Here is a 69,454-nt window from a genome sequence, read left to right as displayed (position 1 = left end):
GGAAGCTAGACAAGTGAACAAACTACTCCTGTGCCCTCCCAGGGTCAGTAACTCCAGATGCTGTGTCCACTGCCCAAGTGGGAGGGGGTCCCCAGGGTGACCTGCTTGGTGAAATATGACACTCCTTTCTGCTGGCTGTGGATGACAGGGCTTGTGCTTGGTTACTGTCTATAGGGAACAGGGCAATGGAAAATGATGGCCATGACCTGGTGTCATGAACTTGCCTAGATAACCCTACCACCATGTCCCCATCATAAAATTCTCTCATTGTCACCTCTCTCTGTCTTACCAGAGAAGCACTATTTCTGCCCAATAGTGAATGGCATGGAGTTAAACCTACAGAGAAAAATACAGGCACCGTCCTGGCCCTTTGGGAACTTCCAATGTGTGGACATAAGCCCACTCCATGATGTATTCATGGGTCTCCAGAGGACAGATCCTGACCAGAGGGTGTGGTTGTGTGGGGTCGGCCCTGAAAAATGGGAGCACAGGAATCCCTCAGCACATTACACTCTAGTGTTTCGTCACCAGCTGAAATGCTGACTTAGGGAAACTGGTAGGGAAGGTGGGGTCCACACATACTCTCCACCTCTACCTCCACCCCCAAGAATCTTCGTTGAGAGGCTCCCTGACATTTCTGTCTTTGGATATTTCTCTGTGTGGGAGAGACGCAGCTCTGAAGCACGCAACACCAGAAAAGTCAGGGTGTTTAAATAAATGCCAGAAACAGCAAAAGTACTTCTGCCCAAGGGAGGAGAGAGCGTGGAGATTTTATATCCCAGAGACTCCAAAACTCAGACAGAAAAAACTTTTGTTAAAATTTTTCTGAGTGGCTAAGCCCAAGAAGAAGAGGTAAAGTTTTCTGCCTGCTCCCAGGCCCGCTGGTAAATGCTGATGCGAAGGAGAGAGAAAGAATAAAAGGAGAAGCCACACACCCAGGTCCTCTGCCTGCCTTGCGGCTGCCGTTTCTGCCCTTGTCCCTCAGTGAGAAAATAAATGAAAGTGGGGTCTGGGTCTGCACGTTTTGCTTTCCAACTTCTCCCAGAGCTTACTTCAGCTCTTAAGACTTGACCTATTAATATCCATTTGAAGCACAAACTGACTTCTGACCTAATCTGTAATTCAATTGTAGATGAGGAAACCACGGCTCAGAAAGACTGAGGGCTGCCCCTAGGTTCTACAGGGCTGCAAATAAAATGTAGGTTCTCTGATCCCTCATCTAATGTTCTTCCCGTTCCTGTTGGTTTTCAAACCCCTCAGTCCAGAGATGAGGAAACGTAGGCCCCGACAAGACGGGTAGCATGGTTTGTTGCTGGCAGAGACTCCACGTTACAACTAGACTTGCTGTCCCCAGTCTACCACACAGTTTCCCTTATAAAAGCACTGTTCACTAGAGAAAAACACACTGCTTTGAATACCTGGTGGGCTGTGAAGCGTGTCTACGGTTCATAAAAATATAATTGGCGTCATAACTTTGACACATCCCCATTGAATAACTATACTAGCGCTATTAAACATTCACTGCTTAATTAGCAATGATTTCACTTGCTTTCTGGAGAATTTAAAAGGCTTTTAAAGAGAGGTTTGGAAGACCCATGATTTTTTATGTTAAACAAAGAAGTTGTCCAGAGAGTTTTAAACAGTTATCTTTTTTGTTGTTGTTGTTAAAAATAGCTTACCAAGCGAGTCACCCAGAATCAAGTCCTTTGGCCATTCTTTCCAAGAGGAGGCAACCCAGTGCCCACAGGTGTGAAAGTACCTTGAGAGCTTTGTTACTAAACTGAGGAGCAGGAGTCTCTTGAAATAAGGGACTATTTTTCTGATTTTCACAATTTCATTTGTTTTCATTCTTTTCTCTCTTTTTTTTACTGGTGTGTGTACCTCTACCTGCCTCTTCCTACCATTCTCCCCAGCCAACACAGGAAGCCTTGAAAGCAATAAGAGAGGTCACCTGGGGGGTAGCTTTAAATGATGGGGCAGGGTGAAGTGGGGGCTGAGGGTGGGAGGAAAGTGTGGGCTGAAAGCATCTGATGAGATTCTCCGTGGGCACTTGGCATGGGGATGCTGCTGAGTAAATAGCAGGTGTCCAGGTAGAGGTACCGATGGTGAATTACAGCTGTGAACGGCAGCAGGGCGATAGGGAATTAGCAGGAAGCCTCCCCAAGAGTGAGGGGTGGGGTAGGAAGGATGCAGCACTAAATCTGGGGAAAACTGGAGGAGTCTCTGCACTGTGAGGAAGGCATGAATGACATAATTATGGTGACCCTGCTTTTCTGAAATCACAACCAGGATGGGATGGACTATTTGATGGCTGTCTCGTCCTTCCATGTTGGGGTGGCTATATGGTAATGGGCAAGAGTAAGAATATTGGTGTCTGGGACGAGGGTTGGGGCTGGGAATGACAAGAATTTTTCATGGAAAGCCCCTTTTTGGCTCTCTCGTGAATGCAGACATGTAGGTGAGAACACACATGCACACATGTCAGAGTGAGTTCAGTAGCTAGACATTTTAGCAAACAAGGCACATGCCTCAGTGTGTTGTCAGCAGCAGTGAGGGGGCCTCATTCAGTTGTGGATTCATCCCATGGAGAGCCAAGCCAGGATGTGTAACTTCCCATTGCCTGGGTCAGAGCTGCCGGGGCCCCATTAGAAAATTAGAACTATATGTGACATTTTCAATGGCAATGGGAAGAAAAGCGGTATTGTTGAGCACCTACTATGTGCCAGGCATGATGCTGGAGGCTTCCTTTGTTGATTTCTGGATTGTCTTGTTCAACCAACATGTGATGAGCCCCCGCTGTGTCCTGGGCTGTGTCCCTGCCCTCATTCCTCCTGTTTCTGGGGTCCTACTTGTTTCCAAGAGGTGGGCACATCCTGCTTTCCTGAGAGTCTGGGAGTCTCTGCATTCCAAAATGAACTTTTCTACACAGGGGGCGTCAAGCACTTCACGCGGTGGGTAGGGCTGGCTGTCCACCAGCCTGGCTTCTCAGTTAAAACCAATTTGCCCAGAGCACCTTAGAATCGATAGCCATGGCACTGGTGCTAAGAAAATGTGGTTGATTGAAAAACAAACCACAAACAAAACTTAAAAGGACATGTTAGTGAAGAAAGAAAGGGAGGCCAAGGGCTGTGATGGAGAATTGGGTCAGGGATTAAGGACTATAGATGAGTGAGCAGTTTTAACATATCACTTACAAAGAAACGCCCCAGAGGAGATATTGAGCAAGTGATTCCTGCTGGGAGCCTGGAAGTCTCCTGTCCCACCTTCCTGTAGAGCGGCTGGGGCGGTTCTGACAGAATGCGCCAGGTTTAGCAGACAGTACGGGGATGTGGGACAGCTATCTTGAGAGGTTTGTGCTGCAGGACGGGCTGCGGACAGCTTGCTTACAGCCTGTGCTGGCCATCTTCTCTGCTTTCTGAACTTCTTTCTTGGTGTTTTTGGATGCTATTGGTGTTGGTCCCATGAGCAGCCTGAACTCAGCAGCAGGAGCTGGAAGAGGAGGGTTTGTTGTCGGTTTTGTTTTGTTTTTGAAATCTAAACACTTGGTTTCCATTCCGGGGCCATGTGAACAGATAGCTTGAGGTTCTCAGCAGCTCTGTTCCGCCAATGCTTTGAGGCTTTGGAGAGACTTACCTCGCTGGCCTGCGGCGGGAAGCCCCATAGGGGTAGGGTGTGAGACAGAAACCTGAGACAATCTGCAGGTGGGATCTTTAGGGAACAGGTACATGGCAGACTGTGAAGAAAACGCAAGCATTGCTACATCATATTTCCATGTCAGGGAAGAACTGCAATTCCAAACCCGAAACCCTAAAAATAATTTTCGGATTGTAGGCTTATTCCCTGAGTGACTGCTCTGTGCTGAGGTGACAGAGGTTTGGAGTAAAGATAAATATAAGCCTGGTTCTGCCCTGCGGAAATCCAGGGACGTGGCTCACTGTAACACAAGGAGAACTGTAATGAGGCCATAAGGAAGTACACACGCTCAGGGAGCAGATGAGAGGGGGAGACTAGTTCGTACCAGGAGAATCTGGTGTTAGCATACACGTTTATTTCCCACAGGCTAAATACTTCACCCCCTCTCTTCTTAACACTGGGAGCTTGCTTTTCTGCTCCACCAGCCAAGGGATATGCTTTTGAAAACCTATGAGAAAAAGCATTCAGGGCCTCGGCTCGCTGGCAGCTTCTTGAAAGAAGGATTTTGTCCTGCAGGATCCCTGTTCTGATATCAGAGGCAGCAAAGCTAAAACCCATTACGCTGACAGATCAATACCCTGTGGGACCCAGGATAAGTTCCCATTTTATAGATGAAGAAATTGAGGACCACTGTGGAAATCAGCCACAAAAATCACAGCTGGAACCAAGTGTCTTAACTCCTATTTCACTACCTTAAAGAATGCAGAACATGTTATCCAGACAAGCACATTAAGATGATATAAAAGACAAAGTTTAAAAAGTATGGAAATAAAATATGTTACATAATATCTATGTTGTATTATTCCACTTTCTCCATTTCAAGAGAAGAGGAGAACTCTCCCTCTTCAACTTGACTTTCAAAAACTGGCAAATGGGTCTAGAAAGGAAAGGTGCTCAGCAGAGAGACCGGGAAGGGAAATTCGGCCTGAGAGCAGAATTATAGAGTACTAAGACATGCAGATTGTGTGCCCAGTAGAAGCCTGGCACATAGTAGATGCTCAATTAATGTTCGTTCCTGTCCGCCACCGAGGGACTAAGACCCCCCTGAAACTGGCATGGCCTCAGCACAGTCATGATGGAGTAATGGACAATTAGGGCGTAGTTCAGATATCTACAGATAACAACACATTTGATTTCAGATTGAGATTCTCACCAATGCTTTTAGCTTTATGATTTAATTTATTCACATAATTATGATTAAGCCCGAGTAGGGAAAATAAATTAAGGAGATACAAGGACTTATTTCCTTCAGCATTCTCTTACTGAAAATCAAATCTCTTAAGTAACTAGCTCCCTGTTCTTTACCCTCATCTCCACCTTGGCCACGTCTTTAAGACAGAGGATTGGAAACTTGGGGGAGGTGGTACAAGAAGGTAAATGATACTGAGTTTCTGCTGCTAACTAGGAACTGTGGTTAGCAAATGTATTAATTATCTTGTTCTGTTTTTACAACAGCCATATTCTTCTTATTATTCACATTTCGTAGTTGAGGAATCTAAAGCTCAAAGAGGATTATGACTTATCCAAGGTCATTTAACTAAAATACAATGCAACTGAAGCTTCAGCTCAAAGCTTATGTTTTTTACATGACTGGATGCTAACTCTGACTAGGATCTGAGACACCCTGGTTCTGTAACTTAGCTGACAGTGTGGAGGGCATGGTCATAGCCCATGAAAGGAAAAGAAGATATCTTTGCTTCACCCCAAAACATCAATGATATCTAATATTTTTATTGTGCCTGTTGATTTTCAAAACACTTCAGGTGAATTCCCCATATTATGGATTAGATTATAGGACTCAAGAGTTTAATTCAATGCCACCGAGACAATAAAAGCAAAACTTGGACTCAAACCTAGAACTTCTGTCTTTAAACTCAATTCTAGTCTCAATAGTGCCTCTCCCATGTACTTGGCAACGTGGACAAAGAAAAGACCGTGCTTGAGTTTAGGTGGTGGTGCCCTGTGCATTTGAAGAATTGATGGGTCTTTGGTATTCATCTATCCTGGGTACCGTTGAGGAGCCCAGCTTTCTAATTGCTTAGCAGAATCACTGGGCAGTACATGATTACTGGCTGGCTAAATCAATGTACACTTGGGTCTTGGAGTTGTGGAAAGCCTTGGACCGCAACATTTTGTTGGGTGCCCAGAGTGAGACAGACCCAGGAATAGAGGAACTTTCCACAAGACCCTTATCCTCTAAGTTTTTATGTAGGAAAATGATAGGGTTGCTGGCTATAAAAACTTATGGTTGCAGTAAGAAAATTGTCCTCTCTTCAGTGTTTGGCTATTGTGCATTCCTGCTATGGCATGGGAAGGAAAGAGTCAAGATATTTTGAAGAGTGACAACTCTTTTGCAGTATCCTGAGCCAGTATCTTTCTGTAAGAGAATGTCTATTTCTCCAACATCACATGGTTAAAACTCCTCCTGGGGCAGATGGAATAGCAAGGAGAACTCTAAGGCTGTTACTAAGGGGCTCCCACAGACTCCAAACCATCATCTCTTTCATCAGCTGAACTGGGGTGACGAGCCTGCACAGGCCTGAGTGGTAGCTGGCCTCCCTTGGGCTGGTCCAGGGCAGGAGCAGCATTCTGCAGAGGTCCCTTTTCAGATTGAGAAACCCACATTCTGATTGCCTCTTCTGATGATTTTACAAAAATCATTGCATGAGAGATGCCTAGATAAACAGAAGTGTGCAATCAAAGCAAGCTCTGGTATGGGGCTGATTGTAGATTTTTAATAGCTATTACTCTGATAATCACACACCAGGAATAGCTTCCAGGCAGACCAAACCCATGCATAAGTGGGCCCACACCCATGCACACCAACACCTAATCCATCTATAAAAAAGGACCCTGACAGTCTCCCAACAGCCGAGTCGAATCTCCAGCCTTAACGCTTCTCAGGAACCTTCAGCTTTCCTTGCTGGGCACAGGCATCATGAGTTGTCAGATCACGTGCAAACCTCGAAGACGAGGAGTTGGAGGAGGATTCCAGAGCTTTAGCAGCGGTTCGGCCGTGGTCTCTGGCGCGAGCCGGAGATCAGGCACCAGCTTCTCCTGCTTGAGCCGCCATGGTGGAGGCGGAGGGGGCTTCGGTGGAGGCGGCTTTGGCAGTCGGAGTCTTGTTGGCCTTGGAGGGACAAAGAGCATCTCCATTAGTGTGGCTGGAGGAGGTGGAAGCGGATTTGGTGGCAGAGGAGGTGGCTTCGGAGGTGGCAGCGGCTTCGGAGGTGGCAGTGGCTTCGGAGGTGGCGGCGGCTTCGGAGGTGGCAGTGGCTTCGGAGGTGGCAGTGGCTTTGGAGGCGGTGGTTTTGGAGGCGGCGGCTTTGGTGGAGGCCGTTTTGGAGGTGGCGGTGGCTTTGGAGGTCCTGGTGGCTTTGGGCCTGGAGGACTCCCCGGTGGTGGCATCCATGAAGTCTCCGTCAACCAGAGCCTCCTGCAGCCTCTCAACGTGAAAGTTGACCCTGAGATCCAGAATGTGAAGTCTCAGGAGCGGGAGCAGATCAAAACTCTCAACAACAAATTTGCCACCTTCATCGACAAGGTGAGTCCTGAGAAGCTGGCTCCATCTGATGCTCCGGATGCCGGGGCTGATTGCAAAGCAAATGATGGAGATTTGTTTCTTCTAGGAGCCATCAGTGTAGTCATACAAGCCTGAATTATTAGCACTATCCCAATGGGAAAGGTGCTGGCTTCATGGGTTATAGCTTCTATAATGGCCTGCAGTTAGGAATTACTTTCCCTCTTGACTTTATTGTTTTTGCCTAAATAAATCATATTAATGGAAAATTCTGAAAATCCTGGAAAACATGATATAGACAAATAATGGACTGACTAGTTCGGGTCCTGTAACAGCTGGTTCTGGAAAGGATTGGTAAGATATCTTCTGAGATCATCCTTCCTTCCCTAGAAATTATTACTCTATTAAATTAAGGGAAGCTGAATCTGAAATATCTGCTGGAGGATGAATGAAGTTCCTGCCCTGAAGAGAAGCAGTCTTGGTTTTGTGATCCCTAAACTATTGGTGTCACTTTGGACTGCTATAGGGTTTTCGTCTATTTCAAGGTGGTTGAACCTGTCTCAGGAATTTACAAGTCTCTTAAAAACCAGACTGAGAAGCCCTGCCTTCCAGTGTTCTTGTTCATCACCCTTAGGTGCAGTGCCAGTGGATGCCTGCTTTTGGTTTTCCCCAGAATTTATAGGACCTTTGCCGGAACTCAACTTGGATGGGGGAGGGAACTGCCTTGGAGTCTTGGGAACAGCTGCAAACAAAATAGTGGGCGGTGAAGTAGGAAAAAGAGTTCTGTGCGTGGAAAGTGCTGGATATAACATTAGGAGTCTGTAGGACTTGCCCAGTGTGGAGGCAGGGAGCTCAGAAGCGCTGTTGGGTGTTATCCACCATCTAGCTGAGGAGGATAAAGCCACGTAGACGTCTCTATGTTCCAAAGTAGGGAAATCCAGAACTCATGTGCTCTTCTGGTCACGGCAGGTGCGGTTCCTGGAGCAGCAGAACCAGGTGTTACAGACCAAATGGGAGCTGCTGCAGCAAATGGATGTCAACACCCAAACTACCAACCTGAATCCCATCTTTCAGGCGTATATTGGCCAACTGAAGAAATATGTGGATTCACTCTCTGCAGAAAGAACAGCACAAGATTCAGAGCTGAACAGCATGCAAGACCTTGTTGAGGAATATAAGAAAAAGTAGGTGGCAGAGTAAATGCTAAGTGGAAGACAAATAGTATTCTGAGCCATCTGATCGTTTCCCCAGCGAGACACTCATCTCTCAATTGCATTTGTGGTGATAAAGGGGAGAGGATCTTTGTTGATTGTTTGTGAGGAAGACATTTAGAGCTTTAGAGATCAGGATATTTCATATTTGAGTGTTAATTTATAGAAAACTGTTCTCGTTTGGGATGTCATAGTTTCAATTTAGACAGTTAAAGAATGTTTACTATTCTAAGAGAATGGGGGTATTTCTGGTGACCCCACTAGAAAAAGGAAAATTAAAAAAAGGAAACAAAGTAGAACTAATTTAACAGTTATGTCCTTTGGGTCCCAACAGGTATGAGGATGAAATCAACAAGCGCACAGCTGCTGAGAATGATTTTGTGACACTTAAAAAGGTGAGTAAGAGAATGTCATGGCTGGCAGGGATGAGGGAGCTTCAGATGCTTGTTGTGTCCAAACAAACAGGCTGGAGAATAACTCTGAGTGAAAAGAGCAGTGGTCAGGGAAAGCGGTGAGGGTTGTCTGTGGCTGGTTCTCTTAGACCCAAGTGTTTCTGTAGTTCAAGCTTCTGGAGACAATTTTCAAAGATGTTGTGCAATTTGATAGAACCTTCCTTTCCCATTAATAACCTACTTACAACCTGTATTGGATCATAAAAAATGCAGACACAGAGAATGCTTAATTCTTCAAAAGGTCTAGGCAAGGAATGAGACTTCCCTTAGAATGTCTACTGACAGAGGCTGTTGGTTGTGCTGATGAAGGTTTGAGCTTGAGGGCAAAAGTGTGGGTTCCCAGACTGGTTCCTGCAGAGGTTTTGGTATAAAATCCAGAGAAATTCAGGAGAGGTGGGATAGACAGACAAGACGAGAGGGTTGAGGACTGTTAAAAGCCACAGAGGGCATTACGTCCCACAGTGGGAACACACAGTGTCTCCAGCAGGATGGGGAGAATGGTTGACAAAGCTTGGACTCCATGCCCACTGAGGTCCCATGGGGGCTCATCTGGAGGTGCCTGGGATATTGGAGAGCAGCTAACAGGGACTGTGGAGTGGAGTCACAGGGAGAGGGTGGGGCCCACACACAGAAAGCTGCAAGGGGGCTGGGGGGCATGAGTTTCACCCAAGGCCCCTGACCTTTCTTGTAGGACGTGGACAACACCTACATGACCAAGGTGGAGTTGCAGTCCAAGGTGGACGTGCTGAGCCAGGAGCTTGAGTTCATGAAGATCCTCTTTGATGCGGTAAGGAGGCTGCTGCTGGATAGAACCTTGCTTCCTACCCTTCCCCCCAAACGAAAGTCCTTCCCAATTGGTGCAAAGCTGTGTTGAGTGGGGTTTATGGATGGGCTGACTTCAACTTGCCATCATTCCAGGCCACTGGAGGGCTTCTATGGCATAGGTCTTGGAGGAGAGAAACTTTCTTCTCTGACGTCACAGGAAGTGAGGCTCATGAAACACTCGGACAATTTCCCCTCACTCCACTCCCCGAATGTCCAGCTCCCCTTAGGAAGAGACCTGTCTCGTTCCCATCCCTATGTCCAGTATACTTTGGAGGCCAAATGTAACATACCTCTCCGCTCCCTGACCAAGTGCACACACATGACTTCTGAAATAGGAAGTAAAATTTGAGGCATTTTCCGTCAACTGGCTTCTTTGTCGGGCCACTTAGCAAAATTGCATAAATGGTGAAGGCTGTTAACTTGGAGGCTCAGAAATACAGACCTCCCTCCTATAATTCCCAGGATAATGCTGGCACGGGCCTAGGAGTGGTGGTTACACCACTTTAAATCCCCCACAGTGCAGGCTGAGTCTGAGAGGCTGTGTTTCCTGAACACCAGGAAGCAGGTGCCTCCTTCATGGGCAGGGAAGCCATGGCTGGACTTCTCGTGTGTTGTAGGAGCTGTCCCAGACGCATCAGACTATCACCGACACCAACGTGGTCCTGTCTATGGACAACAACCGCAACCTGGACCTCGACAGCATCATTGCCGAGGTGCAGAGCCAGTACGAGGAGATCGCCCACAAGAGCAAGGCCGAGGCCGAGGCCCTGTACCAGAGCAAGGCAAGTACTAGGAGTTCAGGGAGAACCACGGCTTCTTCTAGCCAGCCACCCAGTGTACAGTAAGAGTGTTGCTGTTTATATTTAATGGAAGTTAGGCATCATTCCTCAGAAACAGTGTCCGTAGTACCCCAAATGTCCTCCGTCGAGAATGACACCGAGTCCTTCTGGGGATGTGAGATGGTCCCGAACCTCCCATGAATGCAGCCGTGACATGAAGCTGGGTTGACCCTCCCTGGGCCAGTATCAAATTTTCCTTGACTCAAGCTTCCTCCCAACTGCAACTGTCCTCTTCCCATATAGTACGAGGAACTCCAGATCACTGCTGGGAAACACGGAGACAGTTTGAAAGAGCTCAAGATGGAGATCAACGAACTGAACCGCATGATCCAGAGACTGAAAGGGGAGATTGAGCACGTGAAAAAGCAGGTGGGTGTGGCCTTGAGGACTGGTGAGCTCCACTGGTGGAGCGGGGGCTGGGATGGGGTGGGAGGTTGTGTGTGTGTGTGTGTGTGTGTGTGTGTGTGTGAGCGAGCGAGCGAGCGAGCGAGAGAGAGAGAAGAAATTAAGAAGTTCTAACCTAGCATATGTTAATCCCAAATGTTTTGGGCTTAACATAATTTAAGGTTTATAACAATTTTTAAAGTGGCCTAAGAGACATCCTAAAGCAAGGAATAGTGCAGGGAAAGAACTGTTTTCACTTTTGATTGCTTACACCAGTGGAAGGGAACAATAACAAATAAAGCAAGAGGTCGTTGAATTTGCCGTGGATTGCAGCTGTAGCTTCCCACTTGTGTTTAGCACAGCCCTGAGCATAGCTGGCTGTGTGATGGAGAGGTAACGAGTATTGCAGGGAGGTGGCCTGGGGTTGGACATTAGCTTTGGAAGAGATGAGGTGGGGCAGAGAATCTGTTCCACAAGCAACAGAATTCTGTGAAGCACGCCACATCAGATGTTTCCATTGCTAACTATAAAATGGGATAATACTCTGGCCCTGTATTGTGAGGATCAAAGGTCTGTGGGGAAAGCATAAGGGGTCCAGTGAAAGGAGACTTGGGAAGACATTGCCCCAGAGACAGCAGCAAGTCTTAGCAGTTGTTTATGACTTGCATTAACTCCAGGGGGTCCCAACACTTTCAGAGCCAGTGATTCTGGCTTCCCAAACCCTAAGCACTGCTGTTCCCTCTCCCCTCTGCCAGGTAGACTCCACTCTCTGTCCAAACAGAAACCTTGTCTCCTTCTCTCCTAGTGTAAGAATGTGCAAGACAACATTGCGGATGCTGAACAGAGGGGAGAGAATGCTATCAAAGACGCCAAGAACAAGCTCACGGACCTGGAGGACGCCCTGCAGCAGGCCCGGGAGGAGCTGGCCCGGCTGCTGCGTGACTACCAGGAGCTCATGAACACCAAGCTGGCCCTGGATGTTGAAATTGCCACCTACCGCAAGCTGCTGGAGGGCGAGGAGTACAGGTGAGGGGCACTGGGAGGGCAGAAGGGACCCTGGTCCACTTTCCCTTCTCTTTTAGAATCAGGGCTTGAGGCAAAGGCAGGGAAAACAGGGGTGGGGCAGAGCCTTCTGAGGGCTTAGAACTGATGTCATTGTGTTCCCCAAGCAGAGATTTAGGGCACAAAACATTATTGTACAGTGGTAGATTTATCAACATGGAATGACTCACAAGGTAGAGTAAATTGGATTACATTAGTTTAAATGAAATTTAGCAATAAGTGAATCTTAGCCTTTTTTGAAAGAGAAAAGGGGTTCTGTGAAAACAGCTTTGTCCTAGCCACTGTGAAACCTTGATCTCTGGGCCTGTTGGGTGTGCAGTCTCTTCTCTCTCCACCTTGTGACCTAGAAAGGGGAAATGGTATGTTGGAACGTGCGGACTGGCTGAGGCATGCTCACCAAGAGCAGCCGCCAGACCTAATTCTTTGCAGGTTTCTGGAGGGACAGACAGAACCATTTGCTAACCCCCTAAAAGGGAACATTTCTCTCCTCCGTGGTCTAGAAAACTGTCAGTGCTGTTAGCACCGCTGGAGATTTAATATGGCTGAAGCAACTGGAGGCGGAAAGCTACCCTGGGCCACCAGAAAGCCAGTATGAGAGAGAGGGAGCCTCTTGGCTCAGGCTGTCACACAGTACCTGTGTGCGAGGCCAGGCCTCCTACCTCCAGCTTGCACGAGGCAGTGGGAACGATTTCAGATGAAGCAGAGGAGGGTGGGGCAGGGAGGCTGTAGAGAGTTGCAGTTCTTTCTGACGTGAATGTTCACGCATGGCAGCCTGATTTCAAAATTCCTGGCATGGCTGGTCTTCTGAATATCAGACTCCCTAAGATGGACTTAAATACAAACATGGGGTGCAAAGTCGGTTGCTTTTTTATCATTTTCATCAGCGCAAAAATCTGAGATGGATTGAGATGCCGGGCTGTATGGAAATGTGGGGCCAGCTCCAGCTCTGTGATTGGGCAGCATAGAAGAGAGGGGGCTTTGTCAGGCTCTGGTGGCCAATGTTCGAAGCTAACCTGCCCATTTGTACGTGGCAGTTGTAAAACATGTGCGCTGAACCAAATGCTCTGCCATGCATTATTTTCTCTCTCTCCCTGACAGGATGTCTGGAGACCTCAGCAACAATGTGACTGTGTGTAAGTGGGGCACGTGGTCCTGTCCTATGTGTGGTGTGTTGGGTGGAGGCGGGCGGAGAAAGGCAGAACTTCTCTGGTAACACCGTCTCTCTCTGCAGCTGTGACAAGCAGCACCATTTCTTCAAGCGTGGCATCCAGGTCTGGCATAGGAGGCCATGGAGGTTCTGGCGGTAGAGGATCTGGTTCCGGAGGAGGAGGATTCAGCTCTGGAAGCGGCAGTTACGGCTCTGGAGGCAGAGGGTCAAGCTCCAGAAGTGGTGGTGGAGGCGGCTATGGCTCTGGAGGAGGCTCTAGAGGAGGCTCTGGAGGAGGATATGGCTCTGGAGGAGGCTCTAGAGGAGGTTCTGGAGGCGGCTATGGCTCTGGAGGAGGCTCTAGAGGAGGCTCTGGAGGAGGATATGGCTCTGGAGGGGGCTCTAGAGGAGGCTCTGGAGGGGGCTATAGCTCTGGCGGTGGCTCTAAAGGGGGTGGTTCTAGGTCCGACAGGGCAGGTGAAATTTACCTTTCCAACACACACTCTTTTAGATAAAGATGGAGTCCCGCCCCTGACTCTCCCACTCCAGAATGTAGAAGCTTGTCTCTGTACATCTAATTGACAGCAGATCAAAACTTGTCATCCACCTCTGACAGCATTTTTGGGGAAAGGGATGCCCACATAGTTTTTGAAGTATCTCCTCTCCAAGCAAATTAGTTGGAGCCAGTGACACTGTCTGTTCCCTGGGGAAGAATCTGCATTGTCTAGGTCTGTGCTTCTGTTCCCAGCCCCTCCTTGCATTGCCCCGTTGGTGGTCCCTTTCCCCCTCTGACAGGTATTCTGTTGAGGACCCCATTTCAAAGCCTGCGCCTTTCCCCTGGCAGTGGCCCAGGGAAAGGTGTTTCTGTGTATATAGTCTTGCTGGTTCTGCCTCTAAAGTGCTGTGGTCTTGGTGTCTGCACAATAAACTTCATTTGCAATTCATAGCATGTGATGTGTGTTTAATGTCAAGCCTTGGCAGAAATGGGTAGCCAGGAGCTATTACTCATTGCTTTTTAACTTAAGACACCAGAAAATGAAGAGATTTGGAAAGGATGAAAGAGAAGCTTCCTGGAGGAGGCGTGCGTTGCCGTGAGGCAGTGTGGGCTGGGAGAAGCCAAGAGACGTTTTTCTCCTGGAAGTCTTTAAGAACCGTGATGAAGAGGGGCTTGCCCTGGAGTCAGGGGATGAGTGTGAGATTCTCAGAAAGTATTTGCCAGACCTGGGGACTGTGATATTGCCAGGACATCAACAGGGGTATTTGTGGTAAATTTGCTTTCTCAAAAAAGCCACTCTTCTTAACAAGCATTTCCCCATAGACTGTCCCCCACTCTCACCCTTTCTGACAAATGCTCTGATCTGAGGCTCCTTCTCTTCTGGGCAAACCAACTGAGCCCCCTGAGCTGCCCGGCAGGCTGTCTGTAGCTCTCAGCTTCCAGAGCAGAATACACTCAGCAGCTAATGGTCCCTGTTCTCTCCTCTCATGCAGCAGCCCTCTGGGAGCCCCTACCCCTGGATTGTCCCAATCAGGGCAGCCTTCTCCTGTGAGTGTGAAGTCAATTTAAGCCTCTTTCCCAAAATGGCCTGATCACCTGTCCAGGGCTTCCTGGAAGCTCAGGAACGGCTCAGTAGGCAGGATGGGCTTTTGGGGTTGATATTGGACTGGCCAGAATTGCACAAATGGGGGTTGGTAGCTTAGGTTGGGTCAGGTCAAGCTTCATGTATGTGATATTCAGACACAACAGATGTGGCTTAAAACAACTCAGAAAAAAGAATACTGAGGGATTCGACTCTAGCTTCAAAACCTTGGTGAGGTCTTCGGTGAGCCTGAGAGGCTCTTGTTTCTAGAGGTTGTAGAGATGGCTTTGAGAAATGCAGGGGAGGAGGCGTTAATAGAGAATAGGTGGTTTCACCTGTCCCCAGACCAGCAGGCCCCAGGTTTGAGGGTGCTGGACAGGAAGAATTCTGAAGGCTGCTGGCGGCAAGGTGACAATACATGAGGCTGACAATTCTAGGGTGATGTGGCACTCAGAGAAGGGCCCGTAACCCTGTCCAGGACGTGGCAGGTGGAGAGGTCAGTGGAGGTGAGGGTGTAGGCTGGGAAGAAGTACAAGAGGCCTGGCTGTTTTAGGGTGTATGTACCATGCAAACATGAACATGACCTTAAACAGGATCTAATGTCCCAGACATTTTGGGCTAGAGGGGGCTTTAGCAGTCAGTGAATGTGAACCTCCATTTTAGGTCAGGAAACTGAGGCCCAGTGCGGGCATAGAACCCAGGTCTTCACCCCCAATTCATGCACTGTTCAAAGTCTTCAGGAATAATGACTTGTTTTATAACTTTCTGAGGGGAAAGGAGGAGGCAGGTAAAGTAGCAGCTTTTATTTCCAACTACCTTAGTTCTTGAGACTATCAGTGGTCTCCTATGGCTATAGCTCCTCACTCCTAACCCACCTGGGGCACAGCCTTTCTTTTCAGATCTACTCAGACACATGTTACTTTCATGTTGGATGCCAAGCAAAATTAATCTTGTAAATTAACTCGAGGATACAGGCCCGAGGCCTGAAACAAATCTGGCGGTGAGCAGGTAATGGAGTGAGGGGCCAGGTCAGGGGAGAGATTCTCCTCTCCCTCTTAGGAGTCCCAGGAGAGACTAGCCCTGAATCTGGATCACACCCGTCCCACTAAATCTGGTGATAGACTTGTCAGGTCCTGGGCTTTAAAAGGAGATGGGCACAGCAGAAGGGTTTTTACGAGCTTTATTTCCATAGGGAACTGGGCTAAATATTTATATCTGATGATGCTGCAGAACATTTGGGACACCCTCCCTTCCGTGGTTCACTCCCTTTATTTGCCTGTGCGTCCTGGTATGAATTCAAATGAGTCTCTTTCCACCCTTTAGCAAACTCTTTCTTCTTTGTCAACCGAAATGAGAATCCTTAGACAGCTCACCTCCTCCTGGAAGTCCCCTTGAATGGAACGCTCATGCTTCTTTTCTTTGCTGTGAAGTGGGGAAGGCCCATTTTATTTTCGTTCAGTGGCTGTCTGACAATAACTGTGGGCAAAGTACTGCATTTGACTATTTTGTGAATACCGACACTCACAAGATGCTGCATCCTGCAGGGAGCTTGTAGTCCAGTTAGGAGGATGGAAGAGAAATTTACAAATAGCTGTTAACACAAGGCATCCTGTAATGATGAGCTACTCTGGGAGTAGAAGTGGTGCATCAAAATCAGCTGGGAACCTCATTCAAAATACACATTCCTGGTTCCAACAGACCTCCTCCCCTGAGTTTCCACTACAGAAGATTGGATTGGAGCCTGGAAATATGCATTTTTAAACAAACATCTAGGTGACTCTGAGGCTGGTGATGATGCAAGGGCCACACTTTGAGAAGCACTAAGGAAAGATAAGGGAGCAGATTCTGTGTGGTTCAGTTCTTGACACCTTAAAATTTGGTAGGCACTCAATAAAAACTTGGTGATTGGATAAAAGAATGTGTAAACTTGGGCAAGTTATTTAGCAACTCTGAACCTTGATTTACCATTTTTAAAGAAGTAACCATAATACTTCCTTTAGAGGGTTTCTGGGAATGTTCTATACAATAATAAATGTTTATTATATGGGACCTGTGCCATCATAAGCATGCAGTACTGTAAGCGTCTTCTCCTTCTTTTTCTTCTTCTCTTTCTCCTCCTCCCCCTCCTCCCCCTCCTCCCCCTCCTCCTCCTCCCCCTCCTCCTCCTCCCCCTCCTCCTCCTCCTTTTTTACCATTACTAGAGTTAAAGACAGTTCTGTGGGACTGGGGAAGGCTTCATGGATGAGATGATTTTATATTCAGGCAATGAGGGATATGTGGGGTTAATTAAGAAATAATAATAATTTATATAAAGTTTTCCAGAAGATAGAAGAGGAAGGGACCCTTTTCATCTTGTTTTATGAGGCCAGCATTATCCTGATACCAAAATCAGACAAAGACATTATAAGAAAAGAAACCAAAGGCCAAATATAATACCCTGGTTAAGTAGCAAGGAGAGGTGTTATTCTCACCCTATTTTACAGACGACAAAACTGAGGCTGAAAAGCCCACAGACACAAAACTAGGGAGTAGTGGAGCTGGAATAAAAAGTCAAGGCTATGATCTTACATCTCTCACTATTTCTACTACACCCCACTCTGTTTCCCCCCTTTGCCTGGCTCTCCCCCAGTGATGGTATTAGGGTGTTCATACAATGGGTGGGGCCTGCTACTGAGGCCTGGCTGAGTAGGGAGGGTACAGGATGACCAGTGGGGGAGACATCCCAGCTTCTTGGCCTGGGTCCAGAGAGGGAGACCAACTGAGAGAGTGGCTGAGCCCTGCCAGTGCAGATGTATATGTGCAGGTGTACAAAGTGACTTCTGCCAGTCTGTACATTCAGGGGAAAGAGGAGAATTAAGGATCTGAGATGGGACTGCTAGTCAGCGTGGTAACCTGTATTTTCCTGTCCTAGGTGAAAAGTAGCGAGAGGAGCTGGAGTCCAGAAGGTTCCCTTAGGCAGCTGCCCTCATAGTTATGGAGTGACCACAAGAAGGGATCAGGGTCCTTGGACTGCCTGAGTGTTTTCTAAAGGAAGGGCTGCCTTATTACCCTGCAGGGGAGTTGGCAGCCTTACAGGACTTGATGGCTTCTATTATAAATGCAATAACTGCTCATTATTTTAAACTTGGAAATTGGAAAAATGGAAAGATGGAAAATTTAAAAATCAACCATACACGAAACAACTGCCATTAACACTTTGACACACACACACACACACACACACACACACACACACACGAGGTTGGACAATTTAGTTTGCGACCTTGTCCCAGGAAAATATTCATTGCTGAATATCATTATGGTCACCTCTGAAGTACTCCCCTTGGGAAGCTACGCACCGACGCCAGCACCTAGTCCACCTTTCAAAGCAATTTTGGAACTCTTTTTCTGGAATGGCCATCAGAGTTGTCATCGTATTACCCTTGATGTTCTGAATGTCATAAAAATGTCTTCATTTCAATATTTCCTTTATCTTCGAGTAAGGAAAGAAGTCATTGGGGGCCAGATCAGGTGAGTAGGGAGGATGTTCCAATACAGTTATTTGTTTACTGGCTAAAAACTCCCTCACAGAGAGTGCTGTGTGAGCTGGTGCATTGCCGTAATGCAAGAGCCATGAATTGTTGGTGAAAAGTTCAGGTGTCTAACTTTTTCACACAGCCTTTTCAGCACTTCCAAATAATAATTTGGTTGACTGTTTGTCCAGTTGGTATAAATTCATAATGAATAATCTCTCTGAGATAAAAAAAGCGGTTATACCAGGGGTACCAAAAAATATATATACACATTTTAAGAGATGTTAACACTTTGGTCAGCATTGCTCAAGCAGTAGTTCACTGTAACCAGAAGTGTCTGGATGCTGATGGTAACCACTTTGAGCACCTCTTATAATTACAGAAGTCAAACGTGACTTGTATTCATCTTTTGTTGTTGGTATATATCAATACAGTTTTTTCCTTTCTTAAAATGTGTGCATGTGTGTATGTGTGTGTGTGTGTGTGTGTATTTTGAACATATTTTTCTAAAATATTTAGCTTTAGTCAGTTTTTAAAAAGAATATAGCTATGCTCATACTATATCTCCAGTCTAAATGCAAGCCTTCTTTTCTATGCCTTGGATTTAGTGGTCATACAGATTATTCAGTTTTGATTTCTCCTTTTATCACTTAACATTGAGGGTAAGGGGGGTGGGGGGGGAGGTGAGGGTAAGGGGGATCGAATATATGGTGATGAAAGAACTGACTCTGGGTGATGAACATACAATGGGATTTATAGATGATTTAATACAGAATTGTACACCTGAAATCTATGTAATTTTACTAACAATTGTCACCCCAATAAATTTAATTTAAAAAAAAAAAATTTTAATGTTTGCGTAAACAAACCCTGTAACCATAATTTTTATTATCTATTTAACATTCCATCGATGGACATAGTTTATTTAACTAGTCTCTATTTTTTTTGGACTTTTTTTTGGGGAAAAATATTTTTTTGGTAGGGAGGCAGAAACAATCCCCACCAACTATCAAGAACTTAATTGAGTGGGTCTCTCTGAATCACTATTCTTTCTAGATATTAGTTTCTAATTCATCAGCGTCACTGTTTTAAAGCTTCTAGGAGACGTATCTTGAGTTTCAATAACACTCTAGTCGAAACAAGAAATGTTGAAATATGAACCGTCTCAGAAAACACCCTATATAGGAGCTTTTGGGTATAATTGCACATACCTCATATTGCCGAGGTCAGCAGATAGTTGACAGATAAATAATGACAAGCAAACCCTGCTAACTAAGCAACAATTCCTTGACATGCTGTTCCCAAGTAGATGGTATTATTTATTTTCTAATCATTTTTAGCTTCAGGGGAGCCAAACCCAGTAACCTATCCTTGGCCCGCTGACAACTCTGGGAAATACATAAAGAGAGCCCTCCGTGCTCTAGCAGGGACACATTGAGACACCTCTTTCCCCCTCACAGTGTCACTCACTCCCCTTAGTCACTGTGAGCAGGCCAGTCTATGCCTTGAGGTGCCAGAGTGGAAGCTTCAGCAATGGGTCAGTCACCCTGTCAGGAGGGTGCCGGAGATGGACAGGAAGCTTGCTGTCGGTCCTCAAGAGCAGTGGCGGCTGCCAAGGCTATGCCGGGCGAGGAGGTTACAGTAGCTGGAGTCTCATTAGCCTTGGGGGAGCAGGAGTATCTCCACCATTGTAGCTGGAGGCCTGGCCCATGGCGGCAGTCTGGGGAACAATGGGGGTAGACATTTTGGGGTATGCAACCTAGGCGTGGTGGGCTTTGGCCTTGGCAGTGGTTTTGGGGGGCTGGGGTGGATAGGTCCAGCAGTCTGCCCTGAGGGCATCCAGGAAGTTGTAATCAACCCAAGTTTGTCTGAGCCTCTGGATGTGAAGTTTGGCCCTGAGGTCCAGGAGGTGAAACAACAGGAGAGGGAGCAGATTAAGAAACTCAACAATACTTTTGCCTCCTTCATTGACAAGGTGAGTGCTGATGCCTGGAGGCCAGACAACCAGACCTGAATAACTCCAGGGACCTGCAGACAAGGCCTTTCTGCCATGATCGAAATGTGGCTAGTGGTTACCATATTGGATAGTGCAGGTCAACTTGTTCAGTCCCTGTGCATTAAAGTTGGTCCTGGTGGAAGGTGCCCATTTTGTTTTCCATGTTCTCCAAACCTCCCTAGGAGACTGGATCTGAACCTCAGCAACTTGTCACTGCCATGTCAAATATAGGGCCTCGCAGCCAGCCCTGAAGGAAAGGTGATCCCTCCTGCATGAATAGTAAATCAAAACGAGCTAAGAAGTCCGGTCTTAAAGAAGTCAAAACGGTCCGTGGGTGTCTTGTAAGTGGACACATTAAGACATTCGCAAATGGTTTTTCCCCCATAAGTTGCCATGTGATTCTGAGTCTAGAAGCTTCTCTCCGAGCAAACTGGCATTTCTGCTGTCCAAGCCAGTGGATGGAGACCACCAGAATCAGATGGTGCCCTGCTAATGGGTTCTGGAAAAGGAGAGTGGGGCCAGTGCAAATGATTTGACCAGATGACTTTTAAATTCTGTTGGTCAGGCTGGGAATGGTGAACTATGTCCATAGCCTTGAGAAATCCTGACTTTCAGCTCTCATCTAGTCTTTACACCAAAAGGAGGCCAGATCTTATACTGGGCAAGTCAACAATCTGTTCTTGAACCAGCCTTGGATTGGGGTTTACTCTGAATAGCCCTGGGGAAAATGGTGGTCAGGACGGCTGCATCTTGAGTTTGCACCAATGGGACACTCAGGATTGTCTTGGAGAAATGCTCTAATTCTACATAGGGTGCTCTTCCTTAGGGAAGAGCAGCTATGGATTCACACTATTGTGTGGACTTGGAGCTGGACTAATATAAGGAGAAGCCAGTAAGAAGTACAGAATTAATGAATGTGCCCAGAGCTCTGGGTCTGGGGCAGTTTTACCACTATAGATGGTGCATTGAGGAACTATGATCTTTCATGATGACTATAGTTGATAACACTGTACTGTATAATTGAAATTTGTACAATTTATAGATTTATTTATAATTTATAAATTTAAAAATAAATTTGCACAGTGAAACAAGGGCAACTATGTGAGGTGACGGATGTGTTAATTAACTTGATAGTGGGGATTATTTCACAATATTGTGCACTTTAAATATGTTATAATTTTATTTGTCCATTATACCTCAATAAAACTGAAGAAAGAAGAGGTGGGAAATTGTACGAGGTTCTTGCTTGATGAAAGCTCTGGCTTGGGGAAATAAAACTGCAGGTTCGTTTTTATTTGTTCTTTCTTTGTGGGCCTCGGTGGGCTGCTGGGCTGTTTGATGGGGTTTAGGTAGGTGGGTGGGGTGGGGATGAGTAGCGGGGAGATTTCCTGTACAGACAAATGTCTCTTGATCTTTACCAGCAAGGTCCTCAACAAATTTAAATTTAAATTATTAGTTAATCCTTCTCTTTTGCTCCTCATTACCACTGCTGCTTGCAATGCCGTGAAAACAGTGAGAAGTGTGAGGAAAGGGAATATTTTGTTCACATCAAATCGTCGTGGCTATTTGTAAACGAACATTCCTGAGAGTGAGTTACTTTGCTCGCTCACTGATGAGTCTCTTCCTGATGTCTGCTCTTCCCTAATGATCTAGGCCAATGCTTTTCAAACTTTGACGGGAATCAGAATCAGCTTGGGAATGAATTTGGTCAACAAAGGCCTCGACCCTGTGCTACATTAAGAAACCTGGACCTCTGTGCTCTTTGTGATCTTTCAAATGATTGATTCTAATACCCTCTCGAGTTTGAGCACCACTGCTCTAAGAAATTGGCCACTTACACGTACCTGAAATTTCTCCAAATCATAGGGCTAACCAAACTTACTTATAGTACGTTGGCAATTAATGCCAAACTGGAATCTCTTGTCCCTCTTGCCAGGTGAGCAAGAACTCCTCAAGCCCACTACAGCTGTCCCCTGGGGCTGAGTCCTTGGAATTCCTGTTTGCAGGTGCGGTTCCTAGAGCAGCAGAACCAGGTGCTAAAAACCAAGTGGGAGCTGCTGCAGCAGCTGGATGTCAGCACCTACACCAGCAGCATGGAGGCCATCTTGGAGGGCTGCATCAGTCACCTCAGGAGGCAGGTGGACAAGGTCATGGTAGAGATGACCAGGCAGTAAGCAGAGGTGACATATACCCAGGGTTCTGTAGAGGAATGCAGGAAGAAGTGAGCAGGTGAAGCTGGGACAGTGGTGTTTGGCCAAAATATCTGTGGCTGCCAGTCTAGGTCTGAAAGAAGTGCTATGGCATAGAACTGGCCTCCCTTTCTAGGAATGCGTGTTTGTTTTCTTCTTGTGAATCTGTTTGTAGATGTCTGTTCAGGGGTGGGGGAGTGTAGAGAAATAAGAGTCTTTTTAGCTACTGACTCTTACCAGATACGAAGCAGAAATCAACAACAGGACAGATGCCGAGAACCACCACAGCCCTGGAAAAGGCTAGAGGCAGCTGGCTTTTGCCCCCAGGGCTCAGTTCTGGCCTTCTTCACCCTCCTCTGTGCTTTGGACTCAGTTTCCTCTGCTGCTAATCACTCCCACCCCAGTTAACCTCTGAGAGCCCTGTGCTGACTGCAAGACTGCAAAAGAAGTGATAAGAATGAAGGCAACTGATTTCTGGCTCAGAAGTCCTGTTTTTAACTTAGGGATATCACCACTAGGTTACAAGTGCACTTGGCATTGCACCCATTCTGTTAGTTTTTAGATGGTTTTAGAGTAGCCCAAGTGATGCCGTTTTCCCTCTGGCATCCTGACAGTGCAGGTAAAGCTCTTCCAGCCCACGGGGGTCGCTGCCTCCTTTCTTTCAGGATGTTCACAGTACCTGAGGTCAAGGTGGACCTCAGGGTCAAAGTACATGCCCTGCAGCGGGAGAGTGAATTCCTCCAGGTCTTCTATGTGGCTGTAAGTTTGGGGTCTAAGCTCCCTGGGAGCCTCTGGGATGCTTGGAAAACAGAGAAAGAGAGAGAAGGTTCCTTGGACTGCCCCCGAGCTTCTGCGTGGTTGGCGGCAAGGTGGCCCTGGGGACCCTAAAAGGTGGTTGCTGAGCATTTCCTGAGGACGGATCCCTGCCCTGCTGCGCAGGGGCTGGCTCAGGTGCAGCAGACAGTCAGGGACACCAGCGTGGTCCTGTCCACGGACAACAACTGGGACCTGGACCTGGACAGCACCCTCTCCAAGGTCAAGGCCCCATACGAGGACATCGCCCAGAGGAGCGAGGCCGAGGCTCTGTACCAGACCAAGATTATTCTCAGAGGGCATATAAGGGTCCTACCCCTGCTGACAGGGATTGACCTGCTCCATTGGCTTTGGAGTTGGCAGGGTCACCTGACCCCATATGTCCTGTCCTGGAGATGAACAGGCAGGATACCCGTGAAAGTCTCTGGCTCAGCCACCACTAGAAGTGACTAGGGCTCTGGCTTCCTGGGGATTTGCCAGTCCTATGCTGGGAGAGCTAACCCAACTCTGCAGACCCAGGCACATGTAGAGACACCAAGGCGGCGTTCTAACCAGCATAGTCAGCTCTTAATTTCATGTATTGTGGCAGCCGGTGTTTCAACCAGGCCAGCTTCCTTCTACCTGCACATGTTCCCCTCTGCCTTCCCACCCTACATCTATGGAAGGACATCTTCAGGAAGCCTGACCTTCCTAATACTCACCTGAGTGGAATACAATTTAAGGTGGTTCTTTGACAGAAATACTAATTCCAGGTCCACACATGAAGTGGTTGGTGCTTTCCTCCCAGTATGGATTTTCTGTAGTTTTCCCTCCCTCTGAGGTCTGACTGGGAAGGTCAGACCAGAGGTATAGTCCTGTCTAGAATTTGGCTAGGTGATAGTCATGTAACTATGTTGTGTAGGAATGTTTGGTTTCCTCAGCTAGGCCATCCCAGCAGACAGGAGTGTGTATCCTCTATAGGTTGGTTTCGGCCACAAAGACCAGACTGGGCAGGAGGCTCAGAGGTCTGGGGTGAGGAGCCCTGGGGTTGGCTCTTCCTGTGTTACCCTTTCACTCTCACCTTTTCCTGGTTCCAGTCCCAGGAGCTCCGGGTCACTGCTGGGACAAAGGGTGGTGACCTCAAAGTGACTGAGGTGGAGGTCAGTGAGCTGAACGAAGGCATTCAGAGACTTCGAGCAGAAATCGCCCACCTTAAGGACCAGGTGGGGCACCCACTGGACCGTGGTAGCCTTTGGGGGTTGCAGTTAGGATAGATTCCCGCCCCCTGCACCCCCGTACTTTTCTGTATTCTCACATCTTCTGCAGTGAATTATGAAGGAGGGCAAGAGAGAAGCCCAGCCAAGTACAGGTCTCCTGTGCCTCCCCTACCACTTGCTGTTGGCCCTTGGCAGAGTACTGCCCTGTAAGATGTCATCCTGGAGGCAAAGCATAAGGGGGAGGCAGCCCTGAAAGACGCCAGGCCAAGCCGGCTGACGTGGAGGTGCTCCTGTCTAAGGAGCACCTGCCCAGGCTGCTGCGTGACCACCAGGAGCTGCTGGGAGCCCAGCTGTCCCTGGACGTGGAGATGACCACCTACTGCAGGCTGTTGGAGAGCGAGGAGAGCAGGTGGGTGCCCCAGAGGTGAGAACGGGCAAGTGTCCATGAGTAGAGAACCTGTGCCAGCATTTCTAGGTGTATGATGGGACAATTAATTAACTCACTCATTTCTGAAACAACACCTGAGCTTTGTCAGTGGTGGTGGGGTGTGTGTCTAATCAGGGCCTTTGTCCCGAGTGTAGTGATTAATGTAGGTCCCAGCCTATGTGCTGGAGTTCTTAACTCCTCCAAACTTTCCTTCTGGACCTCTGGACCAAAGAGAAACATGGGGAGATTTCCTTGCCATTGAGAAAGGTAGAGAAAAAGGCATAGCTTTCCTTAGCATGACCCAGTCCAGCACAGCCGGACTGAGCCCTGGTCGGGGGAAGGGTGGAGAGGGACTCGAAGGAGGAGGAGGCTTGGGGAGTGAAGAACAATTGTGGGAGTCCGCGAACAGTGGTGGCAAGCCCACTGAGGGTGGGAGCATGGGCGAGGGATATTGAGGACAGCTGCCCTTGTTACTCCAGGCGGGAACGAATACAATTGTGGGACCCAGGTGTTCTCCAGAGTGAGACTGAATTACAAGTTATGGATCAGCTCAGGGGGCAAAGTCTCCATGAGGGGTGGTAGCCCCAGCAGAGGATCCTGTGTAGCATCTGGGTCTGCGTCCAGGGCTGTGGGGTCTGCAGGGGCCAATGGGAGCCCCCGAGGATCCAGACCTCAAGTTGGGAATTCTGGAGACACTGGTTCTGGCATGGAACATGAAAAGTCAAGTTCAACAAGAAACCAGGGCTCCAGCTCAGGGCCCAGAAACCTGTAGGTTTCCCTCCCAAAGGTAGAATTGAATCATCTGGCCCTGATTCAAGATGTCCATCAACCTGAGTATTTCACCGTGTATATAACTGTTCTGGCCCTACCCTCATCTTTTATTTTCTTTGGTATTTTGGAAATAGGCTCCTGGGTCAAAACAAATTGTTCCTCCCCATCCCGGCCCCATACAGCCAAAGGTTGGGGCCCCTGGAAACCCTTCACATGCAGTCTCAACGGGCCTGCAGGGCTGTCAGTCACCTTCTCCCTGTCTTGCCTGTAGCCCTGTAGAGCCCTTAGTCCATGCTGCCCCTTCTGTGGTGCAGAAGCAAAAGCTCTCCTCTATCTCAGTCCTGAAACACAGGCACGTGCACACTTGCTTTTCTATGATCACTACCAATGCTCGGTTATCTACCTTCATGCATGTTAGTCATTATACTGATTATCTGCTGCCATGGCTTATCAAGAACTTGCTCCGATTTGATTTTCTAAAGCCCATGTGACCCATTCTGGGGCATCAGGAGACTGTATCTATAGATTCACAGACCCTGGTGCTCACCAAAGGGAGGAAGGGAGAGGAAGACCTTTGGGCACCTGGAGGGTGTGGGTGTGCCCGCCTGGCCTCCCCTTTTCCCCTGAGAAAGCCAGTGTGGGTCATCCACCTGGAGACAATGAGAGGGGGCTGAGTTCATGTGTCGCCCCTTCTCCAGGGATCAGGAGAAAAATGGAAGAGAAGCAAATATATATTAGGACCATACTCCAGACAGAGTCCAGTTTGAATTAAATGTCCAGTGTGACCTGCTGGGCTACGAGGGGCATGAAGAAAGCCCCTACGCTCCATGGTTAAATCTTGTGTCCCATGTTTCCTTTTGAAGAGTGGCCCACTTCTGCTCTTACCCCCTCTTTCCTGCTCCCTCCCCCACTATACTTCTCAATAAACTTCATGAGAAACTCATTCGTTTGGGAACTTTTAAAATGTGCACTGACCAGATGGGCCCGGCATATTGTTACCACCCTGTCGGCACCCTGGAACACACACACACACACACACACACACTGTTCTGCCTGCTCCGTTATCTGTGCTGACGGAAGGGCATGCTATTTTTGTTTAACTTTGGAAGGGGGGTAAAAATGACCCTTATTTCCCCTCGTTATTGGGAAAGCTCTGTTTTTGAAAAATAATTAAGTTTTTGAGCCTTGCTTGGCAGCCAAGCTGGTGTCATTATTGCCTAATTAAGGGGTAATAGTGTTGTTATCTTTAGTTTATTTATTTACTTTTTAAAGTTATTAACAAAAATTTTTATTGAGGAATATTGGGGAACAGTGTGTTTCTCCAGCGCCCGTCAGCTCCAAGTCATTGTCCTTCAATCTAGTTGTGGAGGGCGCAGCTCAGCTCCAAGTCCAGTCTCTGTTTTCAATCTTAGTAGTTACAGGGGGCGCAGCCCACCATCCCATGCGGGAATTGAACCAGCAACCTTTTTATTGAGAGCTCTTGCTCTAACTAACTGAGCCATCCGGCCACCCTGCTATTATTATTATTATAAGGATCATTATCAGGTAAATGACCAGAGGGTATGGAATGGGAAGCGGCAGTCTGGGGACTCAGGTCACAATGGCAACTCTGTTGCTTTGTCTCCTGCTTTTCCCAGAAAGCAGTTCTCAGCTCAGCACCCCATGGAGTCCAGCGGTGTGGATTGGGAAGGGTGGGGAGGGGGGTCTCATAAGTTCCCTGTTATGAGCACTTAGAGGAGGGAAGATGGCCAGGGAGAGGATGGACATAGCTCCTTGTATGAGCAAGCCCTAGGCTCCTAGAGAGGCAGCATTCATGCAACAATCATTAATTGAGCACCTACTATGTGCAAGACTCTGTTCTCCACACTGGTACTAAAAGGTGACCAAGACCTTCGTCTACTAGGAAGGCAGGCAAGAGAATGTGCAATCAAAGTTCAGTGTTATCCTAAGGAAGTGCCTGTCAGGAGCCAGGGACCAGACAAGGGGGATGGGGAGACTTCCTTGATGAGCCCTGGAATCTGACTGACACCTGAAACCTGAAAGATGAGCAAGAATTAGCCAAGGGGAAGGGAGGGTTTTAGGTAGAGGTGCTGTATCCCCTGTGAGAACCAAGCTCATAGTAGATAGTCAATAAATACAGGCTGAATAAATGAGAAGGAGGTTGACAAGAGCAGGGCTCATTGGGCTCTTTCAAGAAAGTGAGGTCTGGGGGAGCTTGGAGAGAGAAGTGGTAGGAGAGGTGGGTGGGGCCAGCTCATGACATGAGAGGCTTTCTGGGGAGATCGACTAACTTATTCTGTTTTCCTGGGACATTTCTGGTTTTAATATTGAAAATCCCATATCCTGAGAACCCACTGAATCCCAGGCAAACCGGGATGGCTGGTCATCCTGCTGCTACATTACCTCAAGAGATTTGGACGCTGTTGCGTAGTTTTAAACAGTCGAGTGATACAGGAACAAGGGTGATTATCTAGTGACAGAGTGGCCTCGAGTTTGCTGTTTGTCCTCTAATATCCTTTCTCCTCTTCTGCTATAGAAATTGTAGTTGAGACCTGACCATGCAACTAAAGACTACATTTCCAAGCTTCCTTTACAAATAATTGTGGCTGTGAAACTAAGTTCTGGACAATGGAATGTGAGCTGAAATTGTATCATACTCCCGATTGTAACGTTCAAAGGCAGAGCGTCTGCTAGGGGGTTCCAGCTCTGAAGAAAAAGATGTGAGGAAGGGTAAGTAACTCGACAAGCTCAGGCTCTGCCCCAGACCTTTTGAATAAGAACCTCAGGGTCAGGGATGATTTTAAAAAGATTTCAGGCAGTAGTGGTTAAGTGCAAAGGCTCTACAGTGGACTGCCTGGCTTCTATTCAGGGGTCCCAGCTGTGTGACTTTGTCCCAGTGACTTAACCACTCTGTGCCTCAGTTTCCGTACTTGTAAAAAGTGTATGGTAATTGTGTCTCTTTGATAGGGTTATTTTGAGGATTAATGTGCTCAGTACTGTACCTGGCACATGGTAGGTGCTCAATAAATGTTGCGAGATGATAACATCTTGTAAGGCTGTAGGACAATATCACCACCGGGATATTGACATGGATACAGTCAAGATACAGAAAATTTCCATCACCACAAAGATCCCTCATATCCTTTTATAGATATACCCACTTCCTTCCTGTGACACCTCCTCCTTTACCTCTGGCAACCACTAACCTGTTTTCCATTTTCATATTTCAGGAATGTTATATCAATGGAATCATACAGTATGGAGCCTTTTGTGACTGGCTTTTATTCCCTCAGCATGATTCTCTGGAAATTCATCCAGGCTGTTGCAGGCATTGATAGTTCGTTCCTTTTCACTGATGAGGATACTCCAGGGTATGGATGTATCACAGTTTGTCACCCATTGAAGGGCACTGGGGTGTTTGCACTTTTTGGCTATTACAAATAAAGCTGCTATAAATATCCGTGTACAGGTTTTTGTGTGAACACAAAATTTCATTTCTGTTGGATAAATGCCCAGGTGGGTAATGGCTGGGATGTATGGCAGTTGCATATTTAGTGTTTTAGCAATTGCCAAGCTGTTTTCCAGAGTGGCTGTACCATTTTACATTCCCATTAGCACTGTACGAGTGATTCGGTTTCTCTGAATCCTCACCAGTGTTTGGTGTTGTCACTAAGTTTTATTTTAGCCATCCTGATGAATGTGTAGTGATTCTCATTGTGGCTTAAACTTGCATTTCCTTAATGGCTAATGATGTTGAAATCTTTTCATGTGCTCAGTTGCCATCTGTATATACGCTTTAATGAAACGTCTCTTCATATGTTTTGCCCATTTTCTAAAGAGATTGCTTGCTCTTTTATTGTTGAGTTTTGAGTGTTCATTATATATTTGAGATGTAAGTCCTTTGTTGGACATGTGGTTTGCAAATAATTTCTCCCAGTCTGTGGATTGTCTTTTTATCCTGTTAGCAGGGTCTTTTGTAGAGCAACGTTTTTTTTATTTTTTTTATTTTGATGAAGGTCTATTTTTCCTTTTAGTTTTCTCAGTTTTTGCTTCACATATTTTATATTATATAAATGTAACAATATTTGGAGTAGTTTGGCTGGTGTAGAGTGGTTACTATCTAAACGTTTTCTGCCTTGCTGGGCTGCCCCATTCCTCTAGTTTGGCTAGAGAGATCAGACTTTCGTTAGGGCTTTAAAAAAAAAAATCTGTGCCCTTCCAGATTGCTGCTTTCTGGAATATATGAAACAAATAGAAAACCAGGGGGCTCACCACTATATCGCTCTTTGGCTCCTGAAGTCCCTGGCTGGTATGCCTTCTTTTCTCCACCTTTCAGTCTTTTTGCATTTGTTTTATATATAATAGCCAGGTTTTTAGTTGTAATAAATGGAAGAATGATGTTCGTACCATTTCCCTAGCTAGTGTAGCATCATCTTTCAGGATGAGAAATACTAAATATTCTTTCACAACACGATTTTATTGCTCCTGGGGATGACGGGGGCCTGGATGAAGGCTTATGACAGCACTGCCCTTCTGTGGGAAGTGGGGGTGACTTAGTAACTGTATGAAGATTAATAAGGGTTCAGCGGGCATTGAGTTTCCCCTGGAGAGAGCAGTGGCAGGATGTAAAATGTAAGGGGCCCACTATTTGAAAATCCATGTAAGAGAGTTTTAAGGACAGGTGTTAAGGACCCTGTCCATGGGGGAATGACTTCAGGGCTCCCCTACAAGTCCTTCTGTCCTCTTCATGACTCCCTGAGAATCCCTTGCCCCTGTGGTTCTGGGCAGTGAGTAAAGAGGACTAGAGGGAGGATGGGACTTGTCCTCGGAAAACTTTTGGGCTGTTGGGGAAGACTGACACACATCTAGAATATAGGTAGAAACACCGAATTAGGTCAGAGAAGTTACCATTGGGGAGGCTGGCCAAATAGGAATGGCTGGATTGAGATGTGACCAGAGAGGTTTTCCCAGGGTGCCCTGCGGCAAGGTCACAAGCAGAAAAGGCCAGGATGGGAGAGGGGAAGAGAGGCCATGTGGGGTGAGTGGCTAGATGGATGTTTACACTCACACGCCACACTGCCCTGCGAGTTGGTAATCACAGCACGGACACTTGCTCTCAGCCCTTAGGGAGTGATTTCAAGGCCAGTGCCAGCAGTTTGTAATTTTGCAGAGACACAGATCTGAATCGCGTCCGCCTTGACTCTGGTGTGCTGAAAGGAGTCAAAGGAGGAGTGATCCTGGCTGGGACACTCCGCATTCCCTTCACAGCACAGCTTTGTTGGTCCTCACTCGTACTTCACCAAGAAATTGCAAAGGGATACATCCTTTGCGTCTGGTGAAAAAAAGACTGAAAAGATTGTCAAATGCTATTGCTGGTAGTGAAATTGAGATCATCAAAGAAAATGATTATTCTTAACTGGAAAATAGCTGTTTTGTATAAAAAAAGAAGGGAAGGTTAAGTTTGGCAATTGTTTGGTACAACAGTATTAGAGGCATAAAACCGTTGTATTATAATACAGAATAGGGCCATAATCTCTGTACAGAAATAGAAAAGAGGGATTGGCAAGCTGTTCACTCAAGCATACTGGCTAGTGAAATAATTGCATTTTTATGGAGGAAATTATATACTGTGACTATACTTGGGATTTGGGAATTGTGGATACTTTGGTAATGTCAAAGGTTCAATGAAATTCAAGTGTTTGCCCTCCTAGAATTGTGAACTATGCTTCTGTCTTATTAATTTATGACCTCGGAGCCTAGCATAGAACCCAGGACAGAGTCAGCCCTCAACAGAAGTTAGTTCAATGACTGGGTAGATGAATGAATGAGCAGGTGAATGACTGGCTGTTTGGCTGGACAGAAAATAAAGCCCGCGTAGCTCTGAATGTGAAGTCAGAAGACCAGCCAGTAGAGTCCTCACGGTTCGGGCCTAGGTTTGGTTGGGTGTTTGCATCTTCTATGATTCATATAAAGAAAGGGCTCATGAAATGTTTACTATATTTAGCTACCTGAGCTTCGGTTTTCCCTATCAGTAAATTGTAGATCATCATAGCCCCTCCCCTGGCCAAGTGGACTAAAGGAGCTTCTATGCGCCGGGAGCTCTTTTAATGCTGTACTGTACTATGTCAGCCATTGTGAAAGGCAGCAATACCATTATTTCCAGGTCAAGGGTGGGAGTGGTGGGAAGGGGCAAGAACAACATCAGTGTGTGCAGGGCAGCCTAGCCAGCACAGAGGAATAGGAGACCTGCCCGGGAGGCTGCAGCAGAGGCTGGCAACCAGAGGGTTGGGCTGGGTTCCCATGGCCCTGGCCACACAAGAACTGTCTCCAGTAACCCTGGGAAGCTAGGCCACAGACTCTCCCCTCCTCACCACATACAAGCAGCTCAGCCTGGGTCCCTAAAACAGGTACAGTTGTGAGATCTCTCACAGATGATGCTATCAGTTAAAGGTCTCTCCTCTGCACCCCTGCAAACCTACTCCTTGGGAAAGAGCAATTGAGGCTGTGACAAACCTCCCAGACAAGATCATTCTAGGGATAATTTGGCCAGCCTAATTATCCCATGTTTATTAGATAAGACTCAAATTGCATGAGAAGGCTTGCAAGCCCATCATTTTTTTTTTTGTTGTTTTGGAGTTTTCAAGTTATTTATCTGATATCTCTGATTTTGCTGGGAGAAAATGATTTCTTGCTCCCAGGCAAACTAAACACACAAATTATGGCAGTGGCTCCCTCCTGAGCCCTATAAAGGGGGAGCCTAAGATCACAGGCTGGTGAGTTGCATCTCAGCTAAGGCTTAACCTCTTATTTCAGCTTTCTGGCCTTCTCAGCATGAGCCGCCAATTCACCTACAAGTCAGGGGTTGCTGCCAAAGGGGGCTTCAGTGGCTGCTCCGCCGTGCTCTCAGGGGGCAGTTCATCCTCCTACCGGGCAGGAGGCAAAGGACTCAGTGGGGGCTTCGGCAGTCGGAGCCTCTACAGCCTGGGGGGCGCCCGGACCATCTCCTTCAATGTGGCCAGTGCCAGTGGGCGGGCAGGGGGCTATGGGTTTGGCCGGGGCCGGGCCAGCGGTTTTGCTGGCAGCATGTTTGGCAGTGTGGCTCTGGGTCCCGTGTGTCCGTCTGTGTGTCCTCCAGGGGGTATCCACGAGGTCACCATCAACAAGAGCCTCCTGGCCCCCCTCAATGTGGAGCTGGACCCTGAGATCCAGAAAGTGCGCACCCAGGAGCGGGAGCAGATCAAGACCCTCAACAACAAGTTCGCCTCCTTCATCGACAAGGTGAGACTTTCTGGAGAAATCGGAGCATAGAGCCCCTTCCTTCTTCCACCTTCATGACCCTGAGGGCTCCCTGCCCGGGGAAGAGGAAAGCAGGACATTTCCCTAGGATACGGACACAGCCGAGGACAGAGCAGGGATGAACTGGACAAACCTTGGACATCAGTGCTGAAGGGTCTGGGTGGATAGAGAAGGGGAGGAACTAGAGAGCTTAGTCTGCGAGGGTTTCCAGGGGGCAGGGAAAGTGGCAGTGCATGAAACTTAGAAGCCAGACAAAAGAGAGGGCCGTGGCAGCCTAGGATGTCTGGAATGCTATGAGACCCCTCTTCTCCTGTCATGGGACCCAGACCAACTCAAACTCTGGTCAGAAGACAGACTCATAGCCTAGAATACAGCCCAAATATAAGGTGAGGCGCCTGGGGATCAGCGGGGCACTGGTGCAGTGGTTCTCGAAAGCGGTCCCTGAACTGGCAGCCTCAGTACCATGTGGGCCCTCGTTAGAAATGCATGTTCTCAGGCCCCACCTCATGCCTGCTGAACTCTGGGGGTGGGGCCTGAGAAGGTGCATTTATAACAAGCCCCCAGGGTGATGCTCAGGCACACTTGAGTTTGAGAACCACTGAGGCATAAAGGGGTAAGAATGTCTTGGGAAGCAGACTTCCTGAGCTTCAGGGGGCAGGGAAAGCTCATCAGGCATGACAGTGAGGTCGAGTGGTAAAGGCTGAGTAGGAGTCTGCCAGGCGGAGGTGGGGAAAGTCAACCTAGGGAGAAGGAGAATTTACCCGCAGCATGAAGGACTTGTCTGGAGAGTGGGGACACCTTGGGTTTGTGTGGGTGTTGGGCTGCGCACCTTGGGAAGAGTACAAGAAGGAATTTGGATTTGACCTTGTCAGTGATGTGGAACCACGAGAGGGGTTTAAACAAGGGAATTGTACGATATTTATAGGCTGACACTTGGGAATGCTGGTTCTTCCCCTGGGGTAATGCTCTGAGAACCTAGAGTTGGACGTGAAGACAACATAGGAGGGCCTGAGACCCCAGAGCAGCTGAGTGCCAGCCTCTGGCTGGGCTGGGAGAGGCCATGACCAAGGCGACAGAGAGCAGGCAGAGCATAGGCCAGGCCACCGGGCTCTGAGCAGAGACGCCCATGAGCATGAAAGCCAGCACAAGCCAGTTTGCATGTCTAAGGACTTGCCTTAGAGAGCCGGTCCGGGCTGACCACTGACACTGATCCAGGCAGATTTCGACAGGTGCAGAGGAGACAGATGTGGACTCGAGAGAAATGAAAATGTTGAGCCCTCTCCTGCTCCTAGGGGCTGCTCCCAGAAAGAGAACCTCAGTCAGACAAAGGACCGGGACAGGGAGGGGCATAAGTGACATTTCCTAAGGGCTGGGGTTTACCCTTTAAGCTAATGCAGCATAAGAGAACATAGGAAAGGAAAGGAAACCATCCAGGAAAGGAAACCCCACAGCCTCTTTCCATGACTGAGTGCCTGCTGATCTGGGTTCCAGGTGCGGTTCCTGGAGCAGCAGAACCAGGTGCTGGAGACCAAGTGGGAGCTGCTGCAGCAGCTGGACCTGAACAACTGCAAGAACAACCTGGAGCCTGTGTACGAGGGCTACATCAGCACCCTGCGGAAGCAGCTGGAGACGCTGTCCGGGGACAGGGTGAGGCTGGACTCGGAGCTGAGGAACATGCGGGACGTGGTAGAGGACTACAAGAAGAGGTGAGTGGGACCTTGTGCCCAGGCTGAGTCACCTCCTGTGGCTGGCCTTTCCCAGCAGGCACTGGGACATTTGCTTCTGGCCTCAGGACCACTGAGCTCAGGTGAGGGTGACCCATCCTGAACTCCTCTGCCTGGGCAAGATGAGGGCCTTCTCCGGGCAGCCAGGCGGGCTAGACCAAGGACAACCGGCCTCTGGGCAGTGGCAGCGTTGTCTGGGCAGGTGGCCACCTTCCTCCTGCTCCCCACCTGAGAGAGCACAAATGTGCCCACTCCATAGTCTCTCAGTTCCTAAGCTAGCTCACTGTGTCCCTGAGTTCCAAGGAAACCCCCCAGCAGGGCAGGGAGTTAGCATTTCTGTTGGGCTTCCTCTCTCATTTCCTTCAGGTCCTGGACATTTGGGCCATGCTTCTTCTTCCTTTCCCAGGGGACAGTTCTGGCTTCCTTGGGACTCATGCTTAGGGATAGGGTAGTTATTGGCAGGGGTGTCAGGCAGCTGGGTTACACGAGAGTCATGGCTGAAAGGGGCAGCAACATGTTCCTGTGATTTGGACACTGAGTGGGAGGAAGAAGAACCTATTCACTTCAGGCAGCAGAGGAAATCCCGACCCCAAACCATCCTGTCACCTGGCCCAGGAGGCGGCTGCTTCAAACCCTGCTCACAATGCTGAACAAACAGGCCTAGTGAGTTAGACAATTTGCAAAGATGTAGAATAATACTTATAAGATAAGTAACATAGGCATCTCTTTTCATAATGAGCGCGCGCACACACACACACACACACACACACACACACACACACACTACGCAGCTCACTGTGATGCCTTTCCTGCAGGTATGAGGAGGAGATAAACAAGCGAACAACTGCTGAGAATGAATTTGTGGTGCTTAAGAAGGTGAGGAGGGGTTGCATATCCCTGGGTCACCCAGGGAGTGGAATGTAGAGGGTGGGAGGAAGTAACATCAAAGAGGAGACTGAGGTTTCCATGGAAGGGCCTGGAGCTAAACTGCAAAGAAGATGGAGGGCTTTGCTGCTTGGGACATCTTGGGACACCTTGATGATTATCTAGAACATACCACGTTGTCAGTCCCCATGTTTTGTGTAAATGGGCAGGAGCCCAGACGTGGACAGTCAATCCCCAGGTCATGCCCACTTTGGCTTGGGAAACAGGACATGCTCTGAGAGGAGTACAGGTTTCCCTTCCAATTCTGCCTGTCGCTGGCAAATCGCTGGGGCTGCCCTCGGCTCTGACTGCTGAATGAGCGACGTGGTGGGGAGGACAGGGCTCTCTCCCATACCTTCTATTTGAGAAACAGAGGCAGTAAAAAGATCCTGTCTTTGGATGGGACAGAAGGAGTTCCAGAGGCATGAGGAATTTGTGCAGGGTCTCAGTGAGTCCTGGGTAGAGGTCAGGTTTCTGGGCCCCTGGTCTTGAGTCCGTTCCCTGAGGCAGCTAGCCACAGAGTTGGCACTGGGGTGCCAGTTCCCAGGAGAACACTGCCTGGGGTTGCAGAAGGGGAATGTCATGGGGTCCCTGGATTTCCTTAGGATGTGGATGCGGCTTACATGAGCAAGGTGGAGCTGCAAGCCAAGGTGGACGCCATGGACAGAGAAATCAAGTTCTTCAAGTGTCTGTACGAGGGGGTAAGCCTCCCCCAGCCCCAGCCCCAGCCCCAGCTCTGTCTCTAGAAGGAAAGACAGGAGAATGAGCAGTTACTTACTTATCAGTAACTTTAAGAGCCCAGAGATCTCTAGCATTTGGATGCTTGGGAGGTTTGTAAATCAAAGGTGAGAGTGACATCTATCCTGATGCCTTCAAATGACATATGCCATCAGTCCCAGCCTAGCCTCCAGATGCCCTGCTTCCACTTCTTTCAGGAAGCCATGGGTACTTAGGGGGTTCCCAGTGACCTTTAGTGGCGCACATTCTCATTTCTGCCTATTTTCTCTCTGCCGCTTGGAATATTTCCTCAGGTCATTGGCAGGAATCCCCAGGGATGGACATAGTGAGTCCTCAAACCCTTTCCACTGCCTCGGTGACCATCTGGTTCAAGCCCCAGCCTGTTGGCCAAGCACCTGTGGGCTCCTGTGTCCTTAGTGTCTCTCATGTGGTGGCCGAGGTGTTTCCCTTCCACTTTCTCCACTCCTGATGCATCTCGGGTGACAGACGTAAGGGCTGTTCTCTGCCTGGGCTGCATCCAACCCTCTTGGCAGTTTTAGATGTGTTGTTGACACCCTCTGGTGTGGTGCGCTCTATTCTTATAAACTTTGGGGAATATAGCTTGTGTATGTGTGGGAGGATTTTGGGGCTCCCCTGCTGGAACAGGGCCATCACCTTGGCACCTTCCTCTGTTCACAAAAGGCATTTCATGCTTCCTTGTTCCCCTGCAGGAGATCGCTCAGATCCAGTCCCACATCAGTGACACGTCTGTGGTCCTGTCCATGGACAACAACCGGGACCTGGACCTGGACAGTATCATCGCAGAGGTCAAGGCCCAGTACGAGGACATCGCCCTGAAGAGCAAGGCCGAGGCCGAGGCCCTGTACCAGACCAAGGTGAGCTGTGTATCTCCCTAGAGTCACATGGTCCAGGGCCTCTGGTTCAGTCCCATGACCCACCATGGCCCCCACGTTGCCAGGGAGCTCGGCACTGTCCCGGGCTCTAGGGGAACCCTGAAGGGAAGAGAAGATGCAGCTCTGTCTTTAGGGTCCACTTAGACTATGGCAGCCATGGGAGGACACACACAGCTGAGTGCAAATGGATGTGGCACAAACAGAATTCTGGGAGACAGGTGAGGGAACTAGGCTCAGGGGGCAGATCAGGAACGACTTCTGGAGGCAGAGTTTTGAACTGAGCCTGGAAGGGTGGGAAGCATGGGGAGTCAGCATCTCAACTCCCTTGTTAATTACAATAAATTAGGGGGTCTCTTTAGTATGATCTGAGATCAGGTAACTCCTACCTTTTCATTCAAGTCCAAATCCAAGAATAAAGGGGGAGTTTGAGTCCCTTAGATCTTAACTCCTCCTAATGGGTTGTGGGTGGGGAAATGATTCTTTAGATAATGTGGTTTCTCAGATCTAGATGGCAACTTCCTAATTGTTCCTTGCTGTTTACCAGGCTCCTTCTCAAGGGAAATCCACACTCTTGAGACCTTATCTTGTCCATCCCTCTGCCTCCTTGCTACCCTAGAGACAGAAAGATTTGGCCTCCAGGGATGGGAGGAAGAAAGGCTTTCAAAGCCTAGGAGACAACACAGGCCAGGGCTTCTTGATAAATGTTCCAACTCCAGTTCCCAGTCCCAAATCCCTCCGCATTACTGCTGCCAGCCAGGGACAGGGATGGATGTGTGGCCTAACTACTCTAGATTGTCAGTGGCCAGTGCGTAACCTCAGGCTCCTTCCAGAAGAATTAAGCAGGTCCGTACAGACACTGTAGATCATTTGCTATTTGGTGTTATCTACACCTGCACTTTCCCAGTGAGGGGTAAGCACTCATTAGACAGAATTTTATTAGTGTAGCAACACTATTATGAGGGCCTACTCTTATCACTTCCCTTTTGAAGGTGAAGAAGCCCAGGCTCAGGGAGTTTCATTAACTTGCCAAGATCAGTTAGCCGGTAAGTGATAGAGCTGGATCTGAATCTATGGGACTGACTGCTAATTCCGTGGTGTTTAGACAGAAAGTCAGGATAGGACTCTGGTTCAGAAGCATTTATGAGAAGGGCGTGGGGTGGGTGGAGAGCTGAACGACAGGAATTTGCTTCCCCATTTGCCGCAGAAGAAGATTGCCTGGTGTTAGAAAAGGGGGAGCTCGTGCCTCTGTCCCAGTCAGTGTGCGGGGAGGGTTATCATGCTCACACAGCCTTGCAGAGAAGCAAGAGAAGGCCATCTGTCCTGCCCCCGTTCATTGTCCCAAGGTTAATATCAAAGGAAAAACACCGGAGCATAGAAAGAAGCCCCCCATGCCTTTGAGGGATCTGGCATCTCTAAAAGGAATCCTGAACCTAGGGCCAGGCTGGGGCCAGATATGAGACAACTGGCAAAGCCAACCATCCAGATAGCAGGGCACAGCCATCAGAGTTCTGAATGTCACATGTTTTTGTGTTTCCCTTAAGTCAAATTCTGGGGTAGAAATGGAATATTCTCTGTTGACTATTTGATGGATGACATCAAAGGCAGAAATAATCCCAAACTAATACATGACCCAAAATCTATGACTAGCGGTATAGCTAACTTTATCCCCACCACAAACACAAAATGTTCCTCCATGTCTAATAAGACTGCCAATAGCCTGGGGCCAAGCTGAGCTGTGAAAGGAAGGAAGTCACAGAAATACAGGGGCAACTCATCAGTTCCATTTTTGGTTCATTCCTTCAGCAGATCTTTTTTTTCTGTATCTATTTAAATTTATTGGGATATTAGTTAGTAAAATTATATAAGTTTCCAGTGTACATTCTATAATACATCATTTGTATATCGCATTGTGTGCTCACCACCCAAAGTCTAGTCTCCTTCTATCACCTATATCTGTCCCCCTTTACCCTCTACAACATCTTCCCATCCCTATTCCCCTCTGATAAACACCATACTATTGTCTGTGTCTATGAGTTTGTTTGTTCCTTTGTTACTTTCTGTTTTATGTCCCACATATAAGTGAAATCCTACGGTTCTTGTCCTTCTCCGTCTCATCAGACAGACCCCTTTTGAGCACTGGGCAGGCACTGTGCTAAGTACTGGGAATTCAAAAATAAAAGAAAGGGTCCCTGCCATCCAGTCGTTCTGAATCTGATTGGAAAGACATAGAAACGTGTGATCACAGTACAGTGTGGTGAGACCTACGGACTGTTGTGCCGGGAATTATGGGAACAGAAGTGCACCCCACTAGGGTATCAGGGAAAGCTCCCTGGAGGAAGTGACTCTGCATTGGCTGAGTTGGAGCCAGCTATGGAACAAGGGAGGATGAATGGGGTAGGGTTTTCCAGGTGGAGGGAGAGGCTCATGCAAAGATTCAGAGAACTGAGAGCATGTGGGACATTTAGGGAATGTGGAACTGTTTGGCACAGGTGGAGAGCCAGGTAGGTGATGGGCAGGGGCAGTGAGAAATGAGTCTGGAGAGGCTGGTGGATGCCAGATCTCAAAGCACCTTGAGTTTGATTTTGACCTTGACTTTGAAGGGCTATAAGAAGAGGAGAACCATAACTGGAGTTGTGTGTTATAAAGTTGCAGTGTAGAGAGCATGGGACTTTCAACAATTCTTATGGTCAAATCTAACCATCAGTGAGATCAACTGTGCTAAAGGCAAATAAAGAAATCCAATGAACAGATGGTTGAGTGGGAAGCGATTAGCAGACCTGGTAAAGTTGGGAACCCATTACCCACCTCTACCATACTCCCCAGCCAAAGGCACAGTCTACCAAGGTGAGGTCAGCCAGGCCCTAAGTCAAGGCCTCTGCTTTGGACCCTCTCTCCCAGTTCCAGGAGCTCCAGCTGGCTGCCGGTCGGCATGGGGATGACCTCAAACACACCAAGAACGAGATCTCAGAGCTGACCCGGCTCATCCAAAGGCTGCGCTCAGAGATCGAGAGTGTGAAGAAGCAGGTGAAGGGGCTTTGGGGGGTCCTGGTTCACTTCCATGCTTTGCTCTAGGAAGTGGGGCAGGACAGAAGAGGGTTGAACTGCAGTGAGTGCATGGCGGGTGAAGTGAGGCTCAGGGTGCCTTAGAACTCAGGGGGATGCTACCTCCTGGCCCTCAGTGCACCAACCTGGAGACAGCCATTGCCGATGCCGAGCAGCGGGGGGACAACGCCCTGAAGGACGCCCGGGCCAAGCTGGACGAGCTGGAGGCCGCCCTGCACCAGGCCAAGGAGGAGCTGGCCCGGATGCTGCGCGAGTACCAGGAGCTGATGAGCACGAAGCTGGCCCTTGACATCGAGATCGCCACCTACCGCAAGCTGCTGGAGGGCGAGGAGTGCAGGTGGGTGATAGGAGGGGTCTTAGAATGCTAGCGCTGGAAGAACATCTGCAATCCTCTGATTCAGTTTCCCAGAGTGTGGAGGGTAGGCTGCTGGAGATGCTTTTCAGGTCACTCACGAACATAGCCTTAAATAGCATCTGGTCAGGTAATGAGACAGAGTTTCCTTTACAGTTCTCCTTCCAGTCCTCAGACTAAGGCAGAGAGTAAGTCTCAGAGTGGTGCTATTATGCCTTTAACACTGCCCTGACACTTGCAAATAATCCTATTAATAAAGAGATACAGATCCCAGGTTGGAGTCTCTGGGCAGACAATAATATCGAGTCAAAAAATTAAAAAAAAATTATTTTCCTTATATTTCTTTTTACTGCCTCTGTTTTGTTCCATTTTGGTCACATGGTACTGGTTTTCTATTTGCCCTGGCATGTAAAACTTCCTTTTAAGAGAAATGCATTTTTTTGTCAGAAAAGGGAGAGTCGATGAAAAATACTAACTCTGTAACAGTACGAGTTGTTCATGGTCATAGCAACACTTGGGAGGGTGGTACCTGAAGCACTGCCATTTGAAAAAACTCCGTTCTAACCTAGCACAGATTTATACATGAGACCGGAGAGAAGTTACCGCGCTTACAATCATACAGTTAGTCACACTAGTGGCAAGTTCTGATGCTCGTATTTCCGCATGTGGGCTCATTCAGATGGTAGCCTCTCAGGAATGAAGAAGTGGGCTAAGGAGGAACTCAGCAGGAGAGACTCGGAGGTGGTGTAGCTGGGGGGGCAAGGTTGCAAGTTTACACATCTCTGAAGTGGGGAGAGTAGACTGAGCAGAAACGGATGTGCTTAGAGACACACAAGTGCAGTTTATGCCACCTGGACATGAGCTGGTCTGGCTGAAAATTTCAGCCTGTGCTGGGGGTAACTTGAATTCCATGTGATGGAGCTTCACCTGTGCTTTTCTCTCCGTACAGGATGTCTGGAGAGTACACCAACTCTGTCAGCATTTGTGAGTATTTCACACTGTAATACTTTTAGTCTGTTAACAAACACAAAGTAAGTGGATGCCTGCCGCTGGACCCCGACGTGGCAGCTTGGGCTCTGCCTGGTAGAGCTCCATCGTCGTAATTGCCTCCCTTGCTGAGACCTGCTGCCCCTTCCCTCTTGGAGTCAGCTCCCCATCACATTCAGGCCCTTCCCTGATCTCTCTCCCATGCTGGGATGAAATTCTCAGCCCCACCCTCTTCTGTCACCCCCACCTGGCTTTCCTGCAAGATGGATGCCTGGAAGCCATGAGCAGGAAGAACTGTACCTACTGAGAGTAGAGACCAGCACAGACACGCCTGCACAGCCAGTTTTAATGCTGGCCCCACAGGGCTCAGCTTGGTCTCCGTCTAAGATAGGCGAGCAAAACTCCCCTAAATCAACAAATCAAGAAATCGTTTGGAAAAAACTAAGAATGTGTTCTAAAGTTAAATGCAAGACTTGTTGGCTTATATGATGTGTGGGCACCCCCTGTTCTTCAGGGGGAGTCCCGCTACTTCTATTTGTTGAAAGAATGAGAAAGTGCCTGATTGGGGGGTTCTGTGGGATCTGGGCTATTTCTCCTGGTGCTTGAGCTGCTCAGAAATTGAGCATGTGTCATTCAACTGAAGTTCACAGTTGATGTGAAGTATTTGCTAAAGGAAGAGACATTTAAGTTAGTTGGGCCTGGGAGGTTGGAGGGGACTTAGGGTCACCCCTGTCCTGGGACACACGCTTATCATTCCTCTCTCCATCCTCCACAGCTGTCATCAGCAGCTCCACGGCTGGGAATGCGGGCACAGGGGCCGGCTTTGGGTTCAGTGGTGCTGGCACCTATGGCTACCGGCCCAGCTCTGTTGGCTACGGCATGCTGTCTGGGGGCTGTGTCACTGGCAGTGGGAACTGCAGCCCTCGCGGGGAGGCCAAAACCAAGCTGGGGAGCGGAAGTGAATTTAAGGACGCTCCAGGGAAGACCTCAGCTCTGAGCTCACCCACCAAGAAAACCATAAGATAATAAAGTGAAAGACAGCTGTCTGCCTTGCCCTGGTTTCCTTTGGACTCCCTTCTCCAGGAAATTCCTCTTGTCACATTTGTCACTGTCTCCTTCTTGGTTTTCTTTGCCACTGACAGCCCCTCTCTTCCACCTCTCTGACTTACTCTGTCTTAATGTAGAATCAGGATTCTAGCCCATCCTTCTGCCTTATAGGAGAAGGTTTTCTCTCAAGGGTAACGCCAGTCCTCCTGCTGCCCTTTCAGGCCCTGGTGTAGGGAGTTATTGGCCATGTGTTCATGGATACATGAGATTACAGGCCCACTGATAGGTCTGTAAGAAGTTCTCCTGTGAGAGCAACATCAGCTCGGGAGAAACACCTGGTTATAGGTTGTGCCTTGCATGGTCCCTGCAGGTTATATAGCTGGAGTTCCCCTACAGGCTGGTCCTATCGATGATGGAATTTATGCTCTCAATGTTCTGTTTATGTTCTTGTCTTCGTTCAGGCCTCACTTCCCTGCTTCTTGTGTGCCACCAATAAACCGATAAAACTCATGCAGGATCAGGCTGGTTCTCTCTTCTACATGTGGAGGGCACTGAGCTGGAACCTGGGATATCGGAGGTCCAGTGTGTCCCAGAGAGCCCCCAAGTAGCCTTAGATCTGAGTGAAAAAGATCCTTGCACACCCGTAGGATCCCACCATCACCTCCAGTGGGTTTTGTTCAGGATTGAGCTCTGTCCCCCCATCCCCAGCAGATTCACCTTCTAAATCATGCTTTTCTCAGGCCAACGCTCCAGTGAATGGTCAATCTTTAAGAATATTCAGATTATCAGCATGGAGAGGGAGCCAACACTTGTCTCATGGCAAGATTTAAAATTGGTCAAGAGGCAGCAGAAGGCCATTCCAGAAAGCCTGGGACTTGAGCGAGGCTGTTCCCAGTTCTCTGGGGAAAGGCCAAAGGTAGATTCTCTTTAAAGTAAAGACTCATGTTCTCTTGGTCCTTGGAGAAGTTTTGCTGGTTTGAGTCTGGATGTGAAGGTATATGTGTATGAGTTGTGTTTAAATATGGGGCCACCTCTGTTACACACACAGCTTCCAAAACATTCTGCGCTCAGAGATTTCTCTTAGGTCCCCAGGTCATGACGATGCTGTCAGGATGCAACAAGCTACCAAGAGCAAGTGAGAGGCTGGCACACATTCAGGCCGGGGCTCATAGGGACACCTGAAAAGGGTCACTGGGAGTCCAGAGAGAGTCCTCGAGTTCAAATCAATAGCTTTGAATTTAGATTCAGACCCTGCAACTTGGGGATCATGAGCACAGCTCTCAAATCTTTTGATCCTCATTCCTTTAGCTATAAAACAGGCAGAATAATACCCCCAGATTGTTGCTAGGCTAAAGTGAGACAACGTGAGGATGTCTTGTGCAATGCCTGGTACAAAATTCATGCTTAATAAAGGTTCATGGAAATATAATCTTGTCTTCCGTCTTTTTGGTTCAAAATTGGACTTCATCAGCTCACCGAAAGAGGTGTTTAGCTGCTGGCAGAGCAAGTCACAAAATCCAAACATTAAAGAAACCATCTTATAAATTATATTCGTTTATTCATTGCCCACAGGAGAACTGGCTGGCAGAATAATTACTCTCAGGGCACACATTACTGGGGCCAGTGAAGAAATTGCAGTCAGTTCAATGAATGCTATTATTATCTATCACATACCTGACATGCAGAGGCTACAGTGATATATAAACCTCGTCTATGCCCTTAATGGAGACATAACCATAAAATACAAAACTGCTGAAACATGAGATGTTGGCAACAAAAGAAGATATTGAGACAACAGACAGGAGAGTGAGGGAACATCAGGGAGGTTCCAGAAGCCTGACAGGGGAGGCAACGTGCAGAGCTTCCAGAGGATGGCGTTTTCTAGGTAGAGGAGAGTAGGGAAGGAGCTTTGTAGCCAGAGGCACTAGCATGGTGACAATAGGAGTTATTGCTGGGGTGAGAGGTGGCAAGCTGAGGAAGTACAGTGAGTGGAGACAGAGGGTGCAATGGAACCTGGAGCAGGGGAGGCAGGCAGCAGCCACATCAGAGAGGACCTTTCAAATCTGCTAAGGAGCTGGGATTTAATGCTGTAGAGCTCGTGAGAGAAGCTAGTACCTTGGGCACCAGATGGACCCAGGTTTGGGTTCTCCTTGGCCACTTACTATGTGACTTAGGCAAGATACTTCTGCTCCATGAGCCTCAGTTCCCTCACCTGTAAAAAGGGGTTAATAACAGTAGTTCCTCATATAGCTGTCATGAGAATTAAATGGAGTAAAAGAATGTATAAAACTTATTTAATTCAGTGACTGGCACATCGTATGCTATTAAACCATCGTTACTATTATCACTCTCAGTATTACTAGGATAGACCAATATTTTTTTTTTTTTTTTTTTAAGATTTTATTGGGAAGGGGAACAGGACTTTATTGGGGAACAGTGTGGTCTTCCAGGACTTTTTTCCAAGTCAAGTTGTTGTCCTTTCAATCTTAGTTGTGGAGGGCGCAGCTCAGCTCCAGGTCCAGTTGCCGTTGCTAGTTGCAGGTGGCGCAGCCCACCATTCCTTTCGGGACTCGAGGAGTTGAACCAGCAGCCTTGTGGTTGAGAGCCCACTGGCCCATGTGGGAATCGAACCAGCAGCCTTCGGAGTTAGGAGCATGGAGCTACCGCCTGAGCCGCCTGAGCCACCTGGCTGGCCCCTAGACTAGTCTTCTAAGAGGCTTAAGTGAGAAGGGAAGTAGGGAAGGTTTAATAGTGATCAGAAGATTATTTGATGAACAGGAATTAAAGACAAAGAATTGGCTATTAAGAGGTATTGCTACCATCCAACTCTTTATGCTTGGATTCAGGTCATTAACACTAACTGTCTCAATGGACAAACACCGAAATCTCAGTGGCTTAATCTAACACAAAAGAGGTTTATTTCTCATTCACAGTCTGAGGCAGGTTGGGGCAGCTCTCCTACATGGTTCTCCCAGTGGGTATCTTAGGGACCTAGGCTCTTCTGTCTTAAAGCCCTGCCACATGGCAAACGTGACCTGCAAGGTTACTGGGACAGGGGAAAAGAGACGGAGGAGACACATGGACTATTAACTACTGCACCCTAGAAGCGACACACTTGAATGCCACTCGCATTTAACTGGCCAACACGGCCCCAAGGCCCCACGGAATCCCAAAGGTGGCTGAGAAATGAGGAGCATGAGGACACTTGGTGAGCACCAGCAGTCTCTGGCATAACCTTCCTCAGGGTAGATACTGACACTGGTCCCAGCCTGAGAAATCTTCCTCCTTTGAGCTGTACTGGGATGATGCTCTCTAGCCCAGACAAATACGCTCTCTTTGGTTTTGACAATGTAACCCTGGGCATATTGCCATAAACCAGATCAGGCTGCACTTATTATACTTAAATCTCCTTCCTGTTTTTAGGAGATGTAAGTATGTTCGAATTTGGGGAATTTAAAATTGATTTAATTGTGAATGGAGATAACTTGTTCAGTGCTTCTTAAAGTATATTCCCTAAAATCCTGGTTCCTATAAGATATTATTTGGCCAAAGAGAGGGCTCTATGGTCAAAAAAAGGTTTGGAAAACACTGAGGTTTTTTGACATAAAAAAGACTTTATTTCTGATACTAAATCAGCCTTCCTCCCTTTTCTCTAGATGTTTTTTAAATAAGTCATTTATAAATATATGCTCATATTAGAAAATTTAAAAATATTAAAAAGTAGAAAAAAATAAACCTTATTCAGAATCCCACTTCCCAGTCACTCTGTGTGGAAAACACTGAGTTGGGCATCACCCTTCGGGGCAGCAGAAAGCATTAAGCATATTAATGGATCTAAAGTCTGGGAAGAAGTTGGCTGCTTAACCTTATTTTTTTTTTTTAATCTATCATGAAGTCCATCCCCACACATTTTTCCTACACGATACATAATAATTTCTTAAGAACTAGTGTTCCAGGGCCAAAGAGACCCAGTGTAATCGGCGACACATTTGCAAATCCTTGAGTTCTGGTGTCAGAGGACGATGTTTCTGCCCTTGTCTACAAATCTAGGAGTTGTTTTCACCCAGAACTAATGGCAAAGGTGGCCACCAGCGCCTGGGGTGACACAGTAAGCTGCTGTCAGAGGCACATGCAATGAGAACCCCTCCTCCCGGGTCTTGCCACCTTTTGATCTGCCCACATGCCCACACATCTGATGCTTCTGAAACCTGGATGTGTCACTTCTGTCTCTGAATAATCTGTGAGAAAGGTGTGCCCAGGGGTTGAGGAATTCCTGATTCATCCAGCCAGTCAACTCCTCATGGGAAGATAAGGAAAGGTCACCTTATCTGTTTCCTAACCCTGGGCAGACGTGGCGTGGTTCCCGAGGCATGGGTATCTCAGCTTAGAAAGTTTCCAGGAAAAAGATTTCAGAGGCTCACTTTGACAGCCAATCCTATGTAAGTTTCTCCAATTTAAATCCTTAGCTTACTTTTCTATTATCAATGACCAGAATTAATCAACTCTTTCTTGTGTTTGCAGAAAAAGAAACAAAAACAAAAACAAAAAACTGTCAAATTATACGGTGAGGGGAGAAATCTCATGAAATAATGGAAACAACCTTTTTGAAACAAGTTTCTTGAAGGGCCTGCTGGCCACCCAGCCATCCTGACACTGCCCTTCTCCTCTTCAGAGGGAATGGACTATAACATCTCAGGCAGCACAGAGAGCCCACCCTCTTCTCCATGCAGGCAGGGCACCCCAGACTCGTCTACCAGCTCATTTGTGGCTGGCGCCATCTCTATCACTCACCAGTGTCCCCAGAGCCTTGTTCCCTGTGGGGTAAACACCTTGGTTGTTATTATGCTCTGTGATTGGTTTCTTGGAGGCTGTGTCAGCCAATTACCCCAGGTACCATCTGGCCTCACCATGAAGGCCCCAAGGGGAGTCCCGGCTCTAGGGTATAACTGAGGACACAGCAATGGGCCTTGTCCTAAGCACCGATCTGTTTCAAATTTGTTCTAAATGTTCTTGGTGCCAAGGCCTGGTTGAACATGGGGGGAGTAAAGGAGGGAAGAGTTAATCCAGGGGGACCTGTCAATCTGTTGGGGGAAATGGAACACATACTCAGGACTCAGACTGAAATGTAGAGTGGAACCTCACCTGGGCGCCAGGGGAGCAGTACGGGAAGGGGTTCTAAGAGGTAAATTGGAGGCAACTTAAGTTGGAGGAAAGGAAATTGGGTTAGAGTGAAGAAAGATACTCCCGAGCTTATACAGAATGTTCTAGAACTTGGTTCTTAATTTCAGATCACAGGTATCTTCCTCAGCTCTTCTTGACCTGTTCCTAATAGTCGGTCACATATTGATCCAGAATCAGTGATGCCAGGGCAGCAAGTGCCCTGATCACAGGTTTATTGGATTAGATGAATGATCCTCTTCTGCTATGAAAGAAAAAAACAAAACCAAAAAAAACCCCAAACCTCAGGAAAGACCCTCTTCCTAAGGCTTTCTCATGCCATCTCCCCTGGCCTTCTTCCTGCCATCCCAGCTAGTATCTCCCTGCTGTTATTCCAGAAATACTTTTCTGGAGAAACCTTTCAGCTCTGGTCCAAAGTCACCCCCCCTCCCAGCACTTGTGACGAGAGCTCTCAGTGACCTTAAGTCTGTCACTGTGTCCTGCCTGCCCCGCATACGGAGAGTCCCTTGCAGACAGGCCACAAGCCTCCCCTCTCCCAAGCTCCGTCCAGTACTCAGCACAGAGCCATCCTCATCCAGAAGCCCGAGGAAGCATCAGGGGACAGGCTAAGGACAATTCTCTGGAATATTCTTGGCCCTGGTCATGTACATCTGACGCAGCACCAGCCTGGACGTCTGCTTGCCTGTACCTCCCTCTTCCCCCCACACACCCAGAGAGGCCAGACCCACTGGAAGCTTCCACTGGAGATCTTGTCAGTGAAAACCCCAGTAATTGGAGGGCAGCAAGTGGAGATAAGGCAGCCAAATTACTATATTGCAGGAGGCAAGCTAAGCAAATGCAAGGTTCTGGGCTACTTTATAGGGCATTGATGGGGAGCTCAGGAGGAAGAGACAAAAATCTTAGAGAGGGACGGTAATTTCCTAAATGAAGAACCCAAAAGGCCCCATGTGGCCTAAATGATTTTCCTGACCTACAAATTAGGCTGACTCCAGCCCGTCCCGCCTTTGCTCGGCTATTTAAGGGGTGAGCCTGGGCGAAGGAAGGTCCAGCTGCCCTCTGATCCTTCTCTTGCCTTTCGCACCACCCGGCAGCACATCCTTGAAACCATGAGCCGCCAGCTGCACCCCTACCCTGGCGGGGAGCGCCTCGGCTTCAGTGGCTGCTCCGCTGTCATCTCTGGCCGGGTCAGCAGCAGCTCCGCCTCATTCAGGGCTGGTGTCAAGAGCTCAGCTGCCTTTGGCAGCAAGAGCCTCTTCAGCCTGGGGGGCGGCCGGCGCCTGGCCCTGAGCGCCTCGGCCGGGCGGGGCGCTGCCTTCGCGCTGGGCCACTGCGCAGGAACCGGCGGCCGCTTGGGGGGCTTCGTGGGCACCGTCTTTGGCACCGCCGGCCTGGGGCCCGTGTGTCCATCTGTGTGTCCACCAGGTGGCATCCCTCAGGTCACCGTCAACAAGAACCTCCTGGCCCCCCTCAACGTGGAGCTGGACCCCAAGATCCAGAAAGTGCGCGCACAAGAGCGGGAGCAGATCAAGGCGCTGAACAACAAGTTCGCCTCCTTCATCGACAAGGTGGGTCCTTGGAGCATCTGTCCCTGCACTGATGACCACTGTTCACAAGGGTACTTGCTCTGCCATGTGACAGCTGCGTGGGAACTTGGATGAGTTAGTTATCCCTCTGAGCCTCCCTTTCTTCATCTGTAAAATGGGTACAAGAGTGGCTTTTACCCAGTAGGTTTGTAATGAGGGCAAGTTAGATGTTTATAAGGTGCTTAGAAGAGTGCTAGGCACACATGCGGGATAAGTCAGAGCTTTATTCCTTCTTTCTGGGAGAAGATCTGGGGAAGGGGTGGGAGACAGGCTGCATCAGGGACAGGAGACGCATGGAACGGGCCCTTTGAAGGCTCTCAATGTCAGACAAGGATCTGGGGACACACATTCAGGACAGGGGCCCTAGAGGAACACAGGCCAGCAGGTGTCACAGGACTTGATGCTTGGTGAGTGGGGAAGGACTTGGAAGGTAGGAAGTGGGACAAAGTTGTAAGCCAGGGAAGGTTTCTAAAAGTGAGAGAAAAGGACCGGAAAATTGAAGGGTGGACACGAAGGGAGAAGATATAGAGGAGGACATGTCAAGTTACATGTGTGTGTTGTGTATGTGTGTGGGGGGTGCCCAGAAATTGGGGTAATAGGGAAGATGTCTCTGGAGCTTCAGAGGCAGTGACCTCAACAAATGGGGAGGACACAAGGAATAGGCTTCTCTTGTCTCCACCTTGGGCAGAAGGTCTAGACCATGAGTGACAGGGGACATAATACTAACAATAGCTGATGTTCTCAGTGCTTGGTACTGTCCCAAGTGGTTCTTGTTTATCAACTCACACCCATGATTCTGTTCTCCTTCTGCCTTGCAGATGAGGAAATTAAGGCAGAGGGAGGCTAAGAAATGTGCCCCCACTGACAGAACAGGCAGCTGTAGACTGTGTCCCTCACCACTGTGCTCGGGAAGAGGGAGGGAAGTGGTTGGAGGGGAGAGGACAGGAGTGGAAGAAACAGCTACTATTCCAGAGGACAAGCGTCGTTTTCTTCCTCTAAGTCTGTTCTTCCATAGCATATTTCCTTCTCTTCCTCAAGCTGAAAAGATGGGTGAGAAGAGGAACGCCAGTGAGTCACAGAGTGCTTGAGTTTATTTAGCCCAAAAACATGAAACCTTTGGTCAAGTAGGTAGGAACCTTAGAAAGATGTGGTAACCCACTTTGAAAACCAAAGAAACAAACCAACCAAGAGCAACTTAGGCTGCACATAAGAAAGAACGTGCAAACCACCACGATGACTTTCCAGTGCCATCTCCCCTGCTTCCCATTTCCCTTCACTCTGAAAATACCAGCATTTATAGCAAAAGAAGCTTCCTCAATCACATGATAACCCATAGAAACAGTTACAGCATTGCTTAAGCCCACTTCCCAATTTCTTTTTTTTCCCAGATTAAGGAATAATTTTATTTTTATTTTATGCTATATTTTTTTCTTTTTTCTTTTTCTCCCCAATTTCTTTTAGACTGGATCTTATTTCTTGTCCTGGAGACCCAGATGGGCATGTCCCCCTGGCTGAATCCATTCTCTAATGAGCCTTGATCTTTCCTGCCCTCCACCCCCATCCCAGGATGACTGCATCTGATTTCTGGGGCCTTCTTCCCACTCATGAGAGGCAAAGCATGGGGATTCTGGGCTGTGACCACCTCTTGGTTCCAGGTGCGGTTCCTGGAGCAGCAAAACCAGGTGCTGGAGACCAAGTGGGAGCTGCTGCAGCAGCTGGACGTGAACAACTGCAGAAAGAACCTGGAGCCTGTGTATGAGGGCTACATCAGCACCCTGCGGAAGCAGCTGGAGACGCTGTCCGGGGACAGGGTGAGGCTGGACTCGGAGCTGAGGAACATGCGGGACGTGGTAGAGGACTACAAGAAGAGGTGAGTGGAGAGGCAGAGAATATGCCCCTGGAGGGTCTTGATTACAGGTGAGGTTTTGATTTGGAGCCAGCATTTTTGCCTTAAATCCTTTGCTGATCCCTTTGCATTTTCCTTTCCCATAGCGGAGGGAGGGAGGGAGAGAGAGAGATCCGGGAGGCATATCTGTGCCTCCCGGTGAATGCCACCATTAAAGAGGATAATTGAGGATGTACGTGGAGCCAGAGAACATTTCTCCCTCTAGTTTGAGCCCAAGAGGAGAAAGTGATACACCTGCACTCAGTGTGATCTGAGATTTGGGCAGTTTGCTTCCAGGTGCCAGGAGTTCTTGGGATTGGTAACTTCTGCCACAATTCATGGGGTGGAGACGGTCAGAGCTAGGTTATGTCTTTGTTCCATGTTTGATCTGCCGGTCCATCCCTATTCTGAAGTCCCCCCAAGGCAGAACTCTGGCTTAAGCCCTTCATGGAGATCCTGAGGAAAGAGGTGACATGGTCTCTGACCTCTGAAAGCACACAGGTTGTGGAGACAGGCTTAAAGAACACTTTCAGAAAGCTCCTAGTCAGTGGCCATGAATCCAGTGTGAACTGAGAGAAATTATGATGGGCATATGGAGCCTGCTGGAGATTTGAGCAGGATTCTCGGAAGAAAGGGCTGCCGGCATAACCCAGATGTTCAGGTCAGAGGCATCCAGGGGCTGTGCTGGCTCTGGGCCTTTCTGAATGGAAAGGCCAGGTGTTACAGAATTAGCACTCACTAGTTGAGTGACCATGGGTCACTCTTGATCCTCTGTGAGCTTCAGTTTTAATCCTTATGAAAATCAAATACTGATACCTGTCTTACCACCCGCAAGAGCCGTTGAGAGGGTAAAGCCAGATAGCAATCTGTCGACAGGTCTCAAAAGAACCAAAGGGCTAGACAAATATTAGGCATTGTGTCCCTGATGTCAGAAGTCTTGGATTTGGATCCTACCATCACTATTAACTAGCTTTATGACCTCGGGCAAGTCTTTGCCTCATTAATAAAATGGGGAGATAATAACAGAACCTACTTCACAGGGTTGTGGGGATTAGATAAAATAATGTATGTGAAGACGTTAACACAATGTTTAGCCTGTAGTAAGGGGTCAAAGAAATATTAGCTGCACTTATTTTTTAATATTGCTTTTATTACTAATTTCTCCCACCTGTGGTTCCTCAGTCACTTTTTCGTACCTCTTATGATATATCATGAGCTCCTAATCATAAGTCATCCTTGTGTTAGCATTTTGAGTGCATTTACCTTTCTGTAAAACTATGAGATTCTAGAGGATAGTCAGTGTGTGTGTTAAGCACCACTGGTATACTCTGGCAGTGGTCAAAATTTTTCTCATAGACTATAATTTTTAATTACTCACAACTTAAAAAATCTCACAATTTAAAAAAAGTTGACATAAATTTTTTATCAAATTTAAGTAGTTGCAAAGGACATAATTTCAAGCGTATTGTGTACTTTGCCATTTAAAATGATAAAGGTTACATAAGCTAGTTTAAGTGTATCCAGCTGCCACAACAGTTTAATACCCACTATCATTCATCTAAAAAGGTAATGAAGAAGCTCTGCTTTAAAAATCATAAACTTTACCTTGATCCTTTCTTCATTTGAACTCCCATTTTTATGTCACTTTCGTCACAGGATTTTGCTCCAATGTAATGTATTTTATGCCTTACAGTCTTTTGTTGATCACCCTAGCTGCCACAAAATCTGTAACTTGAAAAGTTCAGAAAATTTTCTTCTTGTGTAAGTTTTTAGGTGTCTAAAGATTTACTCTGGAAATACATTTTTTAATGAGTTGAATGGGGAAAATTTTTTTTTTTTTTCCGCCCCAAGTGGCTTAATCATTCATGCATGCATATTGATTTTTTTTTTTTTTAGTTTTAGGTGTACAAAACAATGTACTAGTTAAACATTTATCATTTCAAACACTGAGGGTTGCTAGATGGGTTGAGTGGGGATAAGGGGGAAGGTGAGGGGATTAGAAAGCACAGTCGGTAACCACAAGATTGCCACTGGGATACGAAAGTCAATTTGGGGGATGTAATCAATAATGTTGTAAAGATTTTGTAGGGTATCCGATGGACACTTGTCCCTTAGGGAGACAACCTCAGGGATGATGTAGATGCCTGATCACTGCACTGTACACCTGAAGCTGAAGCTGAACAATAATGAAGGTTAACTACAATTATATACATATACATACATATATATATATTTTTACAAGAAGTGGAGTATGCATATTGATTCTTGCTAGAATGAGACCGGACTCTTTTCCATTCTTACCTAAGTAATGGGAAACTTTGTACATTCAAATAGATTTTCATGGAGGGAATTTTGCAAAAGCAGTGTTACTCAGTTCTTTGAAAGCCTTTCCAATTTTTCTGCTTATTTCTCTCATAGTACTCATTTTCTAACATACTATATAATTTATTTGTTATGCTTATTGTTTCTCTCTGCTCCACCAAAGCAGTGATATTTGTTTGTTTTGTTCATTGATTTATTCTCAGTGCCTACAAAATATCCCACATTTGATATATCTATTTCTTAGATGAATGATTGTGTATCAAAATCACATTATGACTCATTACTAAAGATCATTTTTAAGAATCTGTCAGCTGACAACTTAGTTCCCTCTTTTTGTTGAAAGCAAAAATTGAAAACAAGTGAATTGCAAAAAGGATTTGTTTCCTAGTCAACAAAGTCATTTATCTTCCAAATTTATGAGAAGTTTTCAAAAACAATTTTATCAAGACCAACCTGATAACTACTGTTTATACAACATACTCTGTCCCTAAGGACAACATGTCTGATCCAACAGACCAGAAAGGACTAGGAACATAAAATCATTGTTAGTCTTCAGTACACCTTTGCCAGTTCTGTAATTAAAAAAATGTTTTAATTCCATTTTTACATATGTATATACTCATACACATTTCCAAAACTTTAGAACAGCAGATTTAGCTTATTTACTTTATAGAAAATATCTATCTGCCATCTAGTTTAATTGGAAAGCGAGCCGTTATTGTCAAACCACAGAACTAAGAGTTGCTTTTTGTCAGAAAAAGTCTGGCTTCATTTCTAAATTCAAGTAAAAATATGAATATGCACTTTGGGGACTATTATAAAATCCACTCAGCAATAAACTAAGGACTACATCTTGTACAGTAGGTTATGGAAAACTTAAGATTAAAGAGATATAGATTTAATATAATTAATACATCTATGTTCAAAAACAAGTAAATCAATATGTACTTTGTCACTGTTCAACTTTCAATTATGCATTGTTATGTATTTTTAAAATGATAAGTTATTTATAAAATCAATAGTACCATAAAATGTATCTTCTCTTTGTAAATGTGTGTATGTTTGCACTGAACTCTGGGTTTTGGTTTCTAGAAGTAAATAATGAAAAATTATTTATTATAAGTGAATGTCATTAACTTTGATAGCCATCATGATCAAACTTTTTCTATGTGTTTTATGAAACAGATGTAAACTGCTAAAAACTAATTGCTTTGCAACTAGCATATGCTTTTATTTCTGTTAATAGGAGGAAGATAAGATTGAATATTTACTAAGATAATATGAGATAAAGATTGATTGTAAAAGAAACAACAATTTCATAATATAATTGTATACAAAGAAGTTTTCAATCACCTTTTGAATAATATACATGGAATCTGAGACAAGTCATATAAATGGTTTTCTGTATGTTTTATCCAGTATAACTAGAAAAATCTGGCAGTCTCAGAAAATGTTCTAGTCCATTTTAAATAACCCACTTTACTAACCTGTACTACTTCAGCCGTTCGACAAGGCTTCCCCCCCCCCCATCTTGGTAGTCAGTGACATGCTTTAGGAAGGAGTAAAAAGCTGAAAAGATTTGCTCATGTTAAAGTATATTTACAAAGCCATTTTCTAGCTTTAATTATTTTTTTTCCAATGCTCTATTTTGTTTGCTCTCCCAAATGTCCTGTAATACATTCTTTGGCAATAGTAAGGGGTGGTATAGTGAAGTGTCTAAGTGAAATGATCAATCCTCTTACCTCCCCAGTCCACAATATATCTGTATTAAGAACATCCCAGTACTATCTAAACACCTATTTCCAAGATCTTGCTTCACGTGGAACAGAAATATGTAGAAGAAACAGGTATAATATACAGCTCGAAGGTGGGATAGCGTTTTGTTTGGTGCCCGGGAGATTTTGCACACTGGGCTAATGCACTGTAATGAGCTGCCAGATGGCGGAGGGGTGTGTCTTTCTTCCGTCTCAGGGAGGGAGTAGTTGTGAAAGGGAGGTGGGGCAGTGGGGCCTGCGTGACATCTTCTCACACGTGCATTCCCAGACTGCATGTGAACTCAGGAAACTGATTTCTTTACACCTGTGCTTGTCACATCCCCTTGAGGAGGGCAATGCATGAACCTCAGTTTGTAGACCACTGCCCTGCAGCTCTTGACACAGAGCTGAACACTTACTGCTTCATGACCATTTGCAGGACTGAATTATCCCAATGGCCACGCTTTCTCTCCCCTTTGTCTTGCCCATGCAGGTACGAGATGGAGATTAACAGACGCACAGCTGCTGAGAATGAGTTTGTGGTGCTTAAGAAGGTGAGGAGAGCAGCCAGTGCTGGTGGAAGCCTAGAGAGCTCCCCGAGCACCTGGCACAGTGATGTTTGTAGGCTGAGGAAAAAGGGACCCCGTGGGTCCCTCAGTCCCTTGGGCAGGGGCACTTGGGATTCTAATTTCCCAGGTTCTCTCTCTCCAAGTCCCTTGCCTGGGATGCACGCTGCTCCCAGAATCTGCCAGCTTAAAATCTAGGCATTTGCCACACTTCTGGTGCAGCACTGCACTACACATTAGTTGGTTTGCTCTCAGGGATGGGGCCTCCCTGTGAAGCATAGGATAAGGGGAGGGAAGAGAGTAGGGAAGCTGAGGCTCCTTGTGGCAGGGTAGGGAGAAGGGAGGGAGTGAGGGAGGGGAGCTGGCTGCTCTCTGTGCCCCCCAGGACGTGGACGCGGCCTACATGAACAAGGTGGAGCTGCAGGCCAAGGTGGACTCCTTGACAGATGAGATCAAGTTCTTCAAGTGCCTCTATGAAGGGGTAAGGACCTTGCTGACCTCTTACAAAGGGCTTCTGGCCCTGGGGTCAGATGGTTGTATGGACCAAATGCTGGCAGAGAAGCCTTTCAATTCAGTGCAGCTGACAGTCACTAAAGCCCTACTATGAGCTGAGTGATGAGGTGGGCTTTGAGGAGACCATGCTGGAGAAGCAATGATTCCTGTCCTTCAGGAATTCCCAGTCTGGTAGGAAACACAGTGTGCAGATGAGCTGTCGGAGGACAGAGTGAATGGTGTGTTCTGTCTGAGCTGTCAGGGAAGGCTCCTGGAAAAAGATAGGGGAATTCTCCATGGGTGCTGGGAAGGGCATGATGCTCCTGTCTGAAGGAGCAGAACAAGTGAAGATTCAGAGACCTGAACTGTGCTGAAACATGAGGGGCCTGGAGAAGGGAAGATCATCGGTGATTCCCTAGAGGGCTCTGAGTGCCATGTAAGGAGCTCAGACTTGATTCTATGGGTGAAGGGTGGCCATTGCTGCAGAGTAAGGAATAGGGGTGGGAACAGTCCCAAGTGCATGGTGGAGAGGGTGGTCCCACATGGGCTGAAAGGTCAACGCGTGCATCTCACATCCAGCAGGCACTGGCCCCGGTGGGCTCTGCTGAAGGAGGGCAGAAAGGGCAGTGAGGGGTTTTCTAGGAACGATCAGGAGAGGTACTCCCCTCGTGAGGACCCTCTAACTGGCTCCACTCCCCTAACTTTCCCCCAGGAGATCGCTCAGATCCAGTCCCACATCAGTGACACATCCGTGGTCCTGTCCATGGACAACAACCGGGACCTGGACCTGGACAGTATCATTGATGAGGTCCGGGCCCAGTATGAGGAGATCGCCCTGAAGAGCAAGGCCGAGGCCGAGGCCTTGTACCAAAGCAAGGTGAGCTGTGTGCCAAAGGCCAGTGACCACAGCCGCTGCCCTCTCATCAGGCATGCATGAATGCATGTATGTGCTTATGTGTGTGCATGCATGTATATTTAGGCTGGGTGAAGACCTCTTGCATCTTGGAGTTGGGCCTGTGGAAATGCCTCCCCGTGGTCCAGGAATGTCAACCACACTCTTGGCAGGTGCTGGGGACACGTATAGGCCTTAGCTCTTTCCCTGCCACGGCCCTTGCTAAGAACAGAAGCCACACCAGCCACAGCCCTAAGACTCTGACACCATTTCTGTGGGTAATCCAGATATCTTGGCTTTTCTTCTGGTTTCCAACTTTGTTAAAATAAGGACAGGAAATTCAAACGCCACCAAAGTGCTCACATTTAAGAATGCAAGGATTCTGCTGAACCGGGGCAGGGCCTTCCTACCCAGAAGGAAGGTGTTGTCTTTCTCCCCCTCGCTCCCTGCTTCTCTCTCCCTCCTCCCTTGTCTACACTGCTTGGATAACGAGAGCAGCATGTGCCCCCCCCCCTCATGCTGAACACCTATTAGAGGGAATGCTCAGCTGTCCTGTGCTCCTTTTCTGTCATCCCCCAATCTCAGATCCAGGAGCTGCAGGTCACAGCGGGCCAGCATGGGGACGACCTCAAACTCACCAAGGCCGAGATCTCAGAGCTCAACCGGCTCATCCAGAGGCTCCGCTCAGAGATAGGGAGTGTGAAGAAGCAGGTGGGTTGTACACAGTGTCAGCTAACAGGTTTTATTGAGCACCAATCTGTCCAGGACCAAATATGGAAAAGGGTCCCTCCTTCGGGCATTTACAATTCATCAGGAGAGAACCGTCTGATCCTGTATGGCAGGATGAAGCATCCACCCTCTGTGTGGCATGCCCCCTAAGTGCTGGAGGAGTTCCGAGGGGCTGGAGCTGCCTGTAGGAGGCGGGATTACACTGGGATGGAGCCAGAAAAGAGAGGGGTAGGGGCCTGGTAAGGGAGCCAGCAGGAGCAGTGGACCCGAGGTGGGTGTGTGAGTGGCACGTGTGTAGGGAGGAGAGGTGTGGACGATGAGCAGAAGGTCCACATGGGTGGGGTGACAGAAAGGACATGGGAAGGGGTGGGTTATGGGTGCCTTCAAAGCCCGGCAGTGGGTTTTAGACCTAATGCAATAGGTAAAAGGGAGGCATTGGTAGGTTTCACATGATGAACCTGTGCTGGAGGGAGGAGGCTAGGCAGTGGGTTTTAGAGAAGAGTGAGGAAGGAAGAGCCTCTCACCCTAGCACTGGGCCCAGCGCTCTGCTCTGTGTTTGCCCTTCCCTGTTCCGAGGATGGGACATGGTATTCTCTGGTCGGGTGGCTTGGTCCTAGGTGTTTCTGCTGAGGCTGTAAGCCATTCACCCAAAAAGCTGCAAATGTTACGTAACTTTACTAACAATTGTCACCCCAATAAACTTTAATTAAAAAAACAAAAACAAAAACAAAAGCTGCAAATGTTTGCATGGTTGGGGCCCTGCCTGGCAGGGGTTGGTGTCGCCAGTTGGATAACAGTCTAGAATTCCATCTGGTCTCAGGATCAGCCCTCTTTTTGGGATGAAGCAAATGTAATTCCAGAGGAAGGGGACACACTAGAAAGAGAAGCCAGATACCTTAGCCACGTGACAGGAATACACACCCAAGGAAGCTCTCCTGTCTCACCCCCCAGAACTTTCACATGGATGCCACAGAGCCCCACCTGCAGTTTCCTCCTGCAAGTGATGTTTGTGAAACCTGCCAGTTATTTTTTTAAGGCTATTGCCACGTAACATGATTCTCTGCAGAATTTTGGAGGCCAGATTCTCAGTGTGGCAGGTTTATTGGGCAGACATGTTATTACTAGGAACTTTATTATTCCCCATTTTTTCATGATTTACAGGATCTCCCAAGACCACTTTTACACTGTGGGGCAGAATTAAGGTCAGCTCCCCAGAGCCTTTTTAGGGTGGGCATTAGAATCTTATAGCTGACATTACAGCCGGGAGGGACAGGGTACGCTCCGTGGGCCCAGGTAGCCTACCTTCTCAGTGCCCTTCCCTCCTCTTTCCCATGACAAGGATGCTCTACCTTCACATATCACAGCACGACTTAGGGTGAACTGAGGGCAAGTTCCCCTCTAGTGATGCCTGAAGATGGAGAAACCAGGAGGACCCCAGAACATTTAGTATCAGTCAAGACCAATGAGGAGAGAAGGACCTCAGAACTGTGCTCTGAATCAATGCGCTCAATCTGTTTGCTCCTCAGTGCTCCAACCTGGAGACGGCCATTGCCGATGCCGAGCAGCGGGGCGACTGTGCCCTGAAGGACGCCCGGGCCAAGCTGGACGAGCTGGAGGCCGCCCTGCACCAGGCCAAGGAGGAGCTGGCCCGGATGCTGCGCGAGTACCAGGAGCTGATGAGCACGAAGCTGGCCCTGGACATGGAGATCGCCACCTACCGCAAGCTGCTGGAGGGCGAGGAGAGCCGGTGAGAGGACCAGATAGCTTTTGTCTGGAGCAGTTCTCTCTCCACCTTAGTAGGAAGACTGAAAGCAAGCAGTTTGGGTCTGTTCAGGTCCTTATGAAGTAAAGCCTTATAGAAAGCGGGCTTGACATGGTGCCATAGAAAAGACCAGTTAGACAGCAAGAAGATCTAAGTTATAAAAAAGCCCAAAGCGGTGGTAGGAGAGGAAGTATTCATGTCAGCAACATTTCAGAAACAGTGCATCCTGGACCCTTCATGATGCTTCCTTCAGGGTGGGTGGAGGGAGGGGCAGAGGGCCTCCAAGGGTCACGTAAGTTCAAGGTTGCTCTGGCAGTGCTGGGGCCCAGTGAGGATGTGAACTCATTCCTCTTAATTGCCTAAGACCAAGGGCATTACTAGAGGGAAGCGAAGGCGCAATTATCCCACACATCAGCTAATCCCCAAGCCACTTTGATGGAGAGCTGACTCCTTGTAGCAGATTTTTCACCTTGGTTCTCCATTTCTTGAGAGCTCCCACTGGCGAGTATGGGACGAAAGCAAGCTGAGATAGGGTGGAAGGTGGGACGTTCTAAAAGGAGAGGCTAATGCACAGAGGAGACTCCCTGGATAGATGGGGTGATGGTTGACAGAGGGTTTATCTGTTTTCCTTCTACCTCTTCAGGATGTCTGGCGAATATCCAAATTCCGTGAGCATCTGTAAGTACCTGCAGGACCCCTTTCTGCCCTTGGTCACTTACTACAAGTCTAAGGTCCTCTAATTCCGTGACACCAAAGAGAAGCCAGACTACCAGAGTGGGTTCAGGGGAGACTTTGGGGCACAGAGAGGAAGCTGGCTTTAGTCATCAAGGAGAAGCAATGGATGGAGGAAAATAATGTCATGAAATACAAATGTATAACCTGTAGAAAGATCAAATGATACTCAACAGTGTATAATCCAAGAGTCCATTATCAGAATAATGCTTAATGGCTACATTCTATTTCTGCTGAGACTAGACAAAATAAAGGCCCTGAATTTCAGTGAGAGGTTATTGAGGGGAGCCTGAAAGGGAAATGATGAAAAAGAGCTGAAATCACCTCCCCCGGATTTAAAAGCTATTGAGTTCTGTGAAGGTGCTGTTGTAGGAGAGGCAGGGACAAGCTGGCAGTGTTTTTCTTCAGCAGCATCACCTGAAGGCCTCCGGGGAGGCCCTTCTTCATGTGGCCCCACCAGTGGGGAAATTCACTGCTAGAGCCTGAGACGCTTAAAGTCTGATAGTAGTAGATTGACACAGACTAATAGGAAAAGGTCCAATACAGGGGGCCCAGTACGTGAAAAATGACCAGCGCTGATTAAAATCTCCAAGTAAACTGAAAATACACAACAGAGAAAATCTGTCCCCATGTGACGCCACCACAGGGGAGGGAGCTAGGGGAGTGGCCAGGATGCCCCAGGAGGACCGACAGGGCTGGGGTCTTCTCTCGCCCCTTCCAGCTGTCATCAGCAACACGGGAGCTGGGGCAGGAGGGGCTGGCTTCAGCGTGGGCTTTGGCTCCTCGAGCAGTTACAGCTACAAACCTGGGGCAGCAGATGTGAAAACCAAAGGTATCTGTGGCAGCGAGTTCAAGGACCCGCTTACCAAAACCTCCGGCAGCAGCTGTGCAACCAAAAAGAAGGCCTCCAGATGAAGGGCAGAAAGCTGCAGAAGCCATCCACCTCCTGTTCTCCCCTGGGCCCCTTCCCAAGTCAGGAGATGCTGTCCCTGTAACCACAATCCCAGTCCCCTCCCCTCTCCCTATTGTCCTCAGCGGGGGCGATGCTTCTGTGCAGGGAAGTCCAATCCTGGGTGCTCAGTGACCTCCTCCTTCACCACCTTTCACTGGGTCACTGCCCCCAAGGCAGAGATAACACGCATAGCCAGGATGCTTCCTTGTAGGCAGGTGGCAGCCCCTCTGACCCCATGTGCCCTTCTTGGGCCTTCACCAACGGGCTCTTTTTGTCCTCTGGTTGGGGTTGTGCCCAGTTCTCTGCTTCACCCGCAATAAACGCTCAATGCCATGTGATTCTCAGTGTCAATCTGTTGCCCAAGATGTTGATGTCTGCATTATCCCATCTCACTTTTCTTGGTCTAACTCTTGCTTTCCTCTGAGTCTCTGGCCTGACATGGATTTTTGCTTTCTGGTTCTGGCCAGGTAGGCATTGGGTGAGAGCCAATCCTAGCAGACGGCTGAGATTTGTTACTATGAGCCTCTGGACAGGCTCAGGGCTTCCTGTGTGTTAGGGTCCCTGTTCCACACACTGGCCCTGGGAGGCAGACAGCGTCACCGTGCAGAGAGGCCCATACCATTCTCGATCTGGTTCTCAAAGGTACCCAGTGTCCCACACGAATTGCCTCTCATTGCTAGAGTGGTCAGTCCTCTTTCTTTACCTCCTCACTCCCCTGCCAGTTTCCCCTCCCCAATCCTGCTCCCTCACAATGGCCCTGCTTTCCTCTTCTTCCAGCCAACTCTTTTCCACCCTAAAGTTTGAGGCCTGCATGTGTATATGTTTATGGATGCCTCTGTATCTATTGTGTATAGAAAGTAGTGGCTCATTGAAAACTCCTTAGTGAGCCAGGCATTGCTCGGGCACTGGGAATACTGAAGTAAACCAACAGGCGCAGGCCCTGTCCTCAGAGAGGTTATAGACTGGTGGGAAGAGTGAAAATAAGCAACCAACAAAGGAATATATAACACGATGTCAGTAGTGACAACTGTGGAGTAAGAAGGGTGCTCTTTTTTTTTTCCCGTTTAAGTGCATATTTTTATTTTTATTTATTTTTCTTATTTTTTTTAAATTTCAGGTGCACAAAACAATGTAATAGTTAAACATTTATCATTTATATCCCTCACACAGGGATAACCCCCTCCCCCATCTACTACCCCTCTGACATTGCACGGAGCCATTACATTTCCACTGTCTCTACTCCTAATGCTGTACTCCGCTTCTTGTATATATATGTGTGTGTGTGTGTGTGTGTGTGTATATATATAAATTACTGTTGACATTCATTATTGTTCAGCTTCAGGTGTACAGTGCAGTGATCAGGCATCTACATCATCCCTGAGGTGGTCTCCCAAATGGGACAAGTGTCCATCGAATACCCTACAAAGTCTTTACAACATTACTGATTGCATTAGAACGGTGCTCTTTAAGAGTGCATGTGTGTTTCCGCAAGAGTGTTTTCTCAGAACCAGCACAATAGACTTGAGCCAGGTGCTAAGGAGCAGAATCCTCAAGGATGAGCCTCATTTGAGTGGCAATTCAGGGTGCCCAGGCCCCCTTCCCCTCCCACATCATTCCCTGTCCCGACACTCCAGTCTTTCTTCAAGCAGGCCAGGACTTTTCACACCCACAGACCTTTGTAAATATGATTTTTTAAAGTGGTGAAAGTAGATTAGGAGAGATAGTACACTCCAAAGAAATAGGAGCTGAGCTGAGCAACAGACAATGGCGCAAGGGCCATTATTAGGAGAGAAAGTCCACTCCAAAGGGTTGGGAGAGGGCCCCGAGCAAAGGCAAGGCTCAAGAGGCTCAAAGAGGGTAAATATGATTTTTAATTATGGGAACCCATGCCCCATTCCTTTATTGAAAGCCTGCTCATCCTTTGTGGCCCAGCTAAAATGCTGTCTCCCTTGTTCATGCTTAGCTGGTCCCTCCAGGTGGACTCCATTAAGTCGTCAAGCATTAAATGAGAAGGAACATTAGAGCTACTGGCTCAACAGCTGTCTCCTATCCCTTCCTTTTATAAGGGAACAAATGGAGGCCTGGATGGCTAAGTGCTCTGCTCCAGTTCACAGCCCCCCACACCTGCAGCGCTGTTTCTGACTATATTACGGTCAGTGCTTTATTTTCCTGGTGTCATCTTAGCTGTACACACGTCTGCCCCCTCACAGCCCCTTGTTCCTGGGTCCTCAAGTCTGGTTCACACCCAGCACTCAACGTACGTTTGCCACAGGAACGTGTGGCTTTCGTCTAGCTTACCTCCACCAAAGAGAAAGAGCTCAGGGTACATACAGGTCCTGATGATTTGGCATACAAGTGAAACACGTTTGGGTTAAAAAATGTGTGTTTTCTAGGCATCCATGTGGATGCGGTTTATATCATTTACCAACCAAACTGGACACATGCTGAACTAGACCCTCAGGCAATAGGCAGAAGCCAGCACCATGCCAGGGAAATGCTCCCCCCAACCCCGCACCAGGTTCAGGATATTGGCTGAGCAGTCACAGGCCTGGCTGGCTTCAAATCCTGGCTCTTCTAATGGACAATTAGGGGTGGCCTAACCAGGCTCCTGTCCTTGTAAAATAACAGCGACATAAGCTGGCCCTTAGTGAGGGCTCCCTATATGTTAGGTACTGTTCTCAGCACCATCGCACAACTCAGTTAACTCTCCCAACGACCTGACAGGGATTCTTGTCCTGAGGCGCGAGTATAATGATGCGCGTCTCAGAACCAAGGATACTGAGGCTCAAAGGGCTAAATAACCCACCCAACGTCACACGGTGAGGAAATGGCAGAGCTGGGATTTGAACCCCGATCCCATTCCACAGACCATCTACCAGCCAAGCTACTTCATTATCTGTCAAAGTTCTCACCTTAGAGGAGAGCTGAGAATGTGAAAAGGGATAATGGAAGAAATACAGTGACAGCCAATAAATGTTAGTTATTATAATAATTGTTATTAATGTGTTTGTAAAGCCTTCTGTGTTTGTTGGCTGTGTAGGGGGTCATGACAGTCGATCTAGGGCAGGACTGTACCCAGAGGCCTGGCTGAGATGGGCTGAGTGCAGGGCGGAGGAACTGAGTCTATTCATTGACACACATTCCCATTTAGTCACCAACTGCTAATTTCCAAGCAAGAAAAATAACTCCTCTGTGCCTGTATTTTGTGCATACACTGCCCTCTGCCATCAGACCCAGGTACTGCACCTTCCGTCTGTGTGGCCGTGGAGAGACCTCACTATAACACAAAGGGTATGGGATGATCTTGGACAGGCCCACCGCAGACCTGCCAGCTGGAGGAGATGCTGTTTCATTCCCCGGCATGCCCAGGCTGGTCCCAGCCTCCATACTGGCCAGGCCCTGGCTCCTGTCTCCCCTCTCTGTCCTCTCACAGGAGGTGGATGGGGGCTGCCGCTGCCTGAACCTTCTCACCTCTAGCCAGAGCACCTGGGGCCTCAGACAGCTCTCTCTCAATGGATGCCTGAGACTCTTGGTGCTGATCTGGAGTGAGAGCCCTCATCCCTCAGCAATACCCTCCCCAGCCCCACCTGCTCTGTGTATAAACCCCTGCCCTGGCTGTATGGGGTTAGGGGTGGGAGGGCGAGAGAGGTGCTCTGAGATCTCTCTCTCTCTCTCCTCTCTCTAATGTAGTTGATAATCCAGGCATGGAGGCACTTGAAAGGCACAGCCAGAGGATACAGAGGAAGGAAGGGAGCAGAGCTGAACACAATCTAGGAAGGCTTCCTGAAGGAGGTGAAAGGGACATGAATTATTGGGGAGAGGGAGCATCTTAAAGACTTTTTAGATCACATTTGGCAGCTTCTGAGGTTTGAGCTGCCCTTTGCCAGCTGCCTCTAACCTCTCTTCCAGGGCTTCCACCACTTCTGCCACCTCTAGGACTGACAACTTCTTGTAGGACAATCACTTTGCTTGTGGCACCATCCCTTGACTCTTACATTCATATTTGGCAAATGCTGCCAGGATCGCCAGAGACACTGAGGGTTTCTCCTCTCCTGCAAACCACTTTCCATCACCCTCGATCCCTGTGCTCTGTCAATACAACATCCCCCAGTAGATGGCAAGTTCCCCGTTAGAGACTTATTATTGAAACCAACCTGTCATGCAGGGTCTCTGCTACCACTCCCCCCACAAGAACGCAGGATATGGCGAGGCCAAAGAGGAACCCCAACAGAGCCATGGATGGGGGAGTCACACCACTATACTCTCATTGGCAGCTGGGTTGGAGACACAGGAAGCAAGGAGCCACATGATCTGCAATCCTCCAGCTGCTTCTGTGCCAACCAACAACCAACCAACCCACCCCTTGCTAATTGCAATCCACCGTGCTAATTGCAATCCCCACTTGCCAGCCATCATCCGCTGCTAGCGTAGGCATGGCAGTTATATTAGTGGCCAATGGCTCACTGGTTACAGCTGATGGCCATCTACTAACCGAGCCAGCACCTTTACATGTGAGGCCAAGAGACTGGAAACTGCACTCCTGGCTCTGTCGCCACACTCCAACACTCCAGGTCTCGCCTCACAATCTACGCGACAAGAATCTTCCGCCAGGGGTCCTGTGCGAGGAGCCTGGAGGTGAATGTAGGTGGACACAGCCAAGGTTTCTCAGGGCACAACCAGTCCTTCTGGGCACAGCCAGATTTCTTGGGCTTCTTAGGGTACCACCAGTCTCCCCGGGCACAGCCAGGGCCTCTCAGGGCACTGCCACTCTCTCTGGGCACAGCCAGTCTTCCTGAGCACAGCCAGGGTTTCTTAGGGCACCACCAGTCTTTCTGGGCACAGCCAGACTTCCTGGGCCCAGCCAGGGTTTCTCAGGGTACCGCCAGTCTTTCTGGGCAGAGCCAGAGTTTCTCAGGGTACTGCCAGTCTTTCTGGGCACAGCCAGTTTCTCAGGGTAACACCAGTCTTTCTGGGCACAGCCAGGGTTTCTCAGGGCACCGCCAGTCTTTCTGGGCACAGCCAGACTTCCTGGGCCCAGCCAGGGTTTCTCAGGGTACCGCCAGTTTTTCTGGGCACAGCCAGAGTTTTTCAGGGTACCACTAGTCTTTCTGGGCACAGCCAGTCTTCCTGGACACAGCCAGGCCTCCTCAGGGTACCATGCTGGAACAATAATGGCTCACAGCCAAGGTGCTTACATATTCTCGACCGCGGCTGGTGGAGACACAGAGTAAACATCTGCCTCCCCCCCCAACAAGGGGTCTCCCTGAACCAGTCTCGCTGGCAGCAGGTTGAGACACAGGAAGCAGGAGCCACATGATCTGCAATCCACTGGCCGCTTCTCTGCCTGCCAACCAACCAACCAACCAACCAACCAACCCACCCCTTGCTAATTGCAATCCGCTGTGCTAACTGCAATCTGCTCTTGCCAGCCACCATCTGCTGCTAGCATAGCCACGGCAGTTATATTAGTGGCCAATGGCTCACCGGTTACAGCTGATGGCCATCCAATCACAGTTGATGGCCATCTACTACCCGAGCCAGCACCTTTCCATGTGAAGCCAAGAGACTGGAAACTGCACTCCTGGCTCTGTCCCCACTCCAACACTCCAGGTCTCGCCTCACAATCTACGCGACAAGCGTCTTCCGCGAGGGGCCCTGTGCGAGGAGCCTGGAGGTGAATACAGGTGGACACAGCCAGGGTTTCTCAGGGCACAACCAATCCTCTGGGCACAGCCAGATTTCCTAGGCTTCATAGAGTACCACCAGTCTCCCCGGGCACAGCCAGGGCTCTCAGGGCACTGCCACTCTTTCTGAGCAATGCCAGACTTCCTGGGCACAGCCAGGGTTCTCAGGGCACTGCCAGTCTTTTTGGCCAACAGCTAGACTTCCTGGGCACAGCCAGGGTTCTCAGGGCACCGCCAGTCTTTTTGGCCAACAGCTAGACCTCCTGGACACAGCCAGGGTTTCCCAGGGTACCGTGTTGGAACAATAATGTCACACAGCCAAGGTGCTTACATATTTTCAATGGCGGCCGGTTGAGACACAGGAAGCAAACGTCCACCTGTACCTCAACAAGGGCTCTTCCTGCACCAGTCTCGCTGGCAGCCGGGCGAGACACAGGAAGCAAACACCCACCAGTTCCACTACACGGTGGTACATTCCCAAACAGTCAAGCAGTCCATCAAATCAGGGATGGAAGGCAATTCCCCATAGTCCAGTCATTCACCAGGGCTGTGCACTGGCCCCACAATGTATGTCCTCTCCATGGGGTGAGGGCTCCAAGTCCTCACCAACCTGGGGATGAGGGACGACCTTGACCTCACCCACATCTCCCACAGAGGACTCAGCAAGCATTTCCTCCTGGGAATACAAGTCCCACATCCGAGCTGCCTCAGCAAGCACTTCCCAGCCCACAGGGCTGCAATGATCTTTGCTTTCTCCGGCCTGGGCTGGTTGGAGAACCGTCCACGTCCTCCCACCCCGCCACGGGGATCCAGCTCTCTGGCAACTGCTCCTCCTGGTCTTCCTGAGACTGAGTTCATAGGCACAAACTGCTCCACCGCCCTTTGGAGAGCTTTCGCCGGCACCGGAGCTTTGGCTGCTCGCTGCGCCAAGTGTCGTGCAGGGTCTCTGCTCCCGCTCCTCGCACAAGAACGCAGGACATGGTGAGGCCAAAAAGGAACCCCAACAGAGCCTTGGGTAGGGGAGTCATACCACTAAAGTCTCGCTGGCAGCTGGCTTGGAGACACAGGAAGCAGGAGCCACACGATCTGCAATCCGCCAGCCACTTCTCTGCCAACTAACAACCAACCACCCCCTTGCTAACTGCACTCCGCGCTTGCCAACCATCATCTGCTGCTAGCGTAGCCACAGCAGTTATATTAGTGGCCAATGGCTCACTGGTTACAGCTGACGGCCAACTAGCCCCAGCTGACGGCCATCCAATTAATCGCAGTTGATGGCCATTTACTACCTGAGCCAGCACGTTTCCACGTGAGGCCGAGAGCCTGGAAACTGCGCTCCTGGCTCTGTCCCCACACCCTCCTTCTTGCTTCTAATCCATCTATCCCCAGGAAGGCTCTCAGGATTCCAGATCTTTCCTGCTGGAACTCCAGATGCAGCCCCAAACTCCATATTAAAGCTGCTCCCACCTCATGACCTGAGCCATAGCATGGTGGATCCAGGGCTGGAGGGACCTCCATGTAGGAAGTCACCCAGTGCACAAGGACATACACTTTGCACTTGGCCTGTCGAGAGTGAATCCCATTGTTAGTCGGTTTCTTTTGCCACTTATAACTGTGACTTGGGCAACTCAGCCTCCCTGCTCCTATGTTTCCTCATTTGTAAAGTGGGAATAATAAGAGTACTTTCATTGTAGGATTGGTATGAGGATGAAATGAGTTGAAATGTACCAAGCAAGCTCTCAACAAATGATTACTCCGTGTCTACAGCTGAGGCTCTAGTGCCAGGCTAGTTTCCCACTCAATTCCAATCCCAGGCCAGCAACTCTTCCCCGTCACATTCTCCTCAGCCCGTGCAACCTACATCCATTTCCAGAAGGTTCTCCCCCATGTCTGCTAGTCCCTCTCAGTCCTCTCCTTTGGTTCTCTGTTATGCCATGGAGTGCCCAGCCTTGTCCCACATTGCCTAGCTGTACCTTTTCCCTACCTGGGAGCCAGTACGCCCCAGTCCCCTGTGTTCACTGGCTCACACCTACCGACTGCTGTGTCCTGGGGTGCACCCCTCTTCTCCACTCTCTGGTATGTACGCTCATTTCACGCCTGGCCTCCTGAACCCACAGCCTTCTCTCACACCTTGTAACCTGGCCATAAAGACCCACTTGCCTCAGTGGGGAGGTCTATGACGCTGGGGAGAAGGGGACTTTGTCTGCAGGCCTCCTTCTCTACAAGAGAAGGTGGACAGAACGTTTCAAAGGGGCTGGGTGGTGGTCTCAGCGCTGGATGGAGGA

The 69,454-nt window shown here is 48.2% G+C and overlaps 4 protein-coding genes across 5 annotated transcripts; all 4 read left to right on the top strand.

The window, feature by feature from the left end:
• Positions 1 to 6,187: 6,187 nt before the first annotated feature.
• Positions 6,188 to 14,067, top strand: KRT2 (keratin 2). The gene is made up of 9 exons (XM_019724377.3): positions 6,188 to 7,237; positions 8,183 to 8,397; positions 8,759 to 8,819; positions 9,568 to 9,663; positions 10,319 to 10,483; positions 10,784 to 10,909; positions 11,730 to 11,950; positions 13,085 to 13,119; positions 13,218 to 14,067. The coding sequence occupies exons 1-9, from the start codon at positions 6,632 to 6,634 to the stop codon at positions 13,646 to 13,648; spliced, it is 1,956 nt and encodes a 651-aa protein (XP_019579936.2). The 5' UTR covers positions 6,188 to 6,631; the 3' UTR covers positions 13,649 to 14,067.
• Positions 14,068 to 19,755: 5,688 nt separating this feature from the next.
• Positions 19,756 to 24,844, top strand: LOC109443665 (keratin, type II cytoskeletal 1b-like). The gene is made up of 7 exons (XM_088791467.1): positions 19,756 to 19,759; positions 20,037 to 20,197; positions 22,225 to 22,388; positions 23,073 to 23,166; positions 23,347 to 23,529; positions 24,297 to 24,422; positions 24,716 to 24,844. The coding sequence occupies exons 1-7, from the start codon at positions 19,756 to 19,758 to the stop codon at positions 24,842 to 24,844; spliced, it is 861 nt and encodes a 286-aa protein (XP_088647593.1).
• A 7,601-nt stretch (positions 24,845 to 32,445) lies between these two features.
• Positions 32,446 to 42,617, top strand: LOC109443757 (keratin, type II cytoskeletal 73). The gene is made up of 9 exons (XM_019724502.3): positions 32,446 to 32,892; positions 34,402 to 34,616; positions 35,450 to 35,510; positions 36,164 to 36,259; positions 37,007 to 37,171; positions 40,088 to 40,213; positions 40,369 to 40,589; positions 41,554 to 41,588; positions 42,367 to 42,617. Exons 1-9 carry the CDS (start codon positions 32,446 to 32,448, stop codon positions 42,615 to 42,617), a joined length of 1,617 nt encoding a protein of 538 aa, XP_019580061.3.
• Positions 42,618 to 48,922: 6,305 nt separating this feature from the next.
• Positions 48,923 to 61,801, top strand: KRT72 (keratin 72). 2 transcript variants are annotated; one of them, XM_019724505.3, is made up of 9 exons: positions 48,923 to 49,381; positions 51,055 to 51,269; positions 55,854 to 55,914; positions 56,312 to 56,407; positions 57,131 to 57,295; positions 57,896 to 58,021; positions 59,566 to 59,786; positions 60,445 to 60,479; positions 61,255 to 61,801. In XM_019724505.3, the coding sequence occupies exons 1-9, from the start codon at positions 48,923 to 48,925 to the stop codon at positions 61,446 to 61,448; spliced, it is 1,572 nt and encodes a 523-aa protein (XP_019580064.3). In that variant the 3' UTR covers positions 61,449 to 61,801. The 2 variants fall into 2 exon arrangements, with proteins under 2 accessions (XP_019580064.3, XP_074175225.2); XM_074319124.2 differs by lacking the exon at positions 57,896 to 58,021.
• Positions 61,802 to 69,454: the final 7,653 nt, after the last annotated feature.

Source organism: Rhinolophus sinicus, chromosome 1 (genome assembly GCF_057876585.1).
Source record: "Rhinolophus sinicus isolate RSI-liver-muscle chromosome 1, RSI-T2T, whole genome shotgun sequence".
Taxonomy (NCBI): Eukaryota; Metazoa; Chordata; class Mammalia; order Chiroptera; family Rhinolophidae; genus Rhinolophus; species Rhinolophus sinicus.
Note: the sequence above shows the minus strand (reverse complement) of the source record. Positions and strands in the feature narration are given on the sequence as shown.

Bases quoted from the DNA above. Each gene is read 5' to 3' on its own strand.
- KRT2 (XM_019724377.3), top strand. From the start codon at position 6,632: ATGAGTTGTCAGATCACGTGCAAACCTCGAAGACGAGGAGTTGGAGGA. The intron at 8,820-9,567 runs GTGAGTAAGAGA...CCTTTCTTGTAG, and splicing joins ATTTTGTGACACTTAAAAAG to GACGTGGACAACACCTACAT. The intron at 10,910-11,729 runs GTGGGTGTGGCC...CTTCTCTCCTAG, and splicing joins TTGAGCACGTGAAAAAGCAG to TGTAAGAATGTGCAAGACAA.
- LOC109443665 (XM_088791467.1), top strand. The intron at 23,167-23,346 runs GTAAGTTTGGGG...CCTGCTGCGCAG, and splicing joins TCCAGGTCTTCTATGTGGCT to GGGCTGGCTCAGGTGCAGCA. The intron at 23,530-24,296 runs GTCCTACCCCTG...TCCTGGTTCCAG, and splicing joins TTCTCAGAGGGCATATAAGG to TCCCAGGAGCTCCGGGTCAC.
- LOC109443757 (XM_019724502.3), top strand. From the start codon at position 32,446: ATGAGCCGCCAATTCACCTACAAGTCAGGGGTTGCTGCCAAAGGGGGC. The intron at 37,172-40,087 runs GTGAGCTGTGTA...CCTCTCTCCCAG, and splicing joins AGGCCCTGTACCAGACCAAG to TTCCAGGAGCTCCAGCTGGC. The intron at 40,590-41,553 runs GTGGGTGATAGG...CTCTCCGTACAG, and splicing joins CTGGAGGGCGAGGAGTGCAG to GATGTCTGGAGAGTACACCA.
- KRT72 (XM_019724505.3), top strand. From the start codon at position 48,923: ATGAGCCGCCAGCTGCACCCCTACCCTGGCGGGGAGCGCCTCGGCTTC. The intron at 51,270-55,853 runs GTGAGTGGAGAG...TTGCCCATGCAG, and splicing joins GTAGAGGACTACAAGAAGAG to GTACGAGATGGAGATTAACA. The intron at 58,022-59,565 runs GTGGGTTGTACA...TTTGCTCCTCAG, and splicing joins TAGGGAGTGTGAAGAAGCAG to TGCTCCAACCTGGAGACGGC.